Below are 72,089 nucleotides of genomic sequence, written 5' to 3'. Positions count from 1 at the left end.
CTCCAGCACCTCAATGTCCTTCTTGTAGTGAGGGGCCCAAAACTGAACACAGTATTCGAGGTGCGGCCTCACCAGTGCCGAGTACGGGGGCACGATCACCTCCCTGCTCCTGCTGGCCACACTATTTCTGATACAGGCCAGGATGCCGTTGGCCTTCTTGGCCACCTGGGCACACTGCCGGCTCATGTTCAGCTCATGTCAACCAGCACCCCCAGGTCCTTTTCCTCTGGGCAGCTTTCCAGCCACTCTTGCCCAAGCCTGTAGCGTTGCCTGGGGTTGTTGTGGCCAAAGTGCCAGACCCAGCACTTGGCCTTGTTAAACTTCAGTTGGCCTCGGCCCATCGATCCAGCCTGTCCAGGTCCCTCTGCAGAGCCTTCCTACCCTCAAGCAGATCAACACTCCTGCCCAACTTAGTGTCATCTGCAAACTTACTGAGGGAGCACTCAATCTTCTCATCCAGATCATTGATAAAGATGTTGAACAAATAAAGATATTGATAGCCTCTCTGGAGCTCTGTACCACAGAGACCCAAATCTCTGACCACTCTCTTCCCCTTAGGTGTCTTCTCTTCTGCCGGACATGCAATGTGGAGAACAGACTCATGTCCTCTGAAGAGCCCTATATACTTCTAAAACAACCTTGGGCCTATTTAATTGCAAAAATTATACATGACAGCTCATAGAGAAACTGTCAGCTTCTGCTGACAGGTCCTGTACTAAGGTAAAATACTGTCCCTGTTGGGTTTGACATGCCTAACACAAACCAGAGCCCCTCAGCGTCACTAGGCCCAAACCTTCCTGCAAATTTCTGGGAAAATACTTGCAAGTGGGCAGAGTTCCAGATATCTAGAAGGATATTTGCCCCAGCAGATGTGTGAGGTTTTATATACTTCTGTGTGAAATGCACAAATAAACCGTTAAACCAATTAGTGAACATGCAGTAGAATGTATTAGACTTATTTTTTTGGGTAGAAAACAGATTTTCTATTGGTAACTTTGGATTCCAGCTGCTGGGCAGTTGTATCCCACTATTTTGGACAGCAATATGCCAGTGCTTTGCTGCTCACCACACTGCCTGACTGGTTGGAAAACTACAGGTTAGTTCTGATATGGAGTGAAACTCATGGCTACAATGGTCAAGGAACCATGGCTGGCAGGGGGACAAGCCAAACAAGTGCAATGTTCATTTATCCTTTAGTTTGCTGAGAGGGGTTTTGCTAGGACCCGAGACTAAGAGTTACTGGAGATACTTGCCTCTTTCAGTTCAGTAAGAAAAAATGATTCAAAGAAGATGGAAGATCTGGCACATCATCAGCGGGCTCTCCAAAACTTTTGGGCAGCTGTAAAATGGCTACAGGTTCTTACAGAAAACAAATTCCCCAGCTTTTAAAGCACATATTGTTTAAAGATGTGCTGTTTGGGTTAAAGCCAATGAGTACATCCTTTTCTCACCACGACTGAGTGGTGGCTATACATTGAAGTACATCCCAGGGTATGGGGTCCTCAGCTGTCTGCAATGGGACTCGGACAAGAGTATGCCATGGCACCTGCCTATCCTGAGCAATTTGCTTTTCTCTCTGTGGAAACTGTGTGTGGTGGAGGGGAAGAATGCTGTGTGCCTGAGTCGTGCTCTTATAGATATGCAGGAGTCGATAAGGGCACAGCAGAGCACAGATGCTTGGAAACGTTCCCAAGCCCATTGGGTGAGACACAGCCAACGGGACCAGGAGCCTAAATAATAAGAATAATATGCTTTAATGGCTTATTAAACTATTAGTTATACATAGTAAAACATAAAGCAAAAGGACAAATGAAAGATACAACCTTTTATGGTGAATACTATTTACAGGGGGAAAAAATGAGTGAGACGAACGAACGCAGTGGATAATGCTGTCCAGATGCTGTCTCCCTAGGCATAGCAGTGAGCTCAGTGCTGGATTTTTATTGAAAATACGCATGCATACTTTCATCCCCAGGGAACCTCTAAAGCAATGAAAATACAGATTATTGCATCTCTCCTCTCCCAACTTCTAGTGCTTTGAGCAATAAAGATTGCTAATAAAGCCAGTGCTGTTCCTTTGGCTCTTTCAGTCTGACCTTGGCATCGAGAGCCAGTAAAATTTTAGGTGCTAGCTTTTGCATTTTTATTCCAAGTAAGCAAGTCATCAAAACTACTGTCTCCCATGCAATTTACTGCTGAAATAATATATTTGCTGTCAGGGGAAAAAACCATCCAGACCATGCAGCATAAGATCAGAACTCCTTTATTTAACTCAGTAGCACAAAGAAGAACTCAAGTGATTCACTGACACAAAACAGTATAAATGTATCAGGAAGTAATCGCCTGTCTCCACAGATCAGAGAGATATCTAAAGTCTTGCAGATCCAGTTTATCTCTGCTTTCCCTCTTTCATGCTCTTGTATTAGCCAAAAGTCAAAGCAGGCAGGGCCTAACTCTTTTTACTCAGACACAATCACCAATCAAGACAAAGTCTTACTGCTTGCTTGATCTTCCAGCACTGGGGAATGTGAAAGATCTCTGTACTCTTAGTGTCCCGTTGGATTCAAAGCCAGCTCTAGCAAACTCCATCACTTATGTTTTAGAATAAGTACTGCTGGGACCTCCTCTTTCTGTGGTCTTGCTCAAAAGCTGCTCAGCATTCTTCTGGGACATGAAGATACCCCAAGATCCTGGCCTTTGTGCCTAAAATGGCAACTCTCCAAAAGGAGAGCATGATGGAGGAGGGTGAATCCATAGTTTTATTCCTGTTTCCACAGTGAACAGTAATAGTGGTTGAGGTATCACATGCTCCCTCTGGTGAGATTTAACTCCTCCTGGTGACTCCATTAGTAGAGGACAGACAGGAACATCTTAGGCCACCCAGAGAGACCCTTCACATTAAAGCTTAATTCTTACTTTAGTATAAAGTCTCATAGAATTCAGACCTCAAGACTCGGGGACATCTCAAATACACATAATCTGAAACAGGTAATTTGTGGAGCATTGGTATAGAAAGAGCTTAGAAGGAAAGGATGAAGTGGACTCAGCTTTGCAAAGGTTATTTTTTTTTGAATAAACACAGTCTTTGAAGTGCAAAACCCATATGCAAAAGCACTGGTGAAATGATCACATGTGGCAAAATCAAGGAAGGAATGGACAAAGTGAGAGGGGAAACCAGCTGAAGAATGCATCAGAGTGACAAAAATAGGAGGCTGAGATATTTAGGACTGACCAGTCATTGAGAACTGGCCATGTCCTTTCTTTAGGGGCTTGGTTTACAAATTCAGAAAAGAGAAGAAAAAACCTCTGGATGATGTTACTCTGTATGGAGAGAAGATTAGAGTTTTAGGAAAAATAAACATTTGAGCAAACCCTGAGACAAGACCAGCAAGAAGGCAGAGGTACCAGGCTTTGTAGTCTAACCTTGCCTGAAGTGAAAGTTTACTGTGTGCTACTTCCATACCATACTTCATTGCTCAGGGAGCAACAAAAACTGATAGGCAGAAACAGGAGGGCTCATATGTGCCTGTCTTCCTATTGGTTTGCAGCTACCATGGCAGGATCTCACTCTCCCAGGTGATCTGAAAATTGCGGGGTTACAGGATGAAAAAATGGTGGACAACATATATTTCAATTTAATTAAAACTGAAAGATGGCGTATTTGGAAAAGTTAACTTATCATGTCGCCCAAAGAAAAGAAGCAGAAAACACAAGGAAATTAGGCAGAGCAAGAGACTGGGTCCCATTTGAGTTTTGGGGGTTTGATTTATGAGAGGAGATAACCATTGCCATTTTTAACCTCCTCTGGTATAGGTGTGGCGACTGCTCTCTCAACTGATCTGTCCTAAGAGGAAGTAGAATTTCATCTTCAGGACTTTGTCCAAGCCCTGTGGAGCTTCTTGCATTGTAGAGCTTTATTTTTTTAACAGTGTTTCTTAACCCAAGTCAGACCCATTAGGTTCTTTTCTTCCAGGCTAAAATATATACAGATACATATAGGTACATGTATACACGTATGCACATACACATACATGCGGACTACTTAAAGAGAGATCTGTTTCTGACAGTGAGTAGCAGACTGATGCATATCGATATGAAAGAGGCATAGAGATCCTTCCCCTGCTGTAGCCTGTCTACACCACGATTAGTGGTGTAGGGACTTTCTGAAATGAAGGCTACATTCAGATTTCTTTTTTCTTGCTTTCCCTTTGTGCCCTCCCTAGGAATAGTGAATTTCTACCTTACCAACAGCCTGAGCAGGGATCGTTTGAGCTGTACACGCTGATGACTTACTGCTGTAAGCAACACTGTCATTCATCTGCTTCAGTGTTTGCCCCAGGTCCATTTTAGAAACTAATTTGAGATATGCTGACTTGAACAGTTAATTAAAGTGGGGAGGCCATGCAATTTGCCCAGCAATATTTTAGGAAGATCTGTTAGCACTGGTTGCTGAGGGAACAGGCATCTTTATAGAACATAAAGCAGAGATGAAGTCAGAAGTAATCCAAGGTCCCTGGTGTATTAGAGCACGGTATATTGGATCAGCAAACAGATATCAATAACTCATTCTGCAAAAGATAGCTGGAATTGCAAAGGTAATGGTCACACTTTTCTCAAAATTGGGAGAGGGATGTGTACCTTTACCTGGGTAACAGAACTGTTATCCCTGTATCAGAAATGCAAAACATGAGGGAAGCAGGACAACCCTAAGGTTCATTTCATGAACCCACTTTGAGAAGCTGGGATTTCTCTCCTACTATAATATTGAGAATTTCTTTATTTCAGTGGTCATTGTAATATGCTTCCACAGAAAGGCAGAAGAAGAGAGAGGGAAACTAATGCTTTCTTCTCAGAGAGTTATCTGCTGCTTATACTTCTTGCACAACTTCCTACTGAAATTACCTGAAACCTGCAGATTGATGGAGACTGTCAGTAGTAGCAGAGGTCTCTGCACCGAGAGGACGTGCTTTTGTGACAGCTGTGTGCCCCCTGTCTCTGCAACCAGGACCTCTGCCTTTAAAGGGCCACTTTGGCAAAAAGCTAGGGAAGACCTTTAGGTGCACCCTTGTTGTCAAAGAGTGGGTTTCTGTTCTGGTGTATGGACAGTCTTCCTTATAACAATGAGCTGATGCATGAGATACCTTCACATCAAACACCTTTAGTAAAAGAAAATCTAAGCTAATATTGCACTCCTGGTCACAGTTTTTCCCTAATACTTGTGAGGCATGGATTTCATTTATACCTGCCATACTTTAAGTCTGCACTAACACTCTTCCTCTGTGATGTTAGAAGAATGATTAAAAAAAACCTTGAATAAAATACTATAAAAATTGCCAGAAGTACTTTAAATCAGCTACTCACTGTTAGCCAAATTAACTAAATCAAAAGATACACAAAACTAAAACTAAAACTCTCTGGTTTTGCACAGCTGAACTGGGCAAGTGTTTTATTGGATGGAGACAAAAGAAAATACATCACCAGTCTGCAGGATGCAGAAAGCTGAACCATCCTAGCTGAGCCACTTGAGAAAATCTCATGTGTTCAGCACAATAGCACAGCAAGATATGTTGCTAGTCCTATCTTGAAAGTGATAGGTATATGAAACCAAGAGTTGCTTAATCTCCTTTTCCAGAAGTCTATCACATTACATGGTTCCAAGGAGACTTCCTCTACTGCATGCTAAATCAGTCTTTTTTCTGCTTATACTATTTTGCTTAATTTTTCCATTACTGGAAGGTCTTCCGTGCTATGTTTCAGCCAGCATAGGTATGCTTGGCATCTGCATGGTGGGATTTTTGGCTCTGGCTCTTATGTGCTTGATTTTAGAGACCTGGGCTTGGATGCTTTCATTGGGGAAGCTATCTGTGTATTTGCACCATATGTGCTGTGAAATATATTATTTAAGCATTTTATGTAGGAAGTGCTATTATTGAGGAATGTACTCAGGGTATCCTGGTCTTTCATTGGGATCATAACATTCAACAAAATAGATGACATGTACATATCTTTGTTAGTTCCATTGCATCACCAGAAAAAGCAAACCAGGCATTCATATTTAGGAAAATCTGGCCCTGAATATTCACTTGAATGTCCAAGTATGAACATTGATAGCTCTGTATCCATAGCGCTCTTCTGTATTTCCCTTTTATCTTTATTGATATTGGTGTTAAATGGGTGGTTTGGGGATATCGAAACTGCAGAACTGATTCATTACAGTGACTTCCTACCTCAGGCAGCAGCAGCAGCTTGAATTTAAAGCCAATCTCCCCTCCTCCAAAGCAGAATGCATACATGAAGACAGATCAATGTCCACCTCTCCCATTTGCAATAATTCATTTAGTTACGTTAATAAGAGCTATCTATTCGATTTCTCAAATTGCATTACTGAGCCCGCTGGAGCTGACAGGAATTATCTTGTCTCCTGCCCTAGTGCCTAGCTGCCAAATCAGGGGGGTGGAGGTTAAGATCAGTTTTGCCATGGCTCATTTACTCCTGCTGTGCTGGTTTATTCCATTTAGCTTTAAGTAGGATGAAGGGAGACAAGCTGCAGCCGATTTGCCCTGTACCAGAGTACAGCCTTCAGCCCTGTAATGACTGAAGAGCTATAGGTACAAGTAGCAGAGCCACAGTGAGCTCCTCCAGGTCATGAACTCTGGCAGAATGACTGCTTCTAAGTCGCATGCTGGACTTTTGCCTAGTTTATGTGAAACCAGCTCTCGCAGTTGTTAGTCATTGATACTCAGGTCTCCAGCTGGAGCACATAATTGAAATGGTCATAAAAGGAGTTAGAAAGCTAAGAGAGTAGGAAAAACTGGTGTAAAAAAATAAAAATGTGTCTACATGCAATATTGCTGGAAATCCAAGAAGTCACAAAGAAATCAGCTGGAGAAACAGAGACAACAGCACTACTGTAAAACAACACTTTTGTTCTCTTGGTATTTTTTCTCTCTGAAATGCATGTTTGTGCCTACAGTGGTGTTCACGTGCCCATTTGGTAGATTGCCCCCTCCCACGTATTTTTTTCTTTTTTTTTTTCCTAAGAATCTGACTTGGTTCTCTTTGTAGACAGAGCCTAGTTTGAAATTATACCATACAATCTACAGCAATATTGTGAAAACCACAGTCCGTTTTAGCTCTCTGCAGGACACTTGACCATACCTATGGACTATAGCCTAGCCATCTCTACAGTGTTCCTGCATCACCTAGCATGAAGCTGGGGAGCCAGGGACCATCTCCTTGCTCCTAGGTGCCTGAAGTGCCTGTAGGATGTTGACCGTATGATGATTTAGCAAGGAGATGAGACACCTGCTTTTTTGGCTGATGTCAGCCCCCCAAGGAGGGTAAGTATCACACAGTGAGGCTGAGCCTAACTGGGGCTTTTCTATGATAAGAGGCCAGTAGAAATGAAAGTATTTTCATGCCAGTAGCATGAAAATAAGAGGAAAAGGATTCTGGTTTCTGAATCCTGAGCTGTGGGTCTGTCCTGGCTTTGCTGTGCTATCCACAGATAAGTCATGCTGAAGAAGAAAAAGAGCCAGATGTACAGTTAGGCTGCAATTTTACCATGCTGCTGGCCAGAAGAGGTGCTGTCAGAGACACATTCTGTGCAGTCACATTTCTTTCCTTAATGCATAGCAGCTTGGGCAAGGGTGAACCCCCTTTCTTGCCCTGGCCTGAAGGCTACACGCAGCTGGGATTTTGCATTGAAGCCCCAAGGCCATCCCCTGTTGTCTGTAGGAGACAGTCTTCCTTTCCCCAAGTCCAGTTACTAGGAAAAAAAGATTCCTTTCCCCCACATCTCAATTTAACAATTACCCAGGTTTAATGCACCATCCTGAACATCTCATGGAGCAAGTGACTCACTGAGTCCCTGGATTGCTGAGCAGAAATTAAAAAGAAAAGAAAAGCAAACAAAACCAACTCACGTCATACAGGCTAAACTGGCCCTTGGGGGAACTTCTCTCTAGGTCCTTGAAAGATGTTTAGCAGGATGCTCACAGAACAAGCTTTAAAATATATCCCATTTGTGAGGATAACTGGATTTGTAAAGAGAACTTGAGGACACTTGAAATATTCCAGATTAAAACAGTTTTTGTCATAGGTATTTAGTGAGTTGTTTAACAGAGAGACACACATGCAGATTTTTAGTTTCATATGTTTAAGGGCTTATAAGTACTTCCCAGAAGCCAATAAGAAAAAAATAAAACTGTGTTTGATATGTTTTCTTCCACAGGAAGAATCAAGCTCCAAAATGATAATATTGTGCATTTATAGAGTTTGAGACGTGATAAAAGTCAGTGGTTTAGTAGATGTTGTATTTCTGACCCGGCATGATTAAATTTTACAAACCAAACACTACCCACTTGCTTTGGTCCTGCAGAAGCACACAAGATTTCTAAAAGCCGTATTTGCGGTTAAAGACTAAATAGGATAAACAACTGCAAAAGAAGCAGAAAACCTACTTTGTTTGAAGTGTTTGTGTTCTCATCCTTTACAGGAATGACTAGAAAATGAAATGTCATTTGGGGCTCATATAACCCCTATCTTGCGCAGCCTTTCTTTGGTGCACGTTGCATTGTGTGACAGCAAACATCAGATGAGCTTAGCTGGATGCTAAGCTTGAAGAGAAACGTAACCACGTGATTCCTCTACCATTCACATTGTCTGTCCCCAGGCAGGTATTCAGGTTTTATAAGTGATGAGCTCATTAAGATTTCTGCTTCTTAAAAGCCCCTCAGGGAGACATTTGTCTGTTTGCCATTCTGTATTTAAAGTCTGTAACTGCAAAAATTGTTGCAATGTCCTCATTCAGCTATCAACATGGTATCAATAGCTTGGATTTATAACATGCACATTTTTCCACGGATGGTTAATGTCGGTTAATGAATCAGCTTTGGAAATCAAACAAATAATTACAGATCTTTCAACAATAAAACACTTTTGGTTGCATGACAGTTTATTTGCTTTAACAAAATTGCTCTTTTAGTTGTTCTTTTGTGAAATTTGCTTGCAAGCTAAGGGCATGCTGAGTCCAGTGTTTGCACACGCAGATGACCCATGAATAGCATTGTAAGGGCAGATGGAGAGCGGCTTAGAAAATTGGACTCATGAAAATAAAATAACAAAAATCAGAAACCATCTTGGAAAATGTCTGCAACACAAGTGTTCGGCAAGAAATTTTTTTAGGAAAGAACCAAAATAGCTTTTGACTGCAATAGAAGTTCTGGACACAATTCTGCCATCATTTTAAACCAGTGCACAAGACATATAAATATCAAGTATGTCTGTCTCATGGTATTGCATTTTGATAATTAAACTGCCTGATTAGTGCAGTCTCCTGTATCAGATGATATTTTCAACTGGAGAATATACGTTTTCCTAAGAAACATAGACAGAAAGCTAACTTCAAAAAAAGCCAACTTTATACAAGAAGCATTCCATCTTCCTATCATTAATAGTACAGAATGTGTTCAGGAATTTTTATGTGAGGGGATTTGAAAGCAGAAAAAAAAGGATTTGAAAGCATTCTACCACAGTCTTGGAAGAGAGCAGCTGTTTAAAGTGAGCAATACATCTAGGCTTGTAGAGCGCCAAAGGATGTGGATACAGGGACCTGTAATAAAGAAGGTTGTGAGAGTGTAACTTTCCCCTGGATGTAAACGAAGCACTTAGCTAGCATTGAAATGGCCATCTCAATGTTTTAAGCAGCTTGCCTTTGCTCTCTACAGGACTGGCCTGTAGGAAGGTACCTCTAGTGACATCCATTGATGGGGAAATGTAAGCTGCAGGATTTACCTGTGCAGAAAACAAAGGCCTCAAGTGTGTGTCACAAATAATAACTTTTTTATGCAACGTGACAACCCACATCTTAGAACTGAATTCCTGATACCACGCATTCTCAATACCATGTTTTGCAGTTCTGCAGATGTGCTTCAGAGCATCTCCTTCATCAAACTTTTTAACAGCTTGCTTTTGCAGCTCTGCCTATGGTGAGCTGATGAAATCATTCTGTCCCATTTTGCATGACAAATAGGTCTTTTGAAACATAGCTCTACTGTTCATATTGCTGTCTAATTTTAATGACTCTTTCAGAAGTCTTTTTTCAGATCTGTGATGAATCTCTGTGTGAGCTATCTAAATGGCAGAGTATGTAAAATAGGATGGACCTATAAATTGCTTTATTTCTTCTGTGTACTGATACCTGGGCATTGTCTCAGCAACTCTCAGGGTCTTGCTAGTGCCCTAAAAAAAATCAGATATTAAATATCCTTCCAACCTGAGCTAACCACCCCATTTGTGGTCTCTGCTGAGAAGCTGTCATAGCTTAGCGTATCTTGGATCAACCAGCCTGGCAAATGGCAAAATTTTAGCAGCATTGAATGATTTTTCTTTTGATAAAACAAGAAAAAGAACTTTAAAATATACTGGAAGCTGTAGACTGGGAAGAGCTCACGTGGCTATGGCAACTGTGTTTTGTTCTCTCATGATTTATTACTACTTTGTTATACGAATGTGATGTGATGTGATCTTATATCTGTTTTGTTGTCCTACATAAGTACTGACATTACAGTACTTTTATAATCTAGGACCTGTAAGGGTACAGGATGGTATGATACCTGTGTCATGCCAGGCCTTAACCCTTAAAGCCTCCATCCTCTTTACCCATTCACTGCAGGGCAGCTTCAGAGCACTTACATAGCTTCACTTTTCCTCAATGCTTTATTCAAATGGACATTCCCATCTTCATTAAACATAAGATTGCTGAATTGTTTTAATTTCCTTCTGATCTATTTCAAGTGCCACTGATTTGCTCAGAATTGTTTTGGAATTGTTTTGCAGAAACAAGCTTAACTTAGACCTGCCTGAGGTGTTAGGGTTTGGCAGAGCTGGTTAATATTAGTATGGTCAGACAAAAGCACTGCAGAAACTAAACTAACCCTCCTCAAAACCCTTCATGGACCGCTGGGGGCAGCAATGTAATATGCCAATCATTTCAAGTAATAGTGGAAAGGGACCAATATGCATCTGGGAATTTTATTTATTGGAAGCAAGACCTTCAGCATCTAAAGTTTTTCATTTCCCCCTGCACTGACCTTGCATTGGAGATTTTGACTGCAACAAGATCAGAATTGATGGTGGTGATTTACACTTCACTCTCCCTCTTGATTTCACTTTGATGTCCATACAAAATGATTGACTTGCAAAGTATTTCTTCTCCAGTTGGGTCTTGGAGAGTGAAGACAAATAATCACTCTCTGGGAGCTTTTGCTCTAAGAGCTTTTGCTCTAAGAAGAATATCTGTGTATAATCTGTATAATTTTGGAGGAAAAGGATATTGCAACAATGAAATAAAATGTTTTAATTGTGTGTATATTTACACACAGTATATTTACTATGGAATTCCTGATAGTTGTTGTGAAGGCCCCTCTGACATTTCACTTACTTACACTTACTGCTCTTTAGATAATTTTAAAAAACTACAAGACACAGAACTATGGCATGAGAAGGCTGTGAATGAAATATTTTTGTTCTGTTATTATAAGTCAATATATTTCAAAGATTCCATGTTTCAAGTCTTTTAAAAATGACTTAAAATATATGTAAGTTCTAATTGTTCTGATTAAGTTCTTTCTCTGTACACGTACTTAGAAGCTTACGTGTATGTATTAATTTTAAATTGTAAATTTAAATAGTAAATTAATTTACCACTCTCTCTGCACTGCTCTTAGAATTGCTTCAGTGTTCTAGACATTATATTGCCATCCATCTGCAAAACTCAAGCCAAGGTCTACAAAGAGAAGACATTAAATCTTAGCCAGTTGGGTAACTAATCTGAGAAAATGCTATTGTATTTAGGGGTTTTCTTTGTAAAAATACTTGGCCAAGAACCAGAGACAAGTATAAATGTAAGTCCCGGTTTAAAAAGCTTACAGTTTAAAGCCCTTCAGAAAATTATTTACATACATACCAAAAATCCAATTAACATTAAAATTATGTACTATGAAATCCAAGGAATGGTTGCTTTCTATCACAGGATTAGTATTAACATATGATATTGGCAGCATATGAATGACAGGCTGTCTAGAACATGTGCTGTTACTCCAGGGTTTCTTTAATAATTGGCTTCAAAGAGACATTTCAGTATTTGAAAGAGAGAACAGTTTTTTATTCTGAAAGTGCCAGTAATGGAACTCAAATATCTACCAGATCAGGTGTACACAGTAAAACCCCGAGTCTTAGATAATGATACCACAGATAAATTATAAAAGCAATAACGCAGACCTTAAAAACAGGCTGGAAAAATGAACAACTACAAAATTCATTACCCGCTAATCCTGCAGGATTCACATTTCCTGAAAGAGAGGATCATTTCAGGCATTGAGACAGAGCACTGAATTTATAAGCCTCTAAGATGTTTCTAATTTCCCTAGCAAATACAGGAATGTTGGAAAAGGGTAGACAGCTTGTGTGAAATGAAATGCCTCTTTAAACAAAAATATTATCATAACCAATTAGCAATTGCTAATTTAGTGGTAAATACCGTGCCAAATACAGCGTTTGACTGGAAGGGGGTGCCTTTGCACAACAACATGACGGTTTTATAAATCCTCTACTACAGGAAATTCTTCTGCACGTTGAATTGTTAACACCGCGTTGCATTCACAAGGTTATATAAAACCTGCCAGACATTACTCAGAACAAACGAGAGCCAAAGAACAGCCAGCTTTCGAATTAATATTGCTAATAGTATCGTACTGGGGAAATAGCTGTCAAAGCAGAAGGCTAGGGATGTATTTATTATTTCTATTATTATTCATGTTACAACAGTATGTAGGTATTCTAGACAAATTTAGGCCTCCTTAGGCACATTGCAGACACATAGGAAGAGATGTTGTCTTAGAGAGCTTAAATCAAAACAAGATAGACAAGATGAGGAAAAATGAAAGCAAAAAGAGATGCGGTGACTTACATCTGGCCAGGCAACAAGTGAGTGATAGCAGGACAGGTCAGGTCTGTTCCCCTTGCATTCCCCCACCTTCGCCTGCTCCTGCTCTGGCTGCTTGCCCCGCTGGCCTGAACTAGAACAGGAGCATCAAACACCCGTTTTGTAGATGGTCTAAGACACCCAAGAAGACAATTTTGGATGGATCTGCCACCTGTCCTCTTCCCTGGTACTGCAGACAATGACATTCCCTTCCTAGTCCCACTGCTCCTGTTGGGTCTATAAGACAGGATACTTAAGAGGCACGTAGCCTAAGTTGGCATTTATTATTTTATTTTTAAAAGCAAAAATATACGTGGAACCTCAGAAGTTTTGTGCTTAGCTAGTTTGTATGACTGTTTGCCCTTGTCCTGCCATTTTAAGCCTTTTAGCTTTACGTATATTCTCTTCTTTGGGTGTATGTGAATAATTCTCCAGAACAGGGACTATGTCTCCCTACATATTTATGTTGTTCTTCAGCACAGTGAAACTGCAGCCATTTGGCCTTTGCAGTAATTGTAAAAATCAACATAAAAGCATAAGGAGAAATTATATAAACTATAGAAACGAGACAAAAACACTGGAACAATAGTCTGGTGCAAATCTTCGTTATGGAAGAACAAAAAAATATATGTGATCCAAACCCTTTCATTATTTCCTGTCCTTAGTGACAGCTTGGGAGGACAAAGACGGGATACAGGCTGTGTGAAGACTTGAAAGAAGTCATATGCTTCCAAGGTCTGCTGCAGCCCGCTGTAATGCATCTTCTAGTGCAATCCAAATAACACTGGCTATGTGAGTCCTATTCTTCTCTTCCATGTCACAGACCCTCAGTTCCAGCTGCATATATACGAGCTGGTGGACCTGCATTTAGAAAAGCAATTTCCTGATGCCTTAACGACTGTCAATTACAAGGACTCCACTACCTATCTAGAAGTTGAGTACCTATCCATACAAAATATTTATACACAGGCCACTGCTGGCTACTGCGCAGGTGAGATGGAGTGCAGGACAAGCACATCTAATGTATGTGTTCCCATCTTCATTTGTTGGAAGTGCCTTGATTTAGAAATCAGTCAGCTTGTTATTAGTGGCTATCATTATTCCCTCCTTGCTCAAGGTCTCCAGATATATATTGTTTAGTAAGGCACAATATTTTTTATTTGCTCTTGGTACAGGCATTTGTTGCCCTAGAACAAATGTTGCCCCTGACTGAAAACCATCCCAGACCATGCATTTCAAATGGGTTCGTAAATCAGATGTTCTGTACTGATAACATCTGTCGCATTGGCTCATTGTGTGATTAACAAGAATCTATAACTAATGTGACTTTTATTTTTGAATATTCAGTTACAGTTTTTACCTCTTTAATTGCATCCCCACTATTTGTTTTCAGGACTACTCTGGCATACAGTGACAGCAGAGACAGGACCGTTAGCCTTCATTACTAAACTGAGTAATGGAAACACTCAGCATTGTCCTGATATTGCCATTCAGTGTCATATTGCCAAATGTCCATTTTCTCTGACATTTCTGCTTGTAACTGCAGATACTGTAATTGCTATGAGACCTCTGCAGTTTTTCTGTGCTTGTTTTTAAAGGACAATGTTGTGAAATAAATCTGTTTACTGACAGTTTCTCTAGTCTCATTAAAAACCTTCTCGGTATTCCTTAGGTTGTTGGAAAGCAACATAAATCTACAGGAGATGACATGTTGAGAGGAAAATGGGGGAGCGGTGCAACTGTAAATGCTTTACTTGGTTAGGTAAAAGGGAATGACATAAGAAATCCGTCAGACAAAGCCGTTCTTTCTGAACATATGGGCTACAAAACTTAACTCATTTTTGGTTTTGCCTTGCCAATGGTGCATGTATTTTTCTCATAGTGTATCGAATAGAAACTGCTTATGAATGAAAATTCGTTATAAAAAGGCAGTGCCAAGTATCCCAAGTTTTGATGCAAGCATTCAAGCAAGATGAGTTAAGCACACATTGTACTCAGTTCACTGGGCATAGGACCGAACTGGTTGTACGGCCCAAATTTTCTTAACTTTGTATTTTTGCTTTGAAGTAGCTTAAGCAGATTTAGTATTCAAGGAGCTGACATTCAGCTCTTTTTGAAAATGGGGTCCCCTTAAAATGTTAGCATTGAAATCCTGTGAGAGGTCCTGTTCAGGAATGAAGGCTCCATCTTTCCTTTTTAGAAGGGAAATAAGCTCCATATGAAAAATATCTTATTTATTTTCTTATTCAAATGGTATGTTATGCCACTAAAAAGACATTTCCATTATGTTATGAGCAATTTTGGTCAAGTGAAATCTTTGAGGATGCTTGACCAGAAGTAGAAACATGGATTTTAGACTGATGGAAAATATAAAGTTGTTTTTCAAACCTAAACTTGTGTAACTGTGCTTGCTCCTCAACATGGACTCATTACATGGATAGCTGCTGTCGTGAGTGCATAAACAAATATCAGACACTGTGCAAATATCATACTCATTTATGCAGTAGAGGAATACCAATCAGCCTTTGGCAGTAACCACTACAACATCTCTGGATGACTAGAGTTTCAACTCGTTGGGTCCAAATCTTTCTTTCCTTTTCTTCTAACGTAAGTGTTTCTACAACTTCTGCTTCCACATGTGCAGCTGCTCCTGCTCGACAGCGTGTTTCACCTATGTGATACCAGGAAGGATGTTCCTGGTCTCATGGTTAGAATCCAGAGGCTGTATAAGATGACATTTGCATTTTTATTGGCAGTTGTCTTGACAATACTTGGAGTAAAAAAAATCTCCCATCTGAACTAGGATTCATAGTTATTTTTCTTTGCTGTTATGATAAGCCAGAACCTGTGTTCTGTGTAGCTTTATACAGATGGAATAATTCATTTTAACTGCCTACCTTAAAACTTAAAGATAGAAGTTGTCTTGTTTAGGCTGGCTGTCTTTCATCTAGTTACTGAAGTTTATCACTAATCTGCAATTAGTTTATGGTTTTGAGAGTATAAGGAAAGTGTACATCTTACAATATCCTGCGGAACAGATAACTTATATAAAAGAACATAACCTCTTCAAATATTACTTTCCTGATGGGCAGAAGAACTTACTAGTTCATTGCTTTGCTGGAACATAATATTTTTTCACAGTCATACAGAATAATAAACTTTACATAGCTCTGAACAATTATATTACCTCTGGTATTCAGTTTACATCTCTGTCATATTTCTGTCACCTCATCTTTGTGTGTAAGAAACAAACTGTAGAAGCTAGAAATCTCTTTTATTGCTAACTACTTACATTCTTCTTACGTGCTGAGCAACTAAGCTTGCACTTTGTGCGATGACGACAGTAGCTGTTGATCATTATTGGAGTGGGAAAACCTCACTGTGGAGGAAGGCAAATTAAGATATTCTGGATTTCAAAGGTGCTGGCATATAGGACAGAAAAAAAGAAAACCTTAAAATTTGTTAAAAGGATAGCTTGCGGAACTACTCAGTATAGCATGCAATTGAACCCAGCGAAACGTCACTGCTTTTTTTGTAATTCTGTGGGATGATATGATCTTTTAAAGATGGCTCTTTCCCATTACTGGCTGACTGTTGGTATGTAGGTTATCTGCAAGTTCATACCCAGACAACCCACTGTGGTGCTGAGGACAGACTTAATCACTATGCTTGACCATAGACCAGAACGACGCAAGCACCAAGGGAGGGAGAGACAGAGGCAAGACCTAGAGGCTGGTGGGCAGCAGGCATCATCTCATTCCTCTCACCATGGCCACGCTCCTGCCCAACCTCAAAGGAGGACAAGCCTTTCACAGTCATCGCTCTGCAGTGGTTATTGGCATAGCTAACGTAAAGTGGACATCTCTGTCGTCAAAATATAATCAGGCAAAGGTAATTTGTGTCTTACCTAATCATGCTGAAATCACAAGAAGCCAGATAACTGCAGTGGCCGCATTCCTTGAATGGCATGCCCCCAGTGATCCATCATTTTTGGGAGCATCTTTCCCTTTAAGTCCTTCTGAAAATTGTGTCCAACGCTTTGATGGATGTGAACTGCTGAGTAACACAAAGTGCAGTGCAGCACTCTAATCTCTGTTATTAATACACAGATAATAATTATATTCCATTAGTGAATTGGCAGGATATATTCAATTCCTTTTGCTTGCAGTGAAATTCATTAGTAGCTTGGCAAAAAAATGGCCTTGTCCATTTCCTAATAAGTAAATGAATTTTAGTGCTTCAGTCATAACCACAGAAAACTCTTACTTGGAAGAATTAACAAGTGGCTAAGAATTTATTTACTACTGCCATTTTACATTGAAGGATGCCACTTAAACCTACTTCAGGTGTGCTTAGACTCCTAGGATGATGTATATTAGGATCAGGAGCAACATGGGATGTCGGACTACACACACCCAGGACCTGACCATCATCGGTGTTTCATTCGCAGGATCTATTTTAGCACTACTTCTGCTCTTTGTCTACAATATTCCAACTGTTTCAGAAATTCAATCATGTGATGAGGAATTTGGCTCTAATTCCCATTCCAAATCTATTCTATGGTATTGTATACCCATTTGTCTTTGAATTAATATATTTTCAGCTTAAATATCTCCTCTTACTGCTCTTTGTGTATGAAGATAATCTAATCACTCTCAGCTTTCAGTGCAAGGTTATTTTCTATCACCGGATACTTCGTAATGTTGTATTTATGCTCTAGGCTCAAAGTTGAAATAGCACCCCTTCTTATCTGTGTGTTGATTGTTTGAGGAAGTAATCTATTACCCACAGGACTAAACCTACTTATTTTCTGCCAATACAACAGCCTTTTTTTCCGAATCTCTACTGAATTTCAAATGTTTACATGATCATGCAGTTTGAAGTAGTATGTCTTTCACTAATAATAATAAAAGTCTATCCACATGCAAGTTAAATTGTTTAGGCCTATATAACCCAGTATATAACCTCATCAAATGCTCTTTTCAAATCCTTTTCCATCTTGAGAGCTATTCTGTCATCTTTCCCCTACTCTGTACGAGAGGTTTTCACATCTTGCTTCAGTAGTTCTAGTCTTCCACCTCATTACTCAGGTTTCTTGCATTAGTCCACAAACAACTTCATTGTTTCCTTCTGGCCTCACAGTGTTTCCTAAATCAATTAAATATAGCTAACCTGATCAACTCCTTCATCCACAGAAACACTTTCTTTAATTCCCCTGCTCTCCACTACCTTATTCTCTAGCATAGCCTTATTCTTGACTACAGCCTCATTTACATTGTTTTTCACCTGTTATTTATTAACACCAGTTGTGGAGGTAGCATGTGTCTCTCCCAATCACAACACATCCCTTGCAACCTAGATTGATGTTTTCCTGTATCTGTTTTTGTAGTCTCAGTCGCAGAAGGTCAGTGCTCCAGACAGTCAGGTGCAAACCCTCCCCTGAGAATGATGCTTTTTCTGTGAACGCTTCCTAAAGGTTAAACAGCCCAAAGTCCCCTCCTAGGACTAATTCCTCAGCTGTCTCTTCAGTGTGATCATATTCATGGCTTCAGCCTCCTTCTCAAGGAGCAAGAGAAAGGAGTGGACCACATCTTGCCAATGTTTAAACATCTGTATGGACATTTCTATGGTGTGATCCATCTCACGGTAGTGTGTGCATTAGGATGAGATTAGTCATGTTTGATAAGTGTCAGCTTCTCTCCTTTACCTCAAAGGAAGCCCAAAAAGCCAGGTCAGGAGTGGAGAACTGCTTTGTTTATTTCTGAGGCTGTATCCTCACCGCTAAATTGAAGGTGCTCAGGCATGTTTCTGGCACTGAACCCATCTCGAGGCTACACTCGCAATCTCTGCCAGCCTTGCGAAGGGGAGGCTGCTTGCAAAGCTCCTGTTGGGAAAGGCCCTCTGCAGCCCTTGGAGCAGTCCAGCCCCCAAGCTCTGCCTGGGTGCCTGTTTGGGAGATTGACACTTGGCTTGAGCCAAAAGCAGGCTGGAGACCACCTTAATGGCCTGGGAACAAGTCTGTGCATTGTTTCATGTATTAACATTGCCTTCTTTAAACCTCTTTGAAATGTATCCCAAGCCTGGTGTAATGGTTCTCCAACCTTTTCAGGGGCAGTCTGATACTGTTTGGGTCTACCCAGGTTCACTCTTTTCAAGTGGAAAACTACTCAGTATTTGTGGTCTTTTCAGTCTTTTTTGTGGATTTTAAACTATGCTTGGCAACTAAATGTAATGTAAAGAGATGGAGACTTCATACATTTCATGTAATTGCTTGGTATTCACCTGCCATCAGTCCTTGTGTGGCTGTGGTGGAAAGTGATTGGTTCAAGATTCAATATTCAATATTGATTAAAAATGCTTACATCAAAGACCTTAACTTCTTTCTCTAGCCATTTACTTCTCCACTGTTTGTTTTTATGTCCCTTTTGTGAATTTGACAGAAAAATATGGAAATTTTTCCCCTATTCTTTACAAAAAATAAGTTATTATTAAAAAAAAGTTTCAAGTGATTCCTAAGTAGAATCTCCTAAGTAGGGTTTTGCATGGGGCATTTGGCCTATGATGTCATGTGGCAAAACAGTTCATTAATGCTTCCAAAGCAATCATCAGTGCACCCTTACTTTGTGCTTTTTCTTGCCTTTTTGAATCTGCAGGGTTATGGACTTGCTTTCACTCTGAGATACAAGTTAAAAGAAATCAGGGCTCTTGCCTTAAAACATGCTTCAGTTTTTCAAAGGTGTGAGTGGGGATCAAACTCCCAAATTGCAAGGGAGACCAGAGCGTTACGGCCTCAAGGAAATCTCTATTGTATGCGACATTGTTTGAAAATCCCAGCCTGTGCTTCGCTCCATGAGTGAGCACCTCAGTGCCCTGGAAAACAAGCCAGTATGCCTTATTTTCCCCATCCATGAGTGGACAGTATTGCCCACATATTTTTGCAAAGCATCTGGGGGATAAATACACTGTATGTTTGGCATGTGTCATTATAGTAGCATTTGGATAGCCACCCATTTGTGTCTTTCTTTTGACTTCAGTGGACATTAGATCAAGCTCTTAACAGGAGAATAAAAGCACAGATTTAGTTTTGAGTCAGCTAAAATTTTGTTTTCTAAATAATTGTATTTATAATGCATGCAGTGCCCAGGATGACTTTATGTCCCACTACAAAGGGAAAAACTATCAAACCCTTGCTCCGGTCTGCTCACACGAATGGTGGAACCCAGCTGCAATCTCTAAGCATGTGCAGTCCTCCTCCCGTAGCACATTTTGTGCTCCTTGCCAACTCTGCAGCCCAAACCACAGCCCCAGTCCCAGTACGACACCCTCAAGAGAAAGATCGCTGGCAAAGGGTTTGCAGGAGGGAGTCCCCCTGGATGTAGATTCCCCTAGAGCTCAGGGACTTCTGCTCTTTGTGGCTGTGAGGACAAGGAGGAGGTGACTGAAATGAGAGCTCTGTTTCCAACATGGGACCCAGGTTTTGGGGCAGGGCTGTAGCCGCATTGGCCCTGCTGATCCCCCGGGCTGATCTCCCGCTCTGCCAGGGCCGCTTCACCTCTGCAGGGCTGTGCTCACAACACAAAACTTCAGGTGATGCTGAATGATAATAAAATAAAAGTCTTTATTTTTAATAGATGGACAAAACAGACCCAAAACCAGACAGTATTTTCCTGAATTTCATGGGCACTATTGAATACAATACAAATGAAGTTAAAACATATATATCTATATTATGCTTCCTATCTGCTTCGTTAGGTATAATCTTAATATAACATTTCTGACACAGACAAAAATATACTTTTTTTTTTAACAACAGCCACAAGTACTGCCCTGATTAATAGTAGGCTTACAATAACTTACTGTCTAACTGCACATGGTACTTGATCAAATACACTTGAAGGGCAGAAGGAAAAATGAATAACAGTTTTTTTCCTATGATACTTATATTTGAAATCCTAAATTGTTGTACTATATGAAAATAAAAGACTAAATCTTTTACTTTACTTTATTTGATCCACTTAATGTTTACATTCAGTTCAGGTTCACAAAAGTATATTTTGTTTATAATACATATACCATCCCGTATGGACAAATATAGATGAAATCGTAACTTTTTTTGACATCTCAGCTATGTTATTAACCTTGATTTTATGAACACATCTCATGCAAAGGAGGTAAAAAACCCTGTCAAATCAGTGTTATTCACAAATGTTAAGAATATGAAAGTAAAATGTATGATCGTTGAATATTTTATCTAGAAATTGTAGGCTCAGAAACAATAACCTCAGCGTCTGAAAATGAGCTGTTTGCTTCACTGATTATAGATCCAATTTAGTGCACAGTACTACTGTCTACAAATTGCAAAAGTGGAGAAGGAGCATCTGATGATTCCCATGAAAATAAAGTTTACTTGAAGAATCATGTCCTGTTGGCATTTTGCTTGTGGAAGTAACTTGGTTGTATTTTGTTCTCTTTTCTTCTTTTTTTTTTTTCTTCCCCCCAGCTATCAATCATAGATATGGCCCTTGGTTATATGAGGAGCTTTGTATAAATTTAATGGTAGGATAGCTGAACTAAGGCAATAAAACTTGTAAACAGTCTTTGCACAGGGCTGTTTAGTTTGGCTTTTGGAGTTGTCCTGTCCACTACGCAGCCCACCACCACAAACACTGCAGCCGTCGTTGGACTCGTGCAAAGACAGGCACAGAGAGCTGGTACGTGGAAAGCGGAGTTACGGTCACACGATGAACAGTCTTCAGTGCCACTTCTCTCCTTTGCGTGATAAAGCTTCCATGGCATGTTACTTGTAAAAGTGCAATAACCTTTCAGTCTCTGCAGAGAGGACTGGAAAACTTTGTTGGAACCATTTTCCGCCAGAGAATGTATAGTTCTATCTAAACAGGAATACTTTGTGAAATCACAGTGATTTCACAAAAATATTCAACAGGATAAACAATATAAAATATTCTGATACTATTGAAAGCATCTGGCTTGAAATTTTTGGACTAGTGCATTTTAATTTTTCACTTAAGTTTTTCATTTTGAGCATTTTAAAAGCTTTTATGTTTTTATGGCAACAAGGGAATACAAGAGAAAAGGAAAGATTTTTATTTTTCAATCAAAATTTCTTCAACGATTCCAGCTGAATCCCTTTCTCATTTCCTTCTCCTCCCACTATTGGGAATTTTGAAATAAATAATGGAGAAATGTTGCTGTATTCAACGCATCTGGCCACTATGCAGCTACTCATAGTGAAATTCTGGCAATTCCTAGGCAAAACTGAAGTAAGAGAAAATTTTCAGGAAGACCTACAGGTGGCTGTAAACTGGGATCCCCTAACTTAATTTGGAACTGCAGCATAAGGCATTGGCTATGTATGTGGGCAAACCCATGGCTTGATATTTCCTCATAAGAAGGGATTCAGGCTAGTGGATTTGGACTACAAATGGATAATAATTCAGCAGTGGCTCTATTCTCCCCTCTCTTCCATACGATCTCTTTCCTCTTCTCTTTTCCATGGTTCATGGGGGAATGAATACCACTGGGCTCACGTCTGGTTTGTGAGATCCTCAGCACCCTGAATTTCATCGGTGGCTCCTTCACTCACCCCGCAGGAATTTTTATTTCTTTGCTATATTGGCTCCTCTGGGTTTTTAGTGCAGATCCTGATTTTGATTCCCTCCCCTCAGAGCACACTCAACATTTGTTAGCACAGTAGTACCACAGTTCACAATGCATATTCAGAACTGAGATGCAGTGTTATTTTTAAATGCAGTATGGAGAAAAAATCAACATCTCTAAAATTAATTTTCTCTACGTATAAAATATATATTCACTGTTAAAACTCCACAAAAGGAGCAAAAACATACCTAAGGATTCAACCTTGTGAAAGTTTATGTCAACATTGAATGCACAAGTTGATGGCTTCTTCCTTTAGCAGCAAAACCTATTCTTACATCTCCTATCCTCCAGTATAGCTCCTCATGCTGTGAACATTAAAGAAGAAATTTCACCAGTGACCAGCAACAGGAGGATATCTGGATTTCAGTTGAACATTTTGTGTCATGCGTAGATATTAAAAAGAATTATTGGAGCATAACTCTTAATTGTACAGAAATCTACTATTAGATCTCCCACTGTGAAAGGCACGTACCAATGGGGACAAACACAATCATCTCGGCCGCGGGCAAATGGAAACGACATTGCGTGTTCCCTGCTGGCCAGGGCAAAGTCGGAAGAGGCCTCATCTCCCTGCTTTGCTGCTTCTGGCCAGCTTTGCCATTCATGAGTGAAGTCTTGTCTGCGCCTGGCCGCTGCTGGTGCTCCGCAGAGTCACCGTGACAGCCCAGGAGCATGGCTGTTAATGAAGGAGCCCGGCATTTAGTGGAAGACACCGCTGTGTCTTTCACTGTGCTTGAAGGTTTGGCTTTCCTTTCAGTTCCCCTCCAAGCTGCTGCTGCTTTCAGAGGTAGACACTTACAGACATGGAAAGCTGTCCAGCAAGCCTGTTTTTCCCATGGGAAATCAAATTTTTGAGAAAATGTGATTTTCCATGGAAAATCTACACTTTCCAGAGTAATCCCAGCAAGTCCAACCCAAAAGACTTTTTGATGTCTTTGAGAATACTTTTTTTCTAATGTGAAAAATGGGAATTTTCCCCATGGAAAACCCTCTCATCTGTTTTTTCAAGCCTTCTTGACTCACCTTACTTTTTAATATTTGTTCCATTGCTGCCGTTACTTGGTGTCAGACTGCTTTGCTCAGTGTTCATTTTGATGATAAGTCAAGATAAGGCTTCTTTCCTCAACATTGAAAAGTTCTATTTAGTCTATAAGAGTTCTGTCATTTTTCATAAGTTGAGTTTCAACTCCAATTATTGCTTTAAAAATTTTGTTATCCTCCCTTGGTGACAGCCACTAACCACAGGAAAAAAAGAACATCTATAGCAACATACTTTGCTTAAGGTCGTGTTGCATTAGGTATAACATAATTTTAAACTGGTGACTTCATTTTAACTTTTTTAATTAATATATGATGTTTAGCACTCCTATAAGGAATTTATTACTATTTGTGCATTTTGCTGTCTTATAGAAATAATAAAATACTAGATTTGTATTATTTTAATTTCTTTATGAGAAAAAAAATGACCAGACCAAAAACCCAGGGACTTTATCTATCTGTCTTTGCTCAAGCAACTAGCTCTTTAGTAATAAATCACTTATAGCTGTGACAATATATTTTCATTTAATGCCAATAAAATGTTGACTGATAGTATTTCAGAGTGACTGTATTATAATCTCTTCATAACATGTCCTAGCTAAATAACTGTTGCACTTTTTCTGCTACATATATTTTCAATTGTAAATATTTTTTTAATTACACAGTCTATAGTTCTGGGTGGAAAGAATGGGATCTGAGTGTATCTTTTGGTCTATGATCTAATCAACATGTTAGATAATAACAGAAAAGAGTTCCTCCCATGGGATACTCCCGCTCCTAGAAACGACTTAAAGAATTGTGCAGCGGCATTTTATTCCCAATTCTTGCTTTTCTTCTGATAAAATGCCTCTTACTATTCTTTGTAGAATATCCTGCTTCACATTGCTTTGCCTGTGGCTACCAGATTTTTTAATTATCTTCAGTGTTGGACAGCTCTGGACTCGAATCAACATAACTGAAGGCTTCCTTGTTTGTGAAAGTTGAGCTCAAAGTTAGACTGTGTCGTGGATTCACAGGTGCAAGTTCATTTAATACAATATTGTCACTTTTTACAAGAGTTGCTTTGTCCATGTGTTCTCTACTGTACCTGGCAACAACAGCATCAAGGAAGTCCAGCTTTGGTGGCAAAGTCCCACTCTCAAATAAATATTTGGCTAAGTAGGAGACTATAATGTTAGTAAAGAAGGAGGTAAGCATAGCAAGTGTTTTAAATGGGAATCGCTGGGTATAGATATTATTTTCATCTGGATAGCAACCAGGATAGTAGATCAAGGGCTGAAGGTAGAGGTACGGTTCTCCTCCGGTTATTCTGAGAACAAGGCCAAATAAGTATCCTGCAATGGCACCGTAGGTGTTGGTTCCTTTAATAAACAACACACACAGAAGCTGGGGGAATATGATGATATAAACAAGGTCAGAGCTGAGGTACCACAGGCCGTACACGGATGAAGCTAGCAGTGCCATTGCTGTTGCTGACGCTCCAAACAGAAAAACAGTGATTCTCATGACCCACACGATTTCCCTGTCTGAAGCCTGCAAAAAACGGGCAGTGTTAGGTGTTTTTTTCACAGCAATATATGTATGCCTACATTTATGCATATAGTTGATATAAAATACTGCATAGTAAAAGGAAATTTTGCATGACATATTCAATACTTTTTACAAACGAATATCTCTATCTATCTTTGTCTCTATCTCCATCTCAAGTGCAGAGAAAAAAAAACCAAGGGTTATGGTTGCCATTCCCAAAGTCAATAATCTTTGAGCATAAAGAAAAGTTTGATGATGTGTCAAAGAAAAAAAAAACAACAGCAGAGTGTTAGAAATAATTTTTAAATATAAGCACAGTATGGATCAACCGGAAAAAAACAGTCAGCATCAGAATTCCTTCTTCTCCATTTCCTAAGAAAAACTCCAACTCACTAGTCCCTTCTGTTGTCAAATGATTTCCTGATAAATCAATAATTCAGAAAGATGTCTCATTTTGTTAAGGATTTAAGTAAAACCTATGGTTGCAGCAATAATTAGGAGCTGTTTAGATAAACTGCAGTGCCATGAGAACTCTTGAAAGCTGCCTCCTCTGAGGTAGCTTTTTCACCTCTGTCGTCAGTCACAACCATAAATATTTTTATGACTTTCAGTTTATTCAATATACTGTTAGGAATGAAATGCTATACTTCTAGTCATAGGCAGGAATGTGAAAGATGTGTTTCATTATGAAATTACAGTCTATGCATCACATAGTTAAGGTCTCACCTAAAATTTTCTCTAAAAGTAAAAATGAAAATGTAATCTTACATTTTGCCGAAAAGAAAGCTGGTAAATGTTCCGAGCAAACATAGAACTTGCTGATAAAATTGAAGAGTCAGCTGACGACATCACAGCAGCAGAAACAGCGCCAAGGCCAAAGAACGAGATATAGACTGGGCAAAGGTACTGGAGCACGATCGGTAAAATCATATCTGCTTCTTTTTTGGTCATGGGATCAGGGACACCATACTCAGTCTCGTTCCAGGCTGGAATATGGACACCGGTATGTTATTAGTAACATTAATACTCATCAGCTACAGCATCTCTTGACTTCATGTGTAGTGAGCTATTCATATTGCCACATTTTCATTCACATTCAATGACCAAATTGATCCTAGGGCCAGACTGACAGCATTTCAGAGAGGCAGTGTCCCACTGGTTTCTGTTAGGCAGATTTAATTCTGCTCAGCATTTTTCCTTATCTTTAAGCTAAGTCTGACCACTGCCTGTGGTTATCCAGTAGGAAGTTTAATATTAAAACTTTGCAGTGCTCATAAATGGCATTTTCCTCAATAAAACAAGTCTGGGATCCATGTTATTTTGTGTTTAACTATTCTCTTGGATTGCAGACTCATAGCTCAAAGCCATGTGTTAAACATTTCCAACAGAAAATTTCTAACAATTTAGCTACATGGTCACTGTGATGGGGATCACTCTCACTATGACAAAGACCTTGACAAGGATGTTTTTGTCAAAGTAAGAATTCCTGATAAATCGTAGAATCATTTAGAATAATTTAGAATCATTTAGGTTGGAAAAGACTTTTAAGTCTTTGAGTCCAACCGTTAACCTAGCACTGCCAAGTCCACCACTAAATCATGTTCCTAAGTGCCTCATCTACACGTCTTTTAAATACCCCAGGGATGGTGACTCAACCACTTCCCTGGGCAGCCTGATCCAGTGCTGGACAACCCTTTTGGGCAAGAAATCTTTCCTAATGTCCAATCTAAACCTCCCTTGGGGCAACTTGAGGCCGTTTCCTCTCGTCCTATTGCTAGTTACTTGGCAGAAGAGACCAACACCCACCTCACTACAACCTCCTTTCAGGTAGTTGTAGAGCGCGATGAGGTCTCCCCTCAGCCTCCTCTTCTCCAGACTAAACAACCTCAGCCGCTCCTCATTATTACTGTTAGGACCAAATAAAAGTACCTGAATCTAACTCAAACATTAAATAGAAATATTATGCCTGTAGATACCTAGAATGTGCAAAATGAGTTAATCTCAGCCACTGGGCTAGGAGCAATTTCCCCTGGGAGAAATATTCTACAATATTATTTTTCAGTGTAGCCTCCTGTTGAGGAAGTCATAAATTGATTAATGATGTCATCTGGCTAGATTATATCTAACATAAGCTTTGTAGGGTTTTCACACATTTATTGCACTATTCATTTTACATTTATTGTACTATTCATTTTTAATCATTTACCTGTAGATGCTCCAATTGCACCAATGAGTACTGCAGGAATAGCCATCACAAGACAGCCAAAAGCAGCCAGAAATGACAGAACTTGAGCGTATGTGGCAGAAGATGAGGAAAGAACTCGCTGGAAATATGCTTGCCATGGGATTCCTCCTAATGTCTGCAAACACAATGGGCAACATCCCGTCATTGGGGGCTAACTGGATTATTCGCTACTGCCATATAGAGAGCACATAGAAGCATCACTTGAATGCTGAATGCCGTATTGCTGCTCTTTCATTTATTTATTGAATATCAGTTGGTCAGTAATAGTTGTAACTTTCATTCTCACAAGTAATGTCAAAGCTTTGCAAGTCCACTTAAATCCCATTCTTTTAGACAGGTTATTCCTTTGTACAATTAGCAACAACACTATGCACTTACGTAGTCTCTGTAATCCCCAAGTATTGTAAGCTGTATAAATACTTGATAAAGCCTTATGAAAGGTTATAAAATACTATTGTCATATTTCATATTTGAAGAATTTGGCCTCTAGTACCCTCCCCCTGCCAAAATTAGATTAGACTCTGGTAGGATTCGAAAGCAAGATTTTATCTTCTTTTATGAATGTATGTGGCCATCAAAATAAGGCAACACATTCTGTATACATTGAACTCAAGAATGTGAAAAATTATTCTTCCACTGTCTTAAGCAAATAGGATACCAACAGAAATTAAAGACAAAGCAGTAAAAAAAGTTTTCTTTTATGGTGGCAACCCTTCTCTTTTTTGGAGTATATAACAGTGAAGATCCTGATTAGACTTAAAATTGTGTCTGCAAAATACGACACAGAAGAGTATTATCAAAGGCTAAAAAACCAAGTGCTAACAATCCTACCTTGAGAGCGGTATTTGAACAGCCTCCCACTAAGCAAATAAGTGCCTATGACTAAATAACATGGAAAGAAAACAAAGCAAATGGCTCATTAAACATGCACAGCCCAGGTCTACACACTAAATGAGGCAGGAGGCATTTGGACCAAATAGTGTGTATACAGGTGTTTCATATATGTTTCATGCACACACAGACACCAAATGAATGTTTCACAGGCAACTCTGATTTTGACTTGCTATTTATGACTGTTTTCCTTTGCAGCCTTAATAATGTTCCTTTAACAAAAGCTTTCCAAGCATGTGTAAATTTCTTGAGCTATAATGAAACACACAAGATTAAAAGAAAATATGTCACGATTTGGCAACATCAGAGCTGTCCTTTGGTCATCAGCAGAGATGAAACCTTCAGGCTTACCACACAGAATACAGCCACTTGAGCTAATGTCATACTTTGGCTCTCTGAGAATCTCTAAAAAATTTAAGCTGGATAAAAAAATATATTTTAATAGCCCAATTATCAGAAAACTCTGAAGATTTTTGGTTGCCATTATTTAAAAAAAAAACAGCGAAAGGAATCCCAAAGTACAACATGATAATAAAACCAGTACAGAGCTGCTGAGCGACACGGAGAATGGAAAATGTTAGCATGTGTTGCTAGATCTTCTAATGGAAAGTACTTAATAACCACCAATCCCATGTGTAATACATGGGTATTAAATAACAAAAGCCCTCAGTTCATTCTGGCATGTGTGCACATATGAATTCATCCACCCATCCATCTCTGCAAAGCTTTTTCTACATCACCTATACCTAAGGCATATTTAATCATTTGTATAACATATTTATTGCCTTCTGCAATATATAAATTCCTCTGCCAAGAATGACATCAGTTAAGTATTAACTGCGTATTTTTAATTAATTTTAGCATAAGTCAACTCTTTCAGCCTGATGATATTTAAATTGCATTCCTGGCAATGCTGACTTTGACATCTGTTCTACAATATTCTACTGATATTTCACTGAAATAAGTCAAATGTGCAGAAGTATTGAGCAGGAGTCAAGAGGGTAAAAGTTTTCAGTTTGCTGGAAACTCTTAACTAGACTCTCTATTATTTTCAGCTGTCACTGTAACACAGTGTGAGTGCTTAAATGCTTCATTCCTTCATACAAGCCATCACTTACCAGTAAAAGGAAATTGTCCAGCCATGTGTAAATGTCAAGTGAGTTGATAGATCCAAGCCAAGGTGCTTGGTGCACCTGGTGCACAGCCGTGAACCCAATGTCTGTCACTGCAGGATGGGACATCGCAAAGGGTACACTGATCCACTGTAACCAGAGAGTAACACTTTATTCAGGTCTAAAGAAGGCATTCTAAACCTGTGAAATTTTAATATTAACATTGGTCTGTTTTTCTTCTTCTTGCATGCTACAGATCAAAATCCAAGTTGCCAAGCTGCAGAAGAAAATCCAAGTTGCAGAAAAGTCAGGTTATGTGCTGGTGGAACATCTCCGAAATCCAGAGAGCTTGGTAGTGGATAGCTTACCTCTGTTCTGGAGAGTGTGAGTATGAGCAGAGAATTAATCAGTATAAATCGCAAAATCAACAGGAAAGACACATTTATACATCTTCATTTTATTTTCCCTAAAGTCCACAAATATTCTTTACACCCTTTCCTGGACCACACTGTAGAGAAACATCTACATATAAACTTGTGTGCAATAGCATCAGGATTTGTCAGTATACAGGCATGAGACTTCATAAACACACCTGAAGGCTTGGGAATTTGTTTTTAGGTCAACACAAAACTATAGGACAAGAGAGGTGTGCTGTTGGTGAACCCCAATCTCTCTTGCTCCAGAACATCCAGTAGCCCAGTGTTACAGCACTTTTCTACCTTGAGGGCAACTTCACTCTGGGCTCTTAACTATTTTCAGTCTCTTTGGTTTTGATCTAGACCAAAAAATCAGTTAAGAAACCCTTCCCAGAGACAGTTTTGGCCGGAAGGTTCATTTCTTTCACCAACTGACTTTTTGTGCATTTACTTGCCAACTCATTTTGCAATGATGTTACTCACTAACTCTTCATCAGGAGAACCTCAGTAGCTTTTACTGAGATGAAAACCAGGCTTTGTGCCCTATGGAACAGACCATTGCAAGCACGGCATCCTTAAGGCTCCAATGATATCCAAAACACGCAGATTACCACAATCCAACTGATCACATTTAAGCGTACGGGGTAACAGGAGCAAGGAGGAGGAAATCAAACATCCTCTTCTACTTTGTTGTACAATTATTGCCGTAATGTGTGAAGAATATATGAATTATTGCTATGTTTTGTTGCGCTGCCTATTATTCAGGCTGTTTATCACATACCATAGTATGCGGTTCTCAGTTACATATTAAACTTTGCCAATTTAAGCACTTAGGCAGAAAGATTCCCTTCTCACTGTCTGCTTGGGCTTTTCTGGGAAAGATCATAAAAATGTTTCAACAGTCTCCAAGATATTTTGAGGGAAAAATAAACTTATTGTCAAAATTAATGGATGTTAATACCCTTCTTGTTGAGAAATTCATGGGGAGCAAGGGTGTCAAATGGTTTTTTTTATTCTTGTTTGTGAATCTCAGATCTCAAACATGTCCAAGTGATGAGCTTCTGAAGAGCTGTAGTTTGCCCATACTCAGCTGAGATTTTCAGTAGGGTAAATTTCTAAAAGTCCACCTGCAGCCTGCATGCCACAGCCTAGGATTTAATAGGGACAGTATTGCAAACGCATTATGAGCTTTTGTAATGCATTCCAGTTCCTGACAGTAACCTAGCTCTTTGTGGTCTCAGGGATTACCTCTATATTAGTAAATAAAACAAATCAAGATACTTTCTCTGGCCCTGCAGTTCACTGACATGTCATGGTTTACATCCATACATCTAGACTCCTTTCCCTGCCAAAAAGGATAGCCCTCAAATGTTCCTGGGAACTATCTGAGAAAGTACTACTTGGCCAAACCAGTGCCAGGACTGTGTTAACAATTAAGCACTACAGATGATCCTGTGTTTTCACCTTGACACTGTTTAACTTGCTTAATATAGACATAGACCCAATTTCTTCACTGAGCCCTTTCTAACTGGAGTAGAAAATTCACGGTTTTGAATGATGGGCGAATAAAACTAAGGCTTGTGGAAGTGAAGCAGAAACTGAGACTTTTTGTGGGACTTGAAGCTTGGGGGTGGAAGTAGGAGGTGGCTAGAAGGACCTGGACATTATGGGATCATAAACCAGAAAAAAAGGGCTTCTACATGGTGACGAAGAGTTTAGAACAGGGAATTAATAATACATCTGAGATGAAGAGTCATTAAATAGTGGGGATACAGTGCAGGATCAGGGAAAGAATCACTGGGCAAAATAAAGACAAAGAGCCGAGAATTGCAGATGTGGGTACAGGAGAGTGAGGAGGGAAGGAGAGAGACTACATGGGATTGTAAGGATAAAACCAGGGAAGTACGTGGAATGGCTGGGGTGGAGATTATGGAAGCCTAAGGAAAAAGCTGTGGTTGAACTGAGGAGCCAGGGTAGGGAACAGAAGTGATTAAAACAAACATCTCCTCTTGGGTAAGGAGTGGGAGAGGAATAGACATTAGAGGAATGAGCAGTAAAGCTCTGTGCCAGTGGGAATACAAACTGCTCCAGAGCCTGGAGGGGAAGCTGGGATACCTGAGCCTGTGACATCTTCTGCTGTGACACCTACTGTGAAAGTGTCCCATCTCATCTAAAACTGCCTCACCTAGAGCATGACCATTTAGATGCTACCTGAGGCTTCTAGCCCCACTAATGTCTCTCAAGGGTATGAATATGGTTCCTTCTACATGACATTATTGCTGTTTATTTTAAATGGGAAATTACATAAAGAGACCAACCTGAATTAAAAGAACACTATTAAAGCTATGGATCCAACCATTTAGAAGACTGCTCTACAACCTTCGTTTGCTTTCCCGTCCCTGTCAGGTTCATGCTGCCTTTAATACTGGATCACATGTTGTTATTCCCACGGGATCAGGGTCTTTAGCAGTGCATGAGTTGTTCTTATTGGAAAAGCATTTCTGTATTTTGATTTATCTACAGTTTTGGGAATTTCTGTAATGCACACCATCTGTAGAAACTGAATGGTTCACAAATATTAACATGCATGTTAGGGAAAGAGACAGTATTTTCCCCACTGTGCAGGTGAAGAACAAAGTTATGAGAGAAGAAGATCTGGAATAACTTCTCATTTGAGGTGGGCAGCTGGAACTTAGATTTGCTTTTTCAGGGTATTTAGCACCATTCCCATGAAGTCGGTTACAACAGGGAATGCTTAGCACTTCCGCAAATAAGGCCATAGGCCTCACGGTAGGATGCCACAGAGTGAGGACACACACAGGGTTGGTTAGTGACCACCTGTGTGAGCTCTGGCTGAAGCAATTACCCTAGAGCTGCACAAGAACACCGGTAAAAGCAGAGAAACAACTCTGGGTCCCCAAGGTGCCGTTCAGTTCCTTCACCTTGAGCCACCCCATTTATTTCAGCCTGTCTCAGATCTCTGCACACCTGTGACCATCTATTACTGCCACTGGCAAACAAAGCCAGCAGCTTCTTTGATTGCACCCCTGTGATCTGAGCCCTGTTGCATTGATGTTTTTCAGAGCAGGGCTTAAAGAACAGCAGTAAATAAAAGAAAAGGCTACCCACTAGCATATCATTGATAGCGGATGAGGGGATATTCATACCACCATATTCAAACAGCAAGGTTATCTGGTGAGACTTCCTATACTATGGTCTCCAAGGACAATGGAGGGAAATGAGGGAAAAACCAAGAAGGTGATTTAAAGCAGGAGGTTAACTAACTGCGTGAGTAGGTGACAGCTACAGGAAAGAGAAGCAGGAGAGTATCAGCTCTGCAGGTCCAATGCCAGTGTTTCTGGACTTCTCTACTGACTGCTTCCTACGTCTGTGCCACAGTCCTATGGACACATAGGGAAGGAGTCAGCTCCAGTCCTATCCTGAGTTAGACATATATTCAGCAGGAAAATTACAAGTGTGTTTGCACGATCAGATTGGTTGGAAAAAAGCCAAAGAATTGGGCCTCTTGGTCAGCATTATTGTCAAAACACGGGCTGTACATTGATGTAAATGCAGACTTTTTAACATCAGGGCTCTGTGAGTGGAGATATTCCTTCGCTGCGCTTTCAGTGAAGACATAGTTCTAAAACCAAAGGTGGGCAATAGGTCTCAGTAATCATCACAATGCCCAGGGCAAAATCCTCAACAAAGAAGGAAAAAAAAAGCCAAACTTACCAGTCCTAGGAAGATGCAGAAGAGCTGAACTACATCAGTGTAGGCCACAGAATAAAGCCCACCCACAAGTGTATACATAGTTGCAATCAGGGCAGAAACAATGACTGAAATATTGACATTAATGTCAATGATGACACTTATAGTGGCACCTATGGGGAAAAACAAAGCACTGTGTATTAGTGTATGTCACAGTATGTCCGATGAGAAGGCTCACCTTTGTTAAGTTACATATAGAGGTGCTGGTCTGACACTTAGCAACAGCATGAAGATATTCCCCCCTCTATCTTCTGCACACCCCTTCTGCACCTTTGAAGGGAGTGGGAAAAGGAAAGCTCCTGTTGGTCTAAGTTTAGCATTTGTCCTACAAAATGGAGGAGGGAAGGGTCCCAGCAGCCTTTCCTTACATTGCTCAAGCTCTGGAAGGACTACACTCTCTTGCTCTGGAAAAGTTCATGAATAAGAACCCCCTGAGTCTTTTCTTCTCCAGGCTGAACAGTCCCAGCCTCTCCTTATATGCCACATACCCCAGTCCCTTAATCATCTTTGTGGCTCTTCACTGGACTCTCTCCAGTATGTCCATGTCTCTTGTATTGGGGAGCACTGGATCTGGCACTCCAAAGTGTCAGGAGAGGAAGGATCCCCTCCCTCAACCTGCTGGCAATGGTCCTTCCATTGCAGCCCAGGTTGCCATTGGCTTTCTTTGCCACAAGGGCACATTGCTGGCTCATGGTCAACTTCATTGCCTTCTAAGACTCCCAGGTCCTTTTCTGCAAACCTGCTTTCTGGCTGGTCAGCCCCCAGTCTGTACTGGGACATCAGGTTGTAGCTCCCCAGTGTAGGACTTAGCATTTCCCTTTGTTGAACTTCATGAAGTTCCTGTTGACCCATTTCTGCAACTTGCTGAGGTCCTTCTGAATGGTATTAAAACCATCTGGTCTCTCAGCAACTCCTCACAGTTTTTATTTTCTGCAAACTAGCTGAAGGTGCACTTCGTCCCATCAGCCAGGTCATTAATGAAGACGTTACACAAGACGTTACACAGTATTGACACCTGGGGTACACAACTGGTGACTGGCCACCAGGTGGCTTCCATGCTTCTGCTCACAGCCCTCTGAGCCCAGCAGTTCAGCCAGTTTTCAATCCTCCTCACTGTCCACTTATCTAGTCTATACTTCATCTGTCTGTCTATGAGGATATTACGGGAGACGGTATAAAAAGCCCTTTTTGAAATCCACAACATGCCCTGCTCTGCCTTTGTGAACCAAGCCAGTCAGCTCATCTTGGAAGATGTCAGGTAGGTCAGGAATTATTTCTTCTCCATAAATCCATGTTGACTCCTCCTAATCCTCTTCTTGACCTTCATTTGTTTGGAAGTAGTTTCCAGGAGTATTTGCTCCAGCGCCTTCCCAGGGACTGAGGTGAGGCTTTGGTTCCTGGTATGCTCCTTCTTGCTCTTCTTGAAGAGAGGCGTAACATTTGTTTTCTTCCAGTCTTCAGGAACATCCCTGATCACCACAATCTTCAGAAGATTACTGAGAGTGCCCTTGAAATGCTATCAGCCAGCTCCCACAGCACTTGCGGCAAGCATCCCATGAGGTCCCATGAAATTGTGTCTGTCCAAGTCTATTTAAATGTTTCCTAACCTGATCCTCATCTAGCAAACCTTTCTTGCCCTGGACTTTCCTAGGTTTCTCAGTTTCCTGGGGTTCCTGAAGGCTGGTCTTACCAGCAAAGAATGAAGCAGAGAAGGCACTGAGTACCTCAATCTTTTCCACATCCTTTGCCACCAGGTCCCCTGTCCCATTCAACAGCAGTCGACATTTTCCCTAGTTTATGTACTCGTAGAAGCCTTTCTTGCTGCCCTTCATGGCCAGATTCAAATCCAAGTGGACTTTGGCTTTTCTAAACCCATCTCTGCATGCTTGGACAGTGTCTCTGTATTCCTTCCAGGTCACCTGTCCCTGCTTCCACCTCTTGAATGCTTCCTTTTTATGTCTGAGTCTAGTCAGGAGCTCCTTTTTTATCTATGCAGGTCTCCTGCCAGCTTTGCTTGTTTTCCTGGTTGTCAGGGTGGACTGTTCTTGAGCTTGGAGGAGGTGATCCCTGAATATCAACCAGCTCTCCTGGACTCCTCTTCTCTCCAAGACTGTCTTCCATGGGATTCCTCCAAGCAGATCCCTGGAGAGACCAAATTTTACTCTCCTGAAATCCATTGTTGTGGTCCTGATTTTTGCCTTGTTCCTCTCAGGACCCTGAACTCCACCATCTCATGAATGCTGCAGCCAAGTTTGCCTCCAACCTTCACATCCCTAACTAGTTCTTCCTTGTTTGTAAGTAACAGGTTCAACAGAGCACCTTCCTTCATCAGCTCCCTGATCATTTGTTTCACGAAGTTGTTGTCAGTGCACTCAAGAAACTCCTGAATTGCTTGTGCCCTCCTGCACTGCCCTTCCAGCAGCTATCAGGGTGGTTATACCTTTCCCTTAGATGTATTAGCTATTTCAAGTGATTGCAGTGTTTTAAAACCTTGTTTAAAAAAAAATTCCTGTCCTTCTAATTAGGATAATTTAGGCAAAACATGTTGCAATAACTTTTAGTCCTCGCAAGGTATTGTAGACGGATATTCTTGACCTCATAGGTAGAAAAGTTCTGGCAGTAGAACACAACATGATGTGTGGTATATAAGAGCTGCTGGGAGCTGCCAGGTGGCTTTTTATTGTACAGTGAGCCTTCAAAGTTCATGTGCTTAAGGATTACAACAAGCTCGGACCACTTTCACAAGCTGGAAGCCCTGTCTTTCCCTTCTATAACCCTGCCAAGCAAGAAATCATGAGGAAGATCAAGAAGTGAAGAGTAGTGGGATTAAATATTCATCAGTAAGGATAGATGTGCAAATTAGGAGGTATAATATAACCAGATTATTCACAAAATGGTTAAAACCAAAACCCTCAATGACCTTTATAGTCATTGACAGTCTTTAACTGTCAGCTGTTAATATAAACCTACTAGAAAGATATTCACACCACTTGCTTTGAAATATCGCAAATTAGCTTGTCCTCAATCAAAAAGAAAGTATATTCCAAATACTCAGAGTATTCTTCAAGTTATTCAACTCCTATCACCTCAGCATGTAGTTTGCTCTTAGTCCTTCAAGGGTTTTGTGATGAAATTGTGGTAAACAAGCTCCCCATTGCTTTGCAGTTCATCAGAGCACAGTTGGAGAGTACCTTCAAAGTTTATTTTCTGTTTAAAATAGCTTGCGCTAGAAAGCATTACCACATGCATGTGCACTATGAGTATGATTAGCTGGTAAAAGTCAACTACTGGTGCTTCAACTCAAGGGCTTTCACAGTGCTTGAAGGCATTGCTAAATTCAGGCCTGAAATATAATTAAAACCCCTGGAAACTGATTTTTTTTCAGGACTGGATGAGTAGTTGGGTGATATTCTATTGAGTCATATTTCCACTAATTCTCTGAATCCTTTCTTGAATCTTAAGTATTTTCTTCATTTTGTTGAGTAGAAAGCCATTTAGAAGTGAATAATAGTTCAATTTATTGATCAGCATCTGTTTTACTTCTATTATTTGTGCTATGGAAAGTTCTGTATATGTAGGTCTCCTGTATGCAAAGGATTATTTTGTTTAGATGCATTGGCAATAATCTTTCATATCTTTAAGGGAAATTTTGACTCACTTCTGTGATCTCAGTGGTTTAAAAGAGAAGCTGGGTCAGCCTTGACATAAAAGGGACATTGCAATCACTCATGTCACGCTCACGATTAAAGGAATTTTGTTGCTAAATCTTTTCATGCTCTTTGAAAAGGGACAACTTTTCATATCCGAAAATGAATAGATACCTTGCCTGTCTTTCCATTACCAAAATAATTAATGGGGTACCATTACCAGGTTTAATTACTAGTTAGCACGTGTCTGAGAACTGTCACCCACTGAATCATTTGGCTAGGACAGTTAGCATTTGAAGCCAGAATTTTAATGCATTTCTGATTTTCTTAATCCTTTCCACCTGTGATAAATTAATACTTACACTGTTTATTCCTTACCTAAGGCAGAGAAGATGGCAGCAGCCCAAAACATTTCTCCCATTAAAGCTGGAATAAACAGTAGCCCTCCCATCCTTTTTCCATAAAGCTGCTGAAAAGGGTCTAGCATTGTCACATAGCCTTTGGATCGCATGGGTTTTGCAAAAAAAAGGCCACCTACAAAGAAAAGTAGCAGAAGACACCAGCTGCAGTGGAGAAATGCATTGCCATTATGGGGTAAAACATTGATTGTCAGTTAAGGGTACAAAAATATCAGTATTACTGTTTTTTTTTTAAAGACATAAGTACAGTTAAAATATCCTCTAAGAACTCTTATCTTCCATGTGTCTACAGAGTTACATAAACACATCCACACCATTAATATCTATGGTTTGATAATGCAAAATAAGTTTGTGTTATTTTGTCTGGCTCAGTTTACTTAATCTGCCATTGTGGAGGCTATCAGAGTTTTGTCTAATTTTGGATCAACCTGCGGGAACGGCTTTTCTACCTAATCCTGTTCATTCTTAGAGCAGAATCCGGCATGAATTTTCACATGGTCCTACTCTAAAAATAAAACTGTCTGGGATTCCTGGATCAGAAATACGAGTTCACACATGGTTTAATGCACACACAGCAAATCTGATTCTTTCAGGACAATTCAGATTTATTATGTATGTTTAAATCAACCTTACTACACCTGTGGGGTAGGTCAGATGCCTTCCTGGCTCTGCAGGTGTCAGGCTCCCCAAACATTTCTCATACACTTATTTCACTTATGCATGTTCAGGAATTTTGATGTATCACAATTCTGCTCTCTCTGGCTGGCATATGGGCTGGATATGTACATAAATGTGCAAAGACCTCGTCTTTCTAATGTACAGTCCTCAAATTCTTTCTGGCTGTGGAAAAAAAAGGACATATCTCAGGAAAGCTGAAAGAGACCTTCTATGGAAACCTGTGTAGTTGAGACCTGCATGTGACTATAAGTAGACTTCTACCACAGTAAAACTGCTGAAATGCAATGTATAAGGTACAATAAAAAATCTGGAAAACCAGTTAGTTCCCAATAAAATCTACTGTACAGTATTTGGTGACCCTTAGTTAGGTTCTTCCTCACAAGATATGTAATGTATTCATCGTATTGTACAGAAGATTTTCTACATTTCTATGTATTGTCTTGTATCACTCATATTTCTTCATTTCATTAAGTTCCCTGAACAGAAGGTACTGGCTTACCAATCACAATTTATTTATACTGCTTATGTTAACGTTGTCTCTAGGCAGGTTGTTTGGATGCAGAAACCCTCCAGCGTTTTTTTACTATTCTTGGTCATGGATCTTGTTCCTATTCTACTTGTTATGTCATTACAAAAGACAACTAAAAGAAGAAAAAAAGAGTCACTGGTATTATAATCTATTAGGATGTTCAAACATCTGTCAAAGGAAATAGGGGATACTCTAACCTTTAAAACTAAATTGCTTGAAAAATTAGGAAAAGTGGTATGCAGCACAACATTGAACTAACAGGGAGATTATATCAATCTTAAATCCTTTCAGCCTGAAACAATAATATTTCTTCTAGACTTGTATTTATAATTTTGATTTTTTTTTTAAAAAGGATAAACAAGTCCTCCCCCAAACCTGCACGTACAGATCATGCCTACAGAAATGCTTTCCTCTCTGTGCTCTGCAGAGAGATATATGGTCACATAATACAGGATTCTTTTCTCTGAAGTGGCCATTATAATTTCCAGGAAAAAAAGACTGGGTATCTAAAAACAGCCGGAAATGAGGGGAGAGGCTAACTCAACCTCTCTTCTGGGCTATTATTAATTTGTGTCAATTCTACAGAGGCTAAGAGTCAGGAAGATGCTTGTGACTATGATCCTAATGACTGCTTAATGACATCGATGGATCATGACCATCATGACCTCATAATGACAACAACTGATCTCCAGGCAGACTTCTAATGTTACGGTTTTCCTTACAGGAAATAGAGCTGCTCTCAGGGATGGGAGCTACTACTGGAACTGGAGCTGGCCCACACGTTCCAGAGAGGAGCATCTACGATGGGGATGGTTTTTGCCTGGGAGGAGAGGAAAGCATTTCCAAGGGGAAAAAACGAGTCAGGAGGGAAACCGAGTTGTATAGGAAGAAATAAAAGGGGCAAGAAGACCTGGATAAGCAACCAAAGGAAACAAAGGGACAGATTAGGTGGGAGGACCATGAGAAAAGACTCAAAATAGATTGAGAGGTCAAGTATTATTAGAAAGGCTAATATATCAGTCACATTAATTAAAGATGAAAAACACAGTATCTTTTTTTTTGCCTTAGGGACATGATCTGTTCACAAACTGAGAGGATGTAGTTGACAACTTTGTGGTGTATTCATCACGGCTCACAAGGCAATACTTTTGTTGCAAGCTGCTCCATGTGGTTGAGACACGGTAAGAAATTTTTTATTGCTATTATTTTTAAGAAAAGTAAGGAAGTTCTGAGACTACATTTCAGGAATTAGAGGCCACAGCAATAAAAATTATAATGCCATCTGTATTTTACACTCTGACCCTGCGTATTGCATTTTGACATGTGATTTGGAGTTTTGTACTGCATTTAAGAGGATACTTGGTCCAATTTTAAGGAAAAAGACTGGTTCTACTGCAGAATTCCTATAAAATTTAGACAAGTTACTTAGACTCTTGGTGAAGATTTGTAAGGTATAAGCACTTCCCTAACCTGAAAGGTTATCTGCCATTCTTGAATTTCAAGATTTATATGTGCCCTGATACTATCATTCCAGATCATATAGACACTTAAAGAAAACCTGAATATATAAAACTTAGTACATATAATTTTTAAAAAAAATTAAAAAATCCCACAACTAAACGTTTATTATTGTGACCTCCATAGATCACTATGGTTGTAATAATCAAATAGGTCTTGCCCAGGCATTCAGGAGATTTAAGATATCAAACTAATTATAGTGATTTTCTGTTTTTCTTTTTAATAGCCAAACTTATCAGCAGAAGGGATCCAGTTTACCTCAGTATACTTTTATCAGACCCTAGTTGTTTCATTTCATATGATGGACTTGTCATCAGAACTGTTTAAAATCAGACACTATTAGCTTTAGTTCATTGCTTACCTAAAACCAGACTAAGGGAATATCCGATAGGTGCCTGAGCCCAAGCTAGACCATAGCCTGGGACATACACAGCTTCTGCTGTCCCGTTGATGTAACCTCCTCCAACCCATGTGGCTGAAAAAGAAGAGGTGGAAAAGTCTTTAATGTGCATAAAGAAAGAAAACCTCCCAAGTTGTGGAATGAAATTGTCATCACTTATAATATTGCTATTTTTTATTATATGTACTGTACAAGTGCCAGACATGGCATCCTTCTATAAAAGATAGTCCTAATTCAAAAAACTTACAACCTAAGCATACGAAAAAAGAGGTCAGATGGACTGAGACAGTCATCAAGGTGTCTAAGTGTCTGTATAGTCAGTGAAGATGTGAGGGTTGAGTCCCCCACTACTTGTTTACAATGAACGAAGCACATCAACTCACTAACCATTACCGTTTTCATTGTGTTAGTCCAAGTGAAGGAGAGATGTAAGGGGGGATCTGAAGAAGAACAATAAACATACAGTGATAAAGTCATCCCAGCTGGGAAAACTCAAAGCATTTAAATAAGACAAGAGTTTAATGAATGCATCATTTACTAGGGTCTTCATGAAAAAAATTGCCCTTAAAACCTTGCTAAATTTTAAATTGTGGCTACACAAAGCTCATTTAGTAAACTCTGACTTCCCTAAATGCTGTATTTACATGTAGGGCTATGGTGGTTTTGAGTTGCTGTTTAAGTTCTAAACGTTGACTCATTTATTTTTGTGCTTCCTGAAGACATATTCCGGAAGTGAATTGTGCTATCTGTAATATTTCTGATTTTGCCTCTCTAAGAACCAGCAGTATTTAATATACTAACCTCAGACTCTTAATGAGTTGATTCTCTGCCTTGAAGGGAAGTTTCTACATTTGAGAACTTGGACCTACAGAATGTATGAAAGAAAATCTCCAACACAGAAATGTATTGTGATTACATCTGCAAAAATAACTTATAACAAATTATGTAATAAAGTTTATCTCTTCCTGTTTGCAGATTCCATGCAAAAAGTTCTTGGTTTTCTCTAATGTATAATGAGCAAGTTTTATGGATCTGGGTCTGTAGTTTGAACAAGGGCAGGCAGATCATTACAAGTACTAGATTTTTGTAATGCTATTTTGATTTGCCTCAGAAGCCTTTGCCTTCTCGTATAAGAGTAGTTCAAGCTTTCTGTGTAAAAATTCACAATTGTAGGAAATTTATTTTCCTTAAGTATTCTTCAGAATTTTCCCAGCATCCACCATCATACAAGCAAACTTGATTTTATGTTTAAGACAAACAACTGGAGATAAACACAAATGAAGAAAATGTAATTAAAATTCCTAAAGAAATTTCATGAAGATCTAAATGACCACTCTCTTCCACTTAACTGTGATATCTCTCAAATACTACCAGAGGGTATTTTTTTTAACTCAATGCTAAATTATACCATAGATTTAGAATCAAAGATCTCTGGCAATCAGAGCATTACAGTTGTCCCCCTTTCAGCATTTTGAAGCACAGGAATGGACCAGTCTATTGTTGAAAATGGTATAGTGGGCTTGTATGAGGGATTTGCATGCAGAGAAAGTCTGCAACAAAAGAAGTGACCCGGGGAACCCTGTTATTGGTAGACTTTTGGGTATCAAGTTCTATTGTACACTACAGAGACAAGACAGGAGGCGAGTGGTGCCATGTGGGACCACATAGAGAAGATGGATGATCCTTGATGGGAAGAGCAGGAATACAGAATCTACATAAAAACTTGTCAGACATTTCGGATTTTGTGCCTCTTGACAGTGTGAATTAATGTAGCTGGGAATATGATACTTTGGTTTCCAGAGTCCTAGACTCATAGAATCATAGAATAGTTTGGGTTGGAAGGGACCTTAAAGATCACCTAGTTCCAACCCTCCTGCCATGGGCAGGGACACCTTCCACTAGATCAGATTGCTCAAAGCCCCATCCAACCTGGCCTTGAACACTTCCAGGGAGGGGGCATCCACAGCTTCTCTGGGCAGCCTGTTCCAGTGCCTCACCATCCTTACAGTAAAGAATTTCTTCCTTATAACTAATCTAAATCTATCCTCTTTCAGTTTAAAACCGTTACCCCTTGTCCTTTCATTGCACTCCCTGATAAAGAGTCCCCTCTCATCTTTCCTGTAGGCCTCCTGTAAGTACTGGAAGGCTGCTATGAGGCGTCCCCGGAGCCTTCTCTTCTCTAGACTAAACAACCCCAGCTCTCTCAGCCTGTCCTCATACAGGAGATGCTCCAGCCCCCAATCATCTTTGTGACCTTCCTCTAGACCGCTTGAGCAGGTCCATGTCTTTCTTATGCAGGGGGCCCCAGAAGCTGAACACAGTACTCCAGGTGGGGTCTCACGAGAGCGGAGTAGAGGGGGAGCATCACCTCCCTTGACCTGCTGGCCACATTTCTTTTGATGCAGCCCAGGATGCGATTGGCTTTCTGGGCTTTTAGCGCACGTTACTGGCTCATGTTCAGTTTTTCATCCACCAATATCCTCAAGTCCTTCTCTGCACTGCTGCTCTCAACCCACTTATTGCCCAGCCCGTATCCATGTTTGGGATTGCCCTGACCTTGGTGCCGGACCTTGCACTTGGCCTTGTTGAACTTCGTGAGGTTCGCACAGGCCCATCTCTCTAGCCTGTCAAGATCATCTGGATGGCATCCTTTGCTCTGGAGTATCAACCACACAACTCAGCTTGGTGTCATCTGCAAACTTGCTGAGGGTGCACTCAATCCCACTGTCCAAGTCCCCGACAAAGATGTTAAATAATACTGGTCCCAATATGGACTCCTGAGGGACACCTCATCACTGATCTCCACCTGGACATTGAGCTGTTGGCCGTTGAGTCCATAACTTCCTGGGATGTGTGTTGGCTATTGTGTCTCAAGCAGCATAGAGTTATGGAATAGATTCTAAGCACCTGTATACAGTAACAAAAGTGAATATTTAGAAAGGGAATTGTATTTGTGTCCTTCCCTGGAAAAAGCATGAGCATGAATTCTGCATGAACAGCACCCACTTCCAGGTGGAGAATAATATGCCATAGTCAAGGACAGATGTTCAGCATTGCTGCAGCTGTGATGCAAGGAGGCTTCAACATCCAGCATCTATTTGCCTGGGGTTGCTACTGAGGTGGCAAGTGTTCTCCAAGGGGCACTTGAACACTGTGCCTAGATCCCTTATTTTCTTCCGGGGGGGGGACATCACTTCCCTTCTGTGTGATGTTGCAGGGGCCATTGCCCTCCCCTGGTTGGGGACAGGAACAATGCCTTATGGACAGGTATTGCTGGGTAGGGTGGTATGGAGTATTTAGCACTTACTTTCAATTTTATTTCTTGATTTCTGGACGGGGGTTGAAAAATAGCCGCTGATCAATTTTTCTGTGCACGACTTTTCTGGAACATCTGCTAAGGACCCCAGAGCTCTAGGAAGGTGCTATATGGCTTTTTCTGAGGGGGTGAATGGGTAGTCAGTGCGTACATTGACATCAGTAAATACATTAGAAAAGAAATAAAGGGATATCATAGGATGGGATTTCAACCTTAGATATTAATTTTCTGATCCTCAGTTTTCTAAGCCACAATTTAAAGTTAGTTTAATATGTTTTTTGTTGAAATTCTTTTTTTTTCCTAAATCAGACAAAAGGAATATAAAATTTAATAATCTATGGAAACACTCATGTGATAATCTATTTTAATCCTCTCTTTGCCTGCCATCTGAAGGACCAAAAAATGCAGCAAATACCAATATCCATTTAAAACATGCACCCTAAAACATGATCAGACAAATACTGAGGGTATGGAGAGCAATTCTGCTCTTAGTTCATATGAGGAACATGGAAATTAATCTCAGAGTTCTTTATATATATTGATATATACTAGAAAATCAGATTTTTTAGCACTTCTTTGTGAATGATCCCTTGTCTGACCACTCAAATTATTGAATCAACTCATCAAGTTCTGTAAAATGAAAATCCTGACCTAAGGATTACAAAAGAGTAGGATTTTGTAATATTTCTTTTTTTCTTGTGGAAAGATACCTAGCTCCATCCAACTAAAATGAAAAAATGACATCAATAGATAATCACGTTTTTGGTCATGTTTGTAAGCATTTGATTATGTCATCTCAAGTATTTCCTTTGTGGTTTAAACTCAGCACCGAAATCAGAATAGGCTCAAGTTTGTGGCAGATACCACTTCTTAAGATTTTCACCCACAAGTTAAGGAACGCTAATATTTAATGCAACATTTTAACTATAACATGATACACATTTAACTATGTAAAAATGATACACAAATTAAAGGCATGTCTGCTATGGTACTATGTTATCTCATTTTAATATGAGCTGCTGTGATCCATCCCCAATTCAAGCTTCTCACTCTTCCTATTTTGATAATTGCAGACACACTCAGCCTTCAACAGGCTTTGTGTTTAGGTGTTTCAGTAGCTAGTTGATACAGCTGCTTCTTTCAGAATCACAGTATACGTCCAAATATGTCCACAGCCATTATTCATGGGTAGTGCATTTGCTTTAAGGCTTTTAAATGCCGTTTAGAAAATCAACTATAATTATTTAGGAATCTTGAGTCCATCCCCATGAAGTCACAATGCTTATGCTCTGAATTTGATTTTAAATTTATAGGATGAGTTCTGTCACCCTCCCCACCAAGTAGCCCTAGAAACTGCTGCTGTTTTTTAGCCAGTATCCATGGAAGATGGTAGTGTTTGTCTCGGGCAAGAAAGACAGAATTAGGCTTTATCCAATAACCCAAAGAACTTCATGTCCATACTAACAATATCCTTTCTGGAATCTTTAAAAATTTCTCGTTTTCCTTTTATGGGATAGGCTTTGCTTTTTAATTCATGTTTAGACAACAAAGCTGAAAAATATAAAGACTGTTAGAATAGCCATATATCTCTGGAGGAATGGTTATGAGCTGCAAATTGTACATCTATCATTTTTAGAGAAGCAAATATATCCTTGAATAATGTGACCATTTAGTAAAAATTATTGAGGATTCTGATCATCTTACTTTCACAATTATTTTGTTATGGCTTTACAAACTAAATATCCCAATCACCCTCACCGAGACAAAACTTGGACTAACTCCTGATTCAGTAGACTTGTGCCCACGGCTTGTGTGCCAGGCGTGGTTCCCCGAAACTGAAAGTGTAATTTACTTGCCATCTCAAGCTTTAATTGCCATATTTATGGAAGGCAGAGGTGAGAAAGTATGTGAACCCTGATAGTATAAAATCCATGAATGTCTTTGCTGCACAAAGGCTTTAAGATCAGCCTGATATTCTACCACAGAGACGATATACTCATCTCTAGAGCTTGCATGAAACGGGTTGAGCATACATGGGTGTGAATTGTGGTGGGTATAGAAATTGCCTGCAATATAGGAAGCCCCAGTTCAAGTCTCATCTCTGCTTCAGCTGTTATGAAAAATATTCCTGTAAAATAGAATTAAGGAGACCAGAATTTGTGTCTTCTTCCACAGGCAAAGCTGTTCGTCGTAACCACTTGCGCGGGGGATGACTTGTTTCATCTCCACTCCCCCAATCTAATGATTACAGTTTTGTGGCAAGCCATATCTCTGCAAAATATTCTGGTTTCAGTGCTCTTGAAAACATTTCATTCAGCAGAAAGCAGCCAAACCCTCTCTTGCTGTGAGCAGAATCTTGTCATACCTGATGCTTCAGTAGCAATGGATACGTGGTACAGTAAATTATAGCAAAGTGCGAAAAGTAGAACATCTGCCTGTATTCAAACTTTATTGACTTTTACAAATATTCTTTACTCAATATCCAAATATTCAGTCTTTGAATGAGCAAAATGCCCCTGCAAGGGGATGGGAATTTCTCTTGATTAAAGAACACAGAATTTTGGCCCAAGTTTTATGTGTCTCTTCCTTATTAGATAATTGTGAAACCAGAACAGGGCAAATCAGCAAAATATAAATGTAACCCGATAAATCCAATTTGGTAATTGAAAGGGCTTTGTCTGAATAGAATTTAGAAGAAATGAAAAAAAAAAAATGAAGCATTCTTAAAAATTAAATTGCTTAAACAAAAATGGTGGGCCAATTCACTCTCCTTCTAATGCACTTTTGTTCCAATCCCATATGTTAGCTGTAAGACATGAGATTTTGGACCATATTGTGAATATCTTCTCTACCCAGGTAAGACACCTGCTTTGACTGGCTCTGGGAGTCAGACAGCACTGCTTACAAAATTAGTGAAGAACTCTTCCTTCACCCAGGCTTTTCCTACTGATATTACTATTCACAGTAATGTATTATTTTGTCAAACTGCTGCAAAAGAAGCTAAAAGAATCCATAAAGTAAATTTGCTGAAAGCAGTGCAATTACAAGTTTGGATTTATGCCAATATTCTTTTAGAAACTTATTCTTAATTGATGCTGCACCCCCCCCCCATCTTTTTGCATATAAACATTATTTTACTCAGATTAAACAAAAATAACTCACCATTTTGGATGGCTTTAACAACAATAACAGTTATTTTAAAACTGGATTTCTTATTAATCTATATAAATTCTATAATTCTGTCCCAAATATCTGATCTACAGATGAATATGAAAGCAATGAATAAGAAATGTAAGATATTATTTCTGTATGATTTTAAAAGATTTGGTTTTTTTTTTTTAAATGCTACATTTGGGTGTTCACTAAACAATGTTAGCAGCAATTGGAAAAAAGTATATATATTTTGTGCATTTTGCATTGTTCAACACGCAGATTATACTTCATTCGGATGGAAAACTGACAAATTATACACTGGTTAGGAAAAAAATAAAAGGTGATTTTTTACATACCGGTCATTGTAAATCCACCAACTAACAAGCCAATGTCTCTTCCACCGACTATAATAGCTTCGCTGCGATCTCCTTCGCTGCCGGTGTTCTTGGTTTTCCAAGCAGCCCATATCCCAACTGCCAGGATAGCCAGGTAGAATACAACTATGGCCACCAGCCCCTCCACATGGAAAGCCATGTTGAAGTCCCGACTGTTTCTTTGATCGCTATTTCATTAAGACCTCTGGAGAGAACACAATAATGATATGTCTGCTTTTAACAAACCTGGTAAGATGCTTTTTAGAATCAGTGTACAAAGAAAACTCAGATGGGTATTAAAGAGACTATTCTGGTGAATTTATGAAATAAGTATTTCAGATGTAATTGAAATTAAGTTTACGTGCCAATTAAAATGCCTGTGGAGCAACACCAACAGTTGCAACCTGCAATTACAATAGGAAACGAATGATGTGGCTGAAAGCTACACAGTTCTTAGAAATCGGCTACTGAGCGCTGAATTATTTTAGTGTCACCAAGTCCCCAGTGTCTGGGAACTCTTCAATGAAGAAAGAGTTTGGTACATGGAATAGGATAGAAGATCTTGGCCATGTGGGCTATTATAAAAGTCTCTATTTAGTTAGAAGACAAGCCACAAAGCTGTTTTAAGTCATATAAGAACTGCGGATAAGTGATAGCTACAACAGCAAAACATATCTTTTGAGTCTTTGTGTTGGAACGCTGAGTCTTTTCCCCCTTCTATCATATCCTGTACTTAAAAATCTGTGCTTTCTTTTTGTAACATTTAATTGTCCAGCATTAAAAGTATCAACCTATTCTCGTTCGCAATTTGAGAAGTGAACAGAAAGCTTAAAAGGTGTCGAACGGCAGAAATTTTAAGGTATACGAACTACAGCGGGGGAAAACTCCCGGGCGACAGAAGCAGCGGCTGCCCCGTACCCAGCCTTTCCCGGAGCCCCCTCCCAGCGCTCGTCCCGCCGCTCCGCGATCGCTGATCGCACAGCCGCGCCGGCAAGACCCGCCCGCGCTCCCGACGGCTCCGCGGGAGCCCTGCGCGGAGCCCTGCGCGGAACCAGCCCTACCTACTGCGCTCCGCCCGCGCGGCGCGGGGTTCCGCACGCCGCGCTCTGCGGAGGCGCCGCGCCGCCCTGCGCGGCCGCGCACCCCCGCCCTGCGCCCACGGCGGGGCTCCCCGCCCGCCACCCCACCCGCGCTCCGCCGCCCCGCGCCCACGGCGGGGCTCCCCGCCCGCCGCCCCACCCGCGCTCCACCGCCCCGCGCCGTCGGGGAGCGACGCCCGCCGCCCACCTGCGCTCCGCCGCCGCGTTGCCCCGCAGCCCGCCGGGCACGGCCGCCCATCCCGCGGGGCGATGTCGGGGCTGAGCCGCGGGGGGCTTTGCCCCCGCCCGGGGTTTTCCCGCTTTGGGGGGCGGGGGGGCGAAGATTCAAAGGCAGGATCGCTTCTTCCGCCGCGGTGCCGGCAGTGCACCGAGTGCTGAGGCTGCGACGGGGGGCTCGTGGATTAAAAAGAGGAAAATCCCTTTATAAAGGAGGAGGGTTGAGTGGGGTGAGAGGACCGTGTCCGTCAGAGCTGGGGGGGAGGAAGGGGGAAAGACGTCAGAGTGCTAGGGGACGTTGGGGGGAAGTAAAGATGACTCAAGGGAGAGTGATTGTCGTGCCATGGCAGGGAAACAGGGTTAGGAAGTACAATTGGGGTGAGAAAACAAAAGGGAACGAGGGGCAGAAAGGAAGGAGCAGGATCATGCCAAACCAACAGGAAAGAGAAAGGAAGGAAAGAAAGAGCTGATCAAAAGAGACATGCTGAAAGGAGAGCTGGAGGAAGGGGAGAGAGCTGAGGTAGGGAGAGGGAAGTTGAGCTCTGTGCTCTCATTGCCCTCCCTGGCACCCTTCCCGCACACCCTTGGGCCTAACGCTGGGCAAGCACCAAGCCAAGGCATGGCTGCGTGGGGCTGGTCAGGACCATCTTTCCCCACAGCTCCCTTCCAAGCCTGGTTGAACGTGCATCCGCGTTTCCCAGCTGCAGGGCAGCTAGTTCTTGGGGGTCTCCCTTTTTGCCATGCCTCTTATAAACCTCACCTGCAGAGCTATGGCAGCGTCAGCTTTCCCGTGAAAGGACTCTTGCTCTCTGTCTCCAAATGATGCTCGGCAATGAGCCTCTAAGTGCTGAGAATAAGGGTACACGTGCAAAGAGGACCCACACGTGCCCTTGCCCCAGTTTTTACAAAGGGAAGATCATGCTGAGCTGTAGCAGTCACTGTCAGCTCTTGAGAGGCAGGTAACATGGGCCATTGGCTCATGAAGGATAGAAAAGTAGAAATAAAAAGCCCACAGGAGTACGGAACTGAGATTGGTAAAAGAACTAATTTAAAGCAGAAAATATAAAATCATCCTAGACTCAAGAGGAAAATGCAATGTGGGAAGATGTAAAAACAGAGAGGAGGAAGGTGGCAAATCAGCAAAGCTCAACCCACTGCAAGAACGACCCAAGGGCTGGCACTTTCCTGCCTGTTTGCCAACTGCCTGGCCAGTAGAGTGGCTTCGGCTGCCTGCTCACGGACTGCTGAGCATATCACGCCAAGTAGCATGTTAGCCCCAGCCATTTATTATGTACATTATGTACAATAAATTAGGATTGCGTACTCATAAACTGTGTGCATAATACTGCTTTCAAGTCCCTGGGCTCGGTTGAAGAAGCCCAAATAAAGGTGGCCAAAGAATTAAAGGTTAGAAATGTTACTATTTTTGTCAGCCAATCTCATGGGTTGTTGAGTGACGCTAGTGATGCAACGTTTGCTTTGGGAGTCTGCAGTAAAAACCTCCTCCCAGTAAAAGGCAACAGAGACACATTTTAGACTCAGAGGGAGCATCAAGGTGCCTTCTAAACGGAAATCCTGTCATAAGTAAACACAATAAAAATGGTAAGTAGAAGTCAGAGACCTTGGAAACAATGTTGAGGGTGTCTCCATTAGGAATAAATAAACAAGTTCCAGCAATTAAAATGTGATAGAAAATGCTTGGATGCTAAAATGGATATTAAATTAAATTCACTGAAATTTGTAATTACATTTTAGTCTGTTTTTCTCCAGCTTAATACAGAGAAAGCAGTCATGACAAACACAAAGTATGGAAAATTCTGGGAAAAAGTGTTAGCCAAAGTCTGTCTTAGGCAAATTAAAACAATGCTAACCAATGAAAAAAAAAAAATCCTTTCTTAGATTAAATCCCAACTTCGGTCTTCACTGAAGACTATAACAAATTCCTGTTGTCCTTAGTGGACCTAATTAACACCTGTTTATGGCACTGGAGTGGGGAAACTATTTTTTTCATTTCTAGAAATTAATTCGTTCTAAATTAATTATGTTTTAATGAAATTCATTAAAATGAATCCTGAAAATTTATTATTTTTGATTTGTGTAGCCTCTTTTGGCAAGTTTTGTCTCTTTGATACTCAGGAATGGTTTGCAACCTTCCACCCAATGAATCAACTGCGCTGGCCAAGTTTTACCTTACATGTGTATCTACTCCTGTAGTTACTTAACCACAAATAAGTTAAATCATACATTCCCTCATGAGATGCTCATTTAAGCTATAGTTCCTTGAGATGATATGGCTTTGGGTTTTGAAGCTGCCTTCACCTGGATAGAGCTGGGAAAGACCGAGACAAAAATTTTAGTGAGGTGTGAACATTAGTTGATTTAATAATTTACTATCCCTTCTTTGCTCATTCACTATTACTATTTCAGGCAGTTTTCTGGTGCTTTCTCTTGGGAAAGGACCCTGCTACACTGGATCCCTGCGTACATTCTGCCAGTTGCACCCCAACAGCATCCATCAACCACAGCCATACACAAAGCTAATTTCTCATGATATCGGAGGGTGTGCACAAATGAGTACCAATAAATTTTATGGCTCTTGGGAAGAGATGCGCTATGGTGCCAGAGATACTAAGTGCAACTGCAAGGCAGATTCCATACTAGACCTGACCACATTTCCAAAGAGAATTACTTCTGCTATTGAAATGCTTAGAGCTGAGGTCATCTTTCCAGGAAAGAGGCAGTCCATTGACAGTTTGTGGCTTCTAAAACAATTATTCTTTGTTTGAACATAATTTTATTTTTTTAAAGAACATAGCTTGAAAACACGCTGTTCAAAAAAGAAATCTTAAAGCCTAGTTTTCATATTTAAGAAAGTTGGCACAGAAGCCTGCATTTACTCACCTTGAATCATGTTCCAATTTTTCTATCCTTGTTGGTGGTTCATGGCTGCCCATCACCATGGGCTGCCTCTGCCCCTTGTAAAAGTCTTGCTCTGAACAGTGACAGCAGTAGACTTGGTAGCCCCTTAGTGGGGCAGTCCAAAGCTGACAGGTAGGGTGGGCCGACAGAAGATCCCTTACTGCTCTTTCATTTTAGGTTAAGTTAGATGAATCCGTATGAAGCACTAGCGACTAATCTGATGAATACTGGTACCTTGGCAAATAAAGTTTTGCAAAAAACCCTGCATCCTCACTCCTGCCTGCTGCAAGCTTCCAAGGGCTCATCCTGCACTGGGCTATCCAGCTCTCGATTTTACTTTATAGGCTTTATGAAACGCTGATGAAGGGCCAAGTTTTACTTTAATTAGCCACAGAGCAAACCAAGAACATTTCAAACTAAATGCAAACTAAATTCATTACTGAATGCAATTGAGGTTTAGTACACTAACAGAAACTGGCCTCAAGTCCTCCTTCTTTTTTGTGGGAATTTTTCAAATACTAAAATGAATGGTTATTTCAGTGACAGTCAAATCCTTTGAATATTTTTGTGGAGAGTTTGTGCAGAGGCAGGATACCTATCAAGAAGCAGAAGACTAAAGGTACAGGTCCCTACTCAGATTGTTTCAGAACACAGTTTTTCATCCCAAATTAGATGGCTTAACTTGAGCTTTTACTTTTCAAGCCAGTCGTTCTACCCATCTGTATCTGGTACTCTTTCCTCCTTCACTTCTTTACACAGTTATTGAGGAATGTTTTGTGGAAACAATGGAACTTAGCTTTCATGTACAATATCTGTCATTTTTTAAGCAAAGATGTTACAGTATTTCCAAAGATTTCTTGAGCCTACATATAGTTATTTGAACTCGCTTTTGGTAACAGTAAAGATTTTTTGATTTTAAACCTATGTCCATCACTGAGACTTTGCTTAGAAAAAGGTCGCCCTGGATACAACTCATGGAGCTGATGAAAATAAAAACATTTGTTTAGGGCCAGTCAGGCTAAACTGCCACCCAGTTTCTTTTTCTTAATGCTTCCTGCTGGTTGGTCTTTCAGAGGAGTCTGAACAATAGGAAATGCAACGGACAGAAACTGAAGTCTAACCCCAGTGAACATCTATGTTGAGGACTGTAATTCACAGTATTTGAGAAGCCACAGGTTTAAGTCATGATGTAAAACTTTTAAGGAATAAATATCTATCTACCTGGCTAAATATACCTTTGAGGTAAAATTCTATTTTCTGATAGATTTCTATGTTTAAACTTTGCATGGTGTAATTATGCATTTTATAAGATTGGATTACAGAGTTACTTAAAAACCCACTAGCTTCCCTGAAAAAAAAACAACAAGGTTTTGATGAGCATTCCCTTAGTAAGAAAGCTTTTACTACGGTTTAGTTTAAGGCCTGTAATAAAAGCTTTCCTGAGACAGATGCTACAGAAAGGTTTATGGTAGAATTATTCTAAAAAAGGGCCTCTTGATCAGTTTGTGGTTTTTGGGGTAGTATCCATCTTAGATTCCCTCTGCAGTTTCTTTATTAACCATGGAGTCTCCAAAGAAATTATCCATCCATTTGCTCAACAGCTCAGAAAAAACACCTGGATGAAAACTCTTTTGGATGATATATTTGAAAGGCATTAACAGTTCCTGGCTATATTGCGGGAAGATACAGATACAGCTGCAGTTTTGAGCTCTCAGGATTCCAGACAGTGTAGGTCACTGTAGCGACTCTTTTGATAGTAAACTGGGTAAAATGTGAGAGAAACAGGTCTTTTTTTGTACTGTGGCAAATACTACACGTGACATATTGTTTAATACTGTGTGGCATAGTTTCTGTCAGTCCATAGTATTAAAAAAAACAGTAAAGAATGGTAAGACTGTAAAGTTTAGTACTTAAAAATGTAAGAAAAGCAGGGTTAAAACTTTGTGTGAAATCTTAATACAGTCCTCTTGTCCATGTACCTTTTATGATAGTCTTTAACTGCATGACCACATACTACTCTTTCCCTGAGATGCCTGTCTCTTTCAATAAGAGTAAATCTTCACTATTTCTATTTATCTTCCTCATTAATCATGTGGCCTTACACATTACACTTCATTCAAAGTTTGTAATGAAAACAAAACTGGTGATTTTCTCCAGGTGTTTCTGCAGTACAGAGTATCAGTGCTTCACAAATACGGATAATTTTATCTGTAGAACACACTAAGAGAAGGGTAGCATTTTTGTACAGATTTATATATTTAAAATATAGCTCCAGCCAATTTCTGTTGCTGCTTTATTCAATGTTTACGCAAATCTCAGAAGCAACTAATATTGTTTTGCTGAACTGCTGAAGAAAAGAAAATCAATATTCAATCTAAGTCAGACATCTGGTGTGAAAAATTTCAGCTGGTAGCCTGATGCCTGGCAAAGTTGTATGCAATTAAAAGTAAGGCTTTTATTGTGAGAAATTTCAGGCAACCTGAACTGAACTAGCTTTTCAACAGTTGTTGTAAGAAAGCTGTCATAAAAAATTTGAAATTGAGGGATTGAAAAAGAAAATAGAATGTGTTCAATTTTTTCATTCTCTTACACCAGCTGTATTGCATTATTCCTGTTTTACTTGTAAATAGGAGTGAATCAGATCAAAGATATACACTACCTTATGGTGAACTGTTATATCTGAACTGTACTGAGCATATGATTAAAATAAAACAAGTGAGGAAGTTGTGTATTATTATCATTATTTAATATTAATATTGCCAGTCATTCCCAGAAGCCAGTCACATCAAAGCTCCATTGCAATAAGTGCCATACAAATGTATTGTAGAGTAAAGACCCTGATGCAGAAACTACATATTTTCCTTTAGGCTTTTCTGCATTTTTGATCAGCATCACTGAACAACATGAGGATTAAGCAAAATAAAATAACTGTAACAAAATAAAACTATAATGCAAATTAGTGATTCTTAATATAGGACATAATACAAAATAGCTATTTGGCAAGCTACTCAGAAGTAATGCTTGTCATTCTGCTTTTGATTTTTGAAAAAGATGGCAAGTTAGGACCAGCAAAGGGATAGACAAACCAAGGATCCACCTTTCTTTGGAGTGCCTTGAACTAAACAAGATTAAGCTGATTGAAATGCTTATTGGATTTCTGGGGAAATCTATCCCTGAGCAATAAATCTGTCTGAATGGAGACCCACCATTTATCAAGCTTACAGCAAAAGGCCTTTGAACTGGTGGACAGTTGGCATAGGAACGCCCTCAGCTAGGCTAGCATTTCTGCCTTTTATAATTTGCATTGTATGACAACTTACAGTGTGTCAGTGACCAATCACACACCCAAGAAGGCAAGGAGCATGCCTATATGGGCATTATAATCTTGAAACCACATTAGTACCTCACATCCACACAAGAAACAGAAATACAAATATAACCCAAGGTTGAAAAGAGAAGCATGGTGAATGAAGGGTGCCAGAGCTCTACCTCCGCAAATAAAGTCACCAACTCATGAGTGAACTGATGCAGAAGTGGGCTATAGATCTGTTTGCAAACCTTGGAGACAATCAAGTGCCATACCACAGCAAAGAGAGAGCCTGGAGCAAAGAGAGAGCAAAGGAGAGAGAACAGTTTTTGAAACACTTTTGGAGCTATTACTGACTGTATGAATATTCTTAACCCATGCTGAAGATGGCTTGTAGTCCTGAATTTGGCTTTGAACTGAAAGGTATGCAAGAAAAAAAAATATTATTTCAGATGCACAGAATAGCAGATGAGTTTAAGCCACCTTCAGTTGTTTAAACTATCCTACTTTGTCCTGCAGTGCCAGTCATGAGGGCTTTACATTAAGCTGTCTGAATTCAAATTGTCCATTATTTACTAGCCAATTTTCTGTTGCTGTCTTGGGAAAAAAAGTAGGAATTGAGAAAGGATTTCAAGAACATTAAGTTTTCAAATTTCAGTTTAGGAAGAATTTTTTTTTTTTTTTGGTGATAGCATGGAGGAGACCTTTACAAATGTAGTTTTAGGAGAATTTTAGAAAAAGTGCTTCTGTAGTGTCACTGAAAAGAACAACAACCCAGCTTCATGTGGTTTCAATCTTTACTCTGACAGGACTTCAGTCTTTAGAGGAAATCTGTGAAAAGTTTTGGTAAAGCCTCTGGTGACCGGTTCTTTCTCATTATGAACTTCACATGAGCAATATATCTTTTATAAATCCATGGATATCACCTTCTATTAAAAAATCAGAAAGCAAACTGAATTAGAAGAAAAAAATATAATAAAAATGTTAAGCACTAAATGAAACCACACAGAAATTGTATTTTGTTTACTATGATCCGAAGATACTGTATAAACTTTACTTTAAATGCTACTATTATTAATAGGTATGGTGCTCATGTTCTTACTACAGACATGTTTAAATAAACCCTCTGATCATTTCTAGTGCATAATTTTGACCAAGTAGGAAATAGCAAAAAATGTGAAGAAAATCCCATTGAGATTTAACCGCGGGAATTTCCTTGGAAACATCTAGTGAGGACAATGTGAAAAACTGGCCTTCCAGGCATCACTACCAGTAGCTGTTGTGAATGAGTGGTTTAGAGGCTGCTCAAAGAATCACTGTCAAAGTTATTAGCAGAAAGTGATTTTAATACTGATTTATAAAAGCGTGACTTAACGGAATTTGATGGCAAGGTTCACTCTATCACTTACTACATGGATGAAGCATACAAAAGGAAGCTGAAAAGTCCTTGGCTAGTGTAAACACTCCTTAGCAACAACTAAAACATCAGTGTGTTATCAATATTATTCTCACACTAAATCCAAAACACAGCACTATACCAGCTATTAGCAAGAAAATTAACTCTATGCCAGCCGAAACCAGGGTATTGTGTCAGAATTGAGTTGGGATGATTTATACAGAGGCTGAGGATGGAAAGGTTAAGGGAGACCCTCCCGTTGAGTCACGAGGTTCAGAGTAGACCCAGCTAGATCTAACCCTGGTCCCAGACTTGGTCAATGGTATATGTCTAAGGGATTATATGTGTTTAGCAGCAGTCTAAAGTTCATTCACAATCTTAAGATAGATCATAAGATTTTAGCAGACTATATTTGCTAGCAGATACTTCCATCAATTCACACACACATGCACACAGATGCAAAGATAGATAAATATGCAAAGATATACCTGTTAAAAATCCCCCTCGAGTTCAGTGAAATACTCACGTAAAATGTCTTGGCATCTGTCAACGGGCGAAGGGTTGAGCCTTGAGGAGTATTGCAGCCCAGGTCCCATGTCAGCTGGTGACGGTCCTCTGAGTATCAAAAACTTGAGAGTTTGCAAACTCTGAGGAGCGTTCCACTCAGGGGGAGATGCTGGGTGCAACCCGCTGCGGTCCAGGAGAGCTCAAAGGGTCTCACTTGGGACCACTGTTTATAGGGTTGCAAGATGATTGGCTTTAGTCATCTGTAAATTTCCATCCTGGCCATAGTCCGAGGTGGTAGTTACTAAAATTCTGAAGGTTTCAGTGTTGTTTCAAGGAGCGCTCAACTGTCAGACTCAGTACACCAAGGCCGAGGTTTCATGGGAATTTCTGAGATCGACGAGCAGCCCAGGAGAAGCTGGGGGGGAATTCACCACCACAGTAGCTGATCCTAAACAGTATAGAATCATTTTCTCTATGGCATTGGGTAGACTGATATATCAAAAACTGGTGCTGTTTGGACTCAATTTCTCTTCACTCATGTCCATACATTTTGACTAAAGAATCAATGATTTCTTAGGGGAAAACTTGAAAATATTGATTGGATTCTGTGAGGATTTTAGGATAGATTTAGATTGATTTAGATAAATCAAACCTTTTTTTTTTAACAGCAGTAGCTTTTGAGTAGTATAGCTGAAATATCCACACAGCGTAAGTCAGATGACCATATCTGGGCAATGATTTAATCTGTTGCTGTGTGCACGGTCTGTAATAATGAAAAAGTTGAAACCAGTGTCAGCCAATTTCAAAATATTGAGAGAGAAAAAACACGTATCAGCTTTAAATTATTTTTTAGTGGAACCCTTGCCAGAACAATTTACATATAATAGTTACAGAAATCTAATTAAAGTCTATACCTGCTTAGCTTGTTGTGAAAGTCACATAAAATGTGATTTAAGCTAGCATGTTTTGTTTCACAATGGAAGTGAGGCAATGAAGGTGAGGCATATGTAGATGGTCAGTCATTGACAGGCAGTAACCCATTAAACCATGACATCTCTGTGCTTGTTCACACTTCTAAAGCTTTCAGTGTAAACATGAGACCTGTCTTCTGCAGAGGTTGGAAATTTATTCTATATTTAAAATTACCCGGTATCGCTTCAAACATCCATATCGGTTCACTTGCTCCATTCCTTCAGGAAAATTACAATATGTACTCACTTACTGACGTCTTAACAGCACACACAAGACAAAGTGCATGGGTGAACCAGAGAAGAACCAAAATGGTAACCCTTACTGTAAAAGCCACTTACACTAAAAAAAAAAGTGTCAGCTTCTCAACTGCATACAGTCATCAGGGCACAATTCAGAGCCATTTTCTGAATTCTGTGATCTAATTTATAAGTGATCTATGAGAAATGTAATTTGGTCTTTTTAAATTAAATCATCTGTCTAAATAAAAATGGAAAATGTACCATTTCACTACTGCTGAGCCAGAGAATTTAAAATAGTATTTACAGCCAAAATGAAAACAAAAGTAAAATTATTCCGATTTTATCCTCTTTGAAGTCATTCTTCTCATCAACTTCAACTGATAGGAGATGATTTTATAAGCACGTCTACTTCTACCAGGAATTTGTAAACAGGGTTCATAATTAGTGTGGGAAAAGAATATCATAGTAGATATATCCTTGGAGGAATGTGAAGGAAATCAGTGTAGAGGGTTTTGGGTAGTAATAATCTCAGATAGAATATGTAGGAGTTTATAGCGATGCTGTTTAACTGCAAGCTGTACAGTAGTTAAATCTTATTGAAGATGTCTGAATTTATGTAAAATTGTCAAATTGGAAAACTTGCACATTTAATGACAAGGTTCACAAAGCCAATGCTTCTGGCCTGAAATACAATCCAGTTTCACCAGAACAGTCCTTTTTAGCCACAAGTTGTTATTTTATGACTGCTAAGTGACCTCAAACTTCACAGAAGTACATTGGTTTGTATTTCATTTGTTTACTAATGCACGTTCATAAATGTTGTCTGAGAGAGTGCCACAACACTTGGTCGAAGTTGACTGGAGTATTCCTGCCTGTTTTAGAACAAGCTGGTTGAAATTGACGGGATTAAAAAAACACCTCTAACTTCAAGAAAAAAGTCTTCCTTTTGAAATCATACAGTAATATCAAAGGGTTTGGAAGAGAATGGGAAGATAACTGGATTAACATGATAACCTTGGCTTTTTTAAAGATACAATATAAAAATATTTATCTCAGTTTAAGGGCTTCAGTAAAACTTAGACACTGCCTGGGTATTGTGTAGACCTTTGTACACAGATGTGTTTGACACAAAACATAGTTCTTTCTTTTGTGTTTATCACTTTGTTATTTGTTTCAGTCATTGCTGCTTATATACAAATATCTTGTTTACCGTATCTGTGATGAAATCTATTTAAAACAAATATTATTTCTGTGTTTTGATGTCCATTGCTACTATTTAGTAACTGGGCTCTACTTTCAGCAATTCAGGTCTTCCTATGGATAACTAATTGCTAACCAGACTAATCCTGTAGATTTCAGTGGTTCCACTACTGGATTTACAAACTACTTTCAATCAGAACCTCAGTACCTACAGGTATCTTGAAACTGATAAGTCAAAGCTAAAAAATACTTTCAGTGAAAAGCTCTTAACTGTGGACAAAAATGTCTTAACTCCTCTTTCTTGTGAGAAAGTTTTCATCCAAAAAGCACTGTTTATTTCTGTGTTTCTCTGATCTAAGTGTTAGTACTTTAAATGCAGTCAGAAAGCATTTGGCACACAAACCTGTATTGATAAAATTCTGAATAATTTCTCAGTGTCGCTCCTATATATCAGTAAGTGCATAATCGCAATTCAAGGGGACTGCTCCAGTGCCTGGCAGAATTACCGTAACTGACTTCAGTAAAATTTGGATCAGGACGTAAAAAAAAGGTGAATTGGAGAAATAAAATTGAGTCCTAAAATGCCATAGATTTATTACAGGACTCTTGGTCTGCAAAGCAGAGTGTAAACGACAAAAAAATATTCCAGGTTTTGAGACAGGGATACTTGATAAAAGAGCATCTGGTCACAGCAAGAAGGATTCTGAAAGAAGACTTTGGGATTGGAATGGCCAATGTTGGCCAGAAAACCTTGTACCTACAACTACTTATCTTCTTGGGCTCTTGGTACTGTTCGCAAGGCATTCTGGGTTCTCTATGTGTCAAAAAACACACTTCATAGTCATAACTGCTGTCGGTTGCTAATCTTGATGTACTCAAGGAAAGGAGCAGGTGACCTTTAAAAATCTATGGTTCCTGCAGACCTGGGTCATAGCAGAACAAGAAAGAAAGAAGCTTGCATAGCATTGCTAAACTTGTTTGTGGCTCTGCAAGAAGCTTAATTATCTAGTTTAAAATATGCAATTGTTACTAAAGCAGTGGTGGAACTGACACTGTCAGAACAACTTTCTTTGGCAGTTTTGATTAATTCCATCTTTAATTAGAATAATTGCTTCTATTGCTTTATTTATGAAAAAATATAAATAACTGAGTTCACATTTGTGAACAAATCCTTAAGGTATTAGTGCTTTGACACATTTGAGAGGCAAATGCAAATAGCATGAAAGCTGGTATTTTTCTATGATTTGTTGTTCGTTGAACTTGAAACTGGGAAAAGTGATATTAAAAATTGAAGTGAACCTGGTGACAATTCCACAGATGCATTTCACTTGGGGAATTAGCTAAAAATGTGCTTTGGAGCATGATTTTGGAAAGGGCTCATAAATTAGCTGAGGTGAAAAATTAAAAATAAGAAAAGAAAAGAAGCTAGGCTCCATTACCCAGTACTCTAGCAGATTTATTGGGAAGTCACCCTTTCAGCTAGTGTTTTTATAACTTAAACAAATTACAAGTGAATATCATATTTGTATATGACTTTTCATGAAAGCAATGTTTCAAAGTGATTCATTATTTATTACATGCTCTGTGGTATACAGGCTATCCATCCTACAGCTGTTAGACATAATGAGAACAAGAAAAAGACCTTGCGTGCTTTAGCAGAAGATAGCAAACCTGAAGCAACTTTCAAACAACATGAAAGGAAGTTTTTTACATGCAAAACTCATTAAACTTATCTCAACAAATGAGAGGCTCTTCTGAAACTCAGTAGCCCTTCCCAACTGCCTCCTGTCTCTGACTTAGTGCTTCAACATATGTGCTTTGTGGTTATATACTGGTTTAAAATGCATTTGCATATACATATTCAAAATGCAATCTCTCCCTCTCTGCTTAGAGTAATCAAAAATATCAGCGTATGGAAGAAAATTGAAAGGCATATATTCATCTTCATTTATAATTTTCTTGATTTTGTTAACTTCTTTTTGTAATTTGTAGGCAAGTTTTGCGCTGTAATTTCAAGACATATATTGGCACAAGGAATTATGTTAATATTTGTATGAGCATATTAATTATTAATGGCTATATTTATAATATAATTAATATAAATTATTTAAAAATTAATTTAGACATATTTAAACCTCATAATTTCACTGACTTCCCAGTAAAACTATGATTTTTACTTCCCGCCCCCCCCCGCCGTTTGTTGCTCCTTAGGGGGCAGTACCAGCAGGCCCCCGAGGTGATCAGCACCATGGACAGAAACCGCGGTGGCGGGCGGCGCTCAGCCGGCACCTGGGACACCTACCCATGCAAACGTCAAAAGCCTCCCAAAGGACCGATTGCCTGAAACAAATCTTAGCCCACAGCAGAGCCTATCACTGGCATCACAGATCAGCTCCAGGCACCCAAATAACCCGCGTGTTGGGAGCAAGGAGAGAGAGATTACTGCCTATGAAGGTCTCCGAGTTCTAAGACCTCAGAATAAACGCTGCCATGAAAAATGAAGTCAGTCATGCTTTACTGGCTAAATAAACTACTTTGACACTGTTAACTCTTTGAAGTAAGGACTGTATTTTCCTTTGTTTTTTTAGACAATGTTTGGCATATTGCAGATGCTCTGGAAATATGACAGGGAGCCATCTTTGAAAATAATGGTCTGAGCAAGTAATACTAGTTATGACTCCCCTACTTCTTAAGGAACTACCATTAAATTATTACGGACTAGATAGCTACTAGGCGACTGAACTGCAAAGTTTCCTGAGCAACATCAGACAACAACATTAGTCAAATTAACAGACTATTTTGTTCTCTTCTTCCCTTCCTGTGGAGAAAAACAACACTGGACGGTCTCATTGGGACGTGGGCTAGACTCCCACACAACAAAAATGTCAAAGCATATGTGGTATGTGACACTGCATTTATTAAAAAAAAAAAAAAAACAAAAACCAAAAAAAACCCCCAACCAACAAAATCCTGTCAATGGCATTCATTTCTCATGATTCCGATCCAAGAATGACTTGGGAAATAATTAAATTTTCCATTAGGTGAGTTGAAAGTCTGTATCAAAACCAAGTACTATGGTGGCAGTAGATAGTGTCTGTTGTTCATCTGTGACAATCTTAACCAAAAAAGAAGCCTTCTTACCTAACTTCGGACACCAACATCATAGACATCTTCATGTGACCTAGTCACTCCAGACTCCCTTTCTGGTCAGTGAAGTGTGTGCTCACCTAAACTGAAGGGTGCAGGTCACCTGAATCTTTGAAGACATCTGTTAAGGACAAGACAAACTGCACTCTGATTCCTTCCAGTGGTTAAAAAGGGACATTGGGGTAACTGCTTCAGAAGCAGACAGATCCACTGCAGATGCCTGGTTTATCCAGACAGACCCCTCGAACACTGACACTAAGCAGTATGCAAGTAACTGGGCAAGCACCCAGAATTGCCAATGTCTTTGGGAGGATTAAGTTTCTAGGGGTGGGGAAGCTGCTGGGAAGCCCCACACAACCCCATACTTGCCTGAAGGATGTGTCATCAGATGATAGATAGTATCTGACTTGTTCAAATACTTCCACTCACATTGAAATACAACCTAATGACAAAAGTCCACAAACGACCACACATTAAACTTCCTCTGTATGCATTTTATACCTCAAATATCAGCCTCTGACAAGAGTATTATATATGAGACCATAACTAATTCAGCTTCACATTCTCCTGACTATCTTGGATGCTGGTTATACTTCACTAGTTTATTTGATTTTTCAACATCTCTCCCACTAAAAAATTCAATCAAAACAAGTGAAATGACTCGAGAGACACTGAAAGCTGAAAAACATGTCTCAATTCAACCACCATTTTTTTAATTTTAGGTATCTACTATTGATACAGAAAAATAAAGTGAAAAGAAAGAGATAAAATTTACATTACAGGATAGAGGTGATTAAAGGAAAAGCATTTTAAACTCCCTCTTTTGGATTCAAGGTCTGCTTTGAATGAAACCTCTTCTTCATATTAGTCCAATGAAAATGAAATGCAGAAAAAAATAATGCAGTATTGTCCTTTCGAGTCTGCAGACAGTCTGAAGCAACAGTTCTTCTTCAGGGTATAGGAAGGATGCTCTAAGCTCATCCAATGAAGCGGATGACTTATAAATACTGGAGGTGAAGGCCGAAAATACGCTACCCAATTTTAGGCTTCTGATAGAGCTACTTGAGCGAAAAGTTGAGTTTTCCCTAAACTATGTGTACAACCAAGGAAGACAGATGATTTCCTCTAGAGGTGGACTGGAACATCTAGTGAGATCTCTCTGTCTCCCTGACTCTTCTGGGAAATTTTACATGATTAAGCTCTTTCTGAAGGCACTTCGATTCACTGCCAGAAGTTATATGGTATGCACTCCTTTTCACCATTCTCTCTGCCCCTCTCCATCCAAATTAGTGAATGAAAAATTATCTCAGTAGATTAAGATAAGGTGCTTATCCCACAGTTCAAAGTTGTTGCCTAAACTCCTCATATGCCAGAAAGGAGACCATGCAATTGCCATAACTCTCAGCTTTTCCTCTAGCAAGAAGGCAGTTTCTCTGATGCAGTCAATCAGCTTTTCTGATACTATCAGATTTTGATTGCCCACCTGCTACCAAAACCTTGCTATGTTAACCCAACAGAAACAAATTTCTTGGTGTAGAAAGGATTGAATCATGTGTTGCCATGAGTAGGTTTTGCCATGTTTGCCATAGTCATGAACACTCATTTATAGTGCCAGAGTGCTAGACATTTTACTAATGTCTATGGTATGCTTAGAACTGGAAATCTGATAATGACCCACAGTATAAGAAATATTGATTTTTTTTTTTTGCAAATGGAAAAAACCCACTGTTCCACTTGATAAATCTCACATTTAATACTGGAAAAGTATTACTTCTTTATCATAAGGAAGTTGCTGTGGCATTTCCAATCTGTTATCCAGAGCACCTCCACAATTCTTGCCACAAAATTTAGACCCACCTGGGGACACCAGGGATCAGCAGGTTTCCTCTCCTCTCCTCTCCTCTCCTCTCCTCTCCTCTCCTCTCCTCTCCTCTCCTCTCCTCTCCTCTCCTCTCCTCTCCTCTCCTCTTCTCTCCTCTCCTCTCCTCTCCTCTCCTCTCCTCTCCTCTCCTCTCTCTCCTCTCCTCCTCTTTATGTGATTCTCCTCCTAACAATATTATTTCCTCTCATTACAGAGTAGGGCATAGCTGTGCTGTAATAACAGCATATCAAGAAGAAGCAATGGCCACATTTTGGTTCCCTGCTTCTACATTGCTTCAGGGGAAATTGTGACAATCTTATTTTATGTCTAGACTGCATCCCACTCTTCAATAGCCAGCCTATGCTGATGGGCCATTCCACCTCCTGCTTTGTCCCTCACTTTATTTATTCTTAGTTCACTCGCACAGAGGGAAGAGTCGCGGACCACAGAAATATTCTTATTTTATGTGCCAGGACCTGCAACACTGGAAGCTAATTTGATAAAGTAAAATGGTATTATACTGCCCTATACCAGTGTGTTACGTAAGTGACATGTATTAAAAAATAAGTCAGCTGTTTATTTATGGTTTTCCTAAATACTACCCACAGCACAACATACTGTTCAGTTATCATTTACAATTTAGTGTCATAGATAATTTACAGACTAACATGTTACCAGTTAGGGAGCTGAATACTTATTATTTGTTTAAGCCGATGGAACTCACTTATGTCTCAGGTGTGTCAGGCTGTGAGCACGCAAGCTGCCTTGGGTCAGGGCAGACGCACAGGAGCCATTAAGGGGCACAGCGAAAGGAAGGAATCCCTCCTCAGGCAGGCACCCTTCCACTTGGGCTCTGGCTTTGCTCCCGTATATTATCGGGCTAGACAAAAAGCAGGAATAACATGCCTGGGTAGTTGGTGTGAGATACGTGCCAATCCCTTACCCATTTTCTTGGTCAGTAGGAGGGGTAATCAGCAACTACTGGCCCCGGCACCCCAACCTTGAGGTATGTGGAGGTGATACCAAATTATGAGTGTCCCCTGAGCAGGCATATGGTCTGGGCTGCAATCCAGCACAGACCCAGTAGCAGAGTTCAAGAAGGCCCTCACTGCAGTCTATTGCACACAATTTTGGTTATTTAGGAATAAGGTGGCAATATTATTGTAAATAATATTTAAAAAAAAAAGGTCAAAGAAGTGGGAGTTGAATAATTTAATTGCTTTTTGTAACTTTCAGTGCATTTTAATGGTAACTACAATAAAAATACAGTTTTGCTTTATCTTTATTTTTTTTTTTCCAAAGAGAAATACAATCTCGACGTTTCCCAGTTGAAATAAAGCTAAACTGCAGTAATGAGTCACTGAAGTATGACCCCATAGAAACAATGATTTTTGGAAGGACTGAGCAAAATCCCTGTCAGCAAGGAAATTACTTCATAGGGATCTGACACTGACTTTTCAGTTTTCTGTCCCTCCCCCATACTTTTCCTCTTTTTCATCTTTTTTGAAAGGGCTACATGGAAAGCATAGTTCATTGTTAAATGATCTAAGAAAACAGGCAGAAAAGAGAAAAGGGCAAGATAATTTCACTTGTATAGATGAGCAGACAGAAAAACAATAACAAGGCAATCAATTGAGCAAACAGAGGCTGTGGCAGTAACACAAATGATTATGTACACACCATTCTCAAAATTTGAGATGCAAACAAATTTTTAGGGGAGATATTAATCAAGAGATTATTCTTATCAAATAGGTTTGCTTATAGGACTTTTATCCATGCCTATAAACCACTAAAATACTAAACAAAAATAGTAAACCTATTCCTCTGTGCAAGATTTGTAAATCTTAGCAGAGCTCTTTTGCCCTGTTCAATTACACATTTAGACTAGATCTTCCCCTGCTCTGAATTACCATGCTTCCATGGCATTCGTGGTACTTTGTTGATGCACATTACCTGAAGTTTGGGCTCTTTGTACACAGTTTAGTGATGATGAAGATATCAAAATAAAGTTTGGAGATGAAGCCCTATCTCCGTTCAAGATATGAACACAGCCTGGGAAACGCAAACTTTCCTGCATTCCCTGAAGATATCAGGAGCAAGCACCCAGCAGTAGAAGCAAGCATATAAAGATTATAGTGTATTTTTATTTGTAAATGTATGTTCACAAGAAGGCACTCCAAGAGGACATTTAGTCTGTTTTCCATTCTGGTTTAGCCTGTAGCTTCTGAATTGGCAGGAATTTCTCTTAGCAAAAAAATCTTCAGATGTGTTTAAGTACCTCTTAGATCTGGTTTGTTCAGAGGATGTTCAATACACAGATCTGGTGAAATTTAGTAACAGCTGATCACCTAATTCCTTTAGTGCCAGCTGAAAACTGTATTGATTAGGAAATCTTCAAAAATTCTCTTTGATATTGAATATCTGTTATCCGTAGGTTTAAGAATTAATTTAGTCTTTCAAGGTTTGTCTCAATTCAGGAAACCATTTTAGTACAAACTGAAGACCCACTGAAGCTAGCAAATATTAAGATTATGTTTAAAATTAAGAACACAGAATCATAGGAAAAAATGTGGCTAAAATTCCAAAAAATTCCACGCCTTTCTGCAAGGTAGGATTAATTATACCTAGATCTCCTCTGAAAAATATTTAGGCAATGTCTACCCAAAGATCTGCCAATGATTTGACAACGTCTCCAAGCAATCTATTCCAGGGCTTGTCTCTACTCTTAGAATCTGTTCTCTAATGCCTAACCATAATCTTCATTTTTGTTATTTAAGCCCATTGCTGCCTACCAGTGAAGAGGAGGTTCTTCCTTCCTAAAACAACTTTTTATGTACTGTAATGTGGTCATCTCATTCTTCTTTTATTATTATTTTTATTTATGCTTGTTTTCCTCAAAGGTGAAGTCATATGGCCTTTGGTCATTCTCTGCTTTTCTCTCATAGATGAGTTCTTACCCTCCTCAAAATTTTGTGCCTAAAGCAAAATGCAGTACGCCAGTAGGGTGAATATCTGAGCTGAGTATATCAGGTGAATTACTTCAGTATCATCTCTGCAATTTTCTTTTAATATTTGTCAGAATGGTGCTTGTCTTTTGCAGCTGTATTGAATATCTATATGACTTGCAGTTGGTTTATAATTTTAATCTTTTTTTCTTCCTTTTTTTTTTTTGCATTTTGTGTATCTCAGTATATACAGCCAAAATTTAAAGATTGATATATTTTCTCTACTGAATTCAGTGCCAATTTTGCCATTGTTTTCAGTGGAGCCTAGAATTTATTTCAAGATAGCCCAATAGAGAAGTTAATCATAAGAACATTACCTTGAAACTTGAGAAATTTTAAGCTCTTTTCTAATTAAAATTCTTTTTTAGCAGCCATAAAATACCATATATATGTATTTACTGCACTTTCTATTAAATGCTTGAGAAAGATGTTTATTAGTAGTACATATATACATTTTAAAGAAAGGTACTAATTTATATTCAGTAGCTAGATATTGTTATTCTAGATATACTTTCTAAGCCTTGGAAGTATTACAGATCTCAAAATAAATAGGAGTAGCCTCGTTTCACTAGAAAAAAAAACACATGAAAGGGGGATTTAGAGGGCTGAGCACAAGAGCACAAGTGTCCTTTAGGCTCAAGTCTGTGATAAAGGCAGACTTGTGAAGCACAGGAGAAACAGTCTGCATGTTGATAACACACATGACAAAATACAAAGAAGGCAGCTGGCAAAGGTAAACTTGTTAGAGATGGTCAGTAATGCTGTGTCAATAATGCCAATGGCCAACTATGTTGAAAATAGCTCTTTAGCACATAATATCATAAGCATTTCTCAGTCAAGAAAACTAACTTGGTGATTGCAAGGTTCAAGTGACTGAGGATCACAAAAATATTGACAAGTTATAATTGTTCAAACAACATAGAAATGTGAAAGTGGCCCATTTCTAAAGTGGACTGTCAAGAAAGCATTTGCTCTAAAGCGGTTAAGATATACTTGGTGATTCTCAAATTCTTTGAGATATCTTATTCTTCACAATGAAATATGCTTCCTTCATTTCAGTGAGACTGAGAATCAATAGGAACATGCATCAAGTTATATATCCAGGAATTGACTGTGGTAATCTGTTTAATTCCAATTTAAGAAACCATTATAAGGAGATGCATTTCACAACAAATGGTCTGACTTCCTGGCATCTATTAACACTTCTTAGTAAACAAGCAGTACCAATGGAAATAGCCTTATGGACATTTAAGGAAGATGCTCATATAAGCTTTGAAATAAATAGAGCAAAGTTTTCATCCAACACCTGAGTGTTAGAACTTGTGTTGTTTAATATTTGACTCAGCTTCCAGCCCATTAGTGGGGCTTATATTCAACTGTTAGCATACAGGATGCCTGCTCATATGGTATGGCATTGCTTGCTTTCCATTACTGGGCTGAACCTACCAGAGCTAATATGACCCATCTCCTCTGGGTAATGCCATGTTTAAGAAAAAGGAGCTAATAAGCAATATTGTAATGTAGATTTTAGAGCAGTTGTGAGAAGAAAGAATCACAGATGCAGCTGAAAGCTTGTTTTACTTTTAAAAAATCACCTTTGATTCTTGAGGTTTTTAATATTTTCTCTCTTTTCTAAAGGCATTTTATTCTGGAAAGCTGAACACACTCCCATTAGCAACATGTTCAGTCAAGAGCATCTGAGGAAATATATTTGTTGTATTATAAAAACATATAAATATTCCCACATTTGCTTTGTGGGGGATAACACATAGCAGCTGTATTGTAAAACCTCATGCTCTGCAGAACACAGTCCATCAGAAGAGACATGTGTTTTGGTTCATCTGAGAGAGAGATGGCTATAAATCACCAGGTGGTAATAGGAATTGTCTGGAAAGTTGTATTCAGCAGCAGAGGGATGGAGGCGCAGAGGAGAGCTCGGTGGGAGAGCGGCTTCCCTGCCTGCCTGTCGCTCCGCCGTGGCTCCAGCACCGTCACTCCTTCCCTGTGCCCCTTCTGCCAGACGCTCCCTATTTTAATTTCCTGCCCCAGGCAGGACAGCTTCCCCCTGCCCTTGGCACAGCTCCCACCTCCTCAAGCAGGCATGCCTTTGCCTCATTTCACCCACCTTTGCCTCAAGCAGAAGAGCTCCCCATCCTTTTCCTACCACCCGCTTCCCTGAGTGGGCTGTGGAGTTACTTTATTTACTGACACCCCATTAGAGAGCTGCCTGCCTGTTAATAGGTGTGATCTCATCAGCAGGGTACCCCCGAAAATCCTTTCTGCTTTTCTGTCAGGGACGTGGGATGCTCAACATAGGTGAGAATGAGTGCCTCTGTATCACGAAACGATTTCCTAATGGAGGTTCAGACCTTGGAGGTGGCGAGAAGCGTAAGTGGTTGGTGTCTGACGCTGGATCTGGTTGGGTATCTGCTTTGTATTAACAGAGGTGGGAAGCTGCTAAGAGAGCTGTGATTAGCTCCCAGCAGGGTAAATGTAGGTACCTTCCAAACTCCACTGGGATAATTCAGCTGCTTTGACGATTCCCAAAATTTCTAGAAAATTAAGTTTTTTTGTAGCCACATGTTGATTTCTTCAGCTTTTATTTGGCATAGAAAGGCAAAGCCATTTTAGAATATTTATCTTTTTTCCGCAGGTAGAAGTCTTGTCATTCTAATCAGTCAATGGCATCTAGCCTTGCAAAATGTTTCACTTGTTCATGTTTCTTACAAACGTTTGTTTCTGAATATCCTGTTGTCCAGACTATTTTGTCTTATATTCATGACAAAGAGCCAAATTTTGGCCCAAGGATCCTGATGTTGTAGTGGTTTTTAAGATAGAGCGTTGGGTGTTAGATGTTTTTTAGAAATGCCAGTCTCCTGCAGTGACAGCATGGAGTAATAAGAATCATTTGATGTTTGCTTTGAGGTACTGAAATTTAATTAAAACAGAGGAGGGATAAAAGGGTTGTACTGACGTGATTACTTTTATGTCCGTCCATTTTATTTAAGAATATTTCTGCGTTTCAGGCATACTCTTTGGGACTTATGCTGTGAGTTGTGAAATACTGTATTTCCATACAATCTCCGAGATAATTCCATTGGATTTGCCACAAATACTTGCAGACAAGGCCCTGCATGGTGCAGCAATGAAGCACTAGAGGCACTGGAAGCAAGCAGATGCAACTGGAGATGCTATCACAGATCCTTTCATCCTGCTGCTGGCTTGTATTTTGGAACCCAAAGAAGATTTCTATGAGTCTGACAGACTGGAGGGGCTTTTACATGCTATATTATTTGGAAGTGATGTCACAGGATGATGTCTGCAGAGGTCAGCTATGCATCTACAGTGTTGAGCCTGGGGTCCACAGTGGGTCCCTTACTGAGGAACACAAGGCACCGCTGCGTCTGGCTGCATCTCAAAATCCAGGAGTAGAAAAAGAAAGTAGCAGTTTAAAGGTACTGTGATTCCAGACCTTTTGTGTGAGAAGAGCCACTTGAGACTAGTAAAGATTACAGCCAAGCGTATGATATCTGCTGGAGTGCGAAAAGCCCAGAATTAGCGAAGGCCAATTACTCACCGAGCAGCACCCACAGCTCAGGGAAGGGAGGCTGCTTCTGCAGTGTCACACAGTGATAACCTCCAAGAGAGCCGGTGGGAAAACAAAACACTCGTCACTTCTCCTCAGCATTTGGTGGGAACAAGGCTTCCTTTCCCTGAGTGGGTGAAAGCGAGCACAGATGGGAAGTTACTCTTTAATTCTCTTACCAGAGATCAGAGATACCCTGACATGGCTTCTATTCCTTGGCTCATTCAAGGAGAGCCACAAGAGTGGTAGTTTTCACTCCTTCCTCAGGCCTTTTATTTAGAAGAAGCCCTGTGAGAAATAGGACCAGGTTTTCAAGCCCTTTATCCCATCTGGTACTGGGAAAACAAGGTCATACAGATGTGCCATGTTGTATCTTTCTTGTGGGAAAAACAGAGAAGACTATTGGAAAAATCAAGATTGTGATATATGAAGATTGTAGGATTTTTCTCAAGGCAGCTCTTGTTGCACTTTTACTACAGCCATTTTTAAATGGAAAGCATGCAACAAATTGGTGGCCCCTTTTTGTAAAATGATATGAAGCTTATGGATAGTGCACGCAACCTAGTTACTGAAGGGAAATTAATCTGTACTAGATTACAAGCATCCTTCTATTAATCTGCATTGCAGAGGATAGAAATGTATACTTGGCTGGACAGAAATTATGGAGGTACAATCAGCCTGGTGACTTCAACTGGTTACCCCACAAGGTCATCAGCACAATCCTTTTATTTAGTCAATATTAGTCACCGGGCAAGGGCCATGGCAGCAACAGCACTGTAAAAGCACAACAAGCCTGTCCGCACCTGAAAGTTTACGATCCAGTGAAGCTGCCATCTCCCTCAGACCTGTATTTCCTTCACTAGTCATCATCGTGTTAAACATACTTCCAAGTAGCAAAACACTGATGTCTTATGGAGCCGCAGTCCTTGCAGGT

General features: G+C 39.8%; 1 protein-coding gene across 1 annotated transcript; it reads right to left on the bottom strand.

The window, feature by feature from the left end:
• Positions 1-24,610: 24,610 nt before the first annotated feature.
• SLC5A7 (solute carrier family 5 member 7) lies at positions 24,611-47,860 on the bottom strand. Its single transcript, XM_075138413.1, has 8 exons — positions 47,683-47,860; positions 40,819-40,932; positions 37,692-37,847; positions 33,631-33,779; positions 29,486-29,629; positions 27,438-27,591; positions 26,000-26,217; positions 24,611-25,234 (listed from the first exon to the last, which is right to left on the bottom strand). Exons 1-8 carry the CDS (start codon positions 47,858-47,860, stop codon positions 24,611-24,613), a joined length of 1,737 nt encoding a protein of 578 aa, XP_074994514.1.
• Between the last annotated feature and the right edge of the window lie 24,229 nt (positions 47,861-72,089).

This window comes from Calonectris borealis, chromosome 1 (assembly GCF_964195595.1).
Source record: "Calonectris borealis chromosome 1, bCalBor7.hap1.2, whole genome shotgun sequence".
NCBI lineage: Eukaryota > Metazoa > Chordata > Aves > Procellariiformes > Procellariidae > Calonectris > Calonectris borealis.
This window is presented reverse-complemented; position numbering and strand designations above follow the sequence as displayed.

Excerpts from the sequence above, each read along its gene's own strand:
- SLC5A7 (XM_075138413.1), bottom strand. The coding sequence starts at position 47,860 with ATGGCTTTCCATGTGGAGGGGCTGGTGGCCATAGTTGTATTCTACCTG. Across the intron at positions 29,630-33,630 it reads TCTGCATCTTCCTAGGACTG|TGGATCAGTGTACCCTTTGC; the intron begins GTAAGTTTGGCT and ends CTCTGGTTACAG. Across the intron at positions 25,235-25,999 it reads AGCTTTCTTTTCGGCAAAAT|GCTTCAGACAGGGAAATCGT; the intron begins GTAAGATTACAT and ends CGTTTTTTGCAG.